The sequence below is a fragment of the Silene latifolia genome, chromosome Y (genome assembly GCF_048544455.1).
Source record: "Silene latifolia isolate original U9 population chromosome Y, ASM4854445v1, whole genome shotgun sequence".
Taxonomy (NCBI): domain Eukaryota; kingdom Viridiplantae; phylum Streptophyta; class Magnoliopsida; order Caryophyllales; family Caryophyllaceae; genus Silene; species Silene latifolia.
This window is the reverse complement of record NC_133538.1, coordinates 127,411,097-127,483,185: the sequence shown is the minus strand read 5'-3', so window position 1 is coordinate 127,483,185 and position 72,089 is coordinate 127,411,097. Positions and strand designations below refer to the sequence as shown.

Here is a 72,089-nt window from a genome sequence, read left to right as displayed (position 1 = left end):
CACAGATAAGCACAACACAACCAAACACAACCAATCTACTCAACCAATCAGAACATCAAATACAGTTAAGCACTATAACCGACACACTATACAACCAACAGTGCTGAGTAGGAAAACCTACCTCTAGCAACCGCAGCAATTCCGCACACGACCATAAGACGACAAGCAACTACCCTAACCACATATAACAAACAGCATGACCATCTATTACTACTACCACAATCATAAACGAAACCAAGGAAGACGATGATGATGATGACAACATACCTATATATAGCAATCCGGCGTCAAGACCGCTACCCAACTCAAGCATCCCATTCCCATGGTGTCTCCACCCTCAAATGCTCCAAAAAGGTGAATGCAAGTGAAGGAAAAGTGATATGACGACATCTAGGTTTAGGAGAAAAGGAAAAGAAATAATTTGGGTTTCACGATATCACGATTTATAGTTCCCCACTGAACTCCCGTTACTCGATCGAGTATCCAACTTACTCGATCGAGTGACTAAGCTATTCGATCGAGTAGCCTCCGCTAGATCGAGTTACCAGAACTAAAAAGGGTTACTACGTCGCAAGATTAACTCGTAAGGTTTTCGAAGGTTTAGATAGGTGTCCAAGGTCAGTCAACGACAGTCATCAGGTCTTTAAAAGGGCGGGTATTACACAGGCTGGGACTCTCCAACCACCTCTCTCACTCTCCTGGGCCTCTCCCAACCCTGGGCACCAGGTCCTCCGCCCTAGCGTGGTCTCCCCTGACCGGCTCAGGCATCTCCTCTAGAAGGTTGTCTATAGACCTGGCAAAATCAACCTGACCCGAAAAGGCGGACCCGAAACCCGAAATTGACCCAAACTGCCGCACCCGAATGACACCCGAAACCCGAATTAACCCGACCCGACCAGAAAATGACCCGATCTTTCATAGACCCGTATTAACCCAACTCGAAATGACCCGACCCAAAACTACCCAACACGAAAATGACGCTACAAAACATAACTTTAATTGGCCCCAAAAGACTTGAAATGCTTTTTTCCTTCTTAATCATTTACCCGAAAATGACCCAACCCGAAATGACCCGATCAGCTTGACCAGAAATAACCCGACCAACAAACCCGAAATAGACTCGTAAACCCAAAATAACCCAACCCGTCCCGAACTAACCCGAATATTTTAGAAACCCGAAATGACCTACCCGAATTTGCCCGACCCGTTTACCCGATTTGCCAGGTCTAGTCGTCTATGATCAGGTAAGTCTGCTCGAGGAGGAGCCAACGGCTCCGTCACTGTTTGATGATTCGGGTCAGGCATTCGCATCCAACTCCTATCTTTCACCCTCCAAGCTAACCCACCATCACCCAACACTCTCAACCACATCTTAGAGATGAAGTAAGCCCTGTTCCAAGTCAGAACAACCGGAACCAAAGGTTTGAGGGCCGAGAAAGCCTCAAAACTAGTCAACCTCTCAGCTAGGCGAGTGGCGATAACACCACAACTAAGGTAACGGGTCGAAGACTTGGCCATCAAGGCAAAACTGGCACACACTATGGCCGGAGCACTATAAGCAATGCGCTCCCTTCGAGTGGGGTTCAGGTAAGAGAGCAACAACATGACCTTGTGTGAGTTAAGCTTACTCACATCTTTCCTACCATAGAGAAAACAGGTCAAGGCCCAAAGGAAGATCTTCAAGGTCACATGCTGAATATCATTGATCAACATGTTACTCAAAGTAGGGGCAGATCTACCAGTGAACAAGGGCATAGAGCCACTGGCTTCACACTCAGTTGGGACATCTCTAAGATATCCCTTCTTGGCTAGTGCAAGCCTCGGGTGATTGACAAACTGATCAAGGGCCAGATGGAAACTAGTGTTCATCAACCGGAAACCTACCATCTTCTCAGCCACATCATAAGTTAAAGAACTCATGAACTCTAAGGTAAAAAAGGCATAAGAGTGCTTCCTCAAATGGTACAACCCCTCCAAACCCAGTATCTCAAAGATATGTCGGACATCTACTTCTATTTTTAGCTCCTCCAACACACTCGTATCTATACACCTAGTGGGTCTCATGGTGCGACTCAACAACTCTACAAAAGCGTCTCTCTGCTTAAAGTCAACAAATATTACCGTAGGGTATCCAGGAACTGGTGGAATAACAGGTCCTTGACTCCCTTCTCAAACCTCTACCTCAGCGACGCATGTCCTTTTGCTTTGTCGTGTAGCTATAGTTCTCGGTATCTGTTTCAACATACTTTAGCCACACATCAGGTTTTACAAATTCAAAGTAGAAATTTTCAAATGCTTAATCCGGAAAAGGCAATGCTTAAGATAATTTCTCGTCAAAGTATGTAAAATTTTGGGACAAAACACGATTTTGCCAATCCCTTTACCCTTCACAACCCACAACATATGGTTTAAGAGTATCAAAACATAGAGAATAAATAAGTTATAGAAGTAACCGGACTGAATTTCTACCAAACAAGCTTCTTAAGTCGGTTATTGTAGTGAAATTGGGGCAAATTTTCAGCTTTATACACCTTTAAGAAGGAGTTTTAAAACGAAATTTTTTGATTAAAATAGCCAAAATCAAGCACCACATATGATACTACTAACGTCCCTTATCCTTATTCAACACTTTAAGATGAATTTGATGAACAAAAATCAAAATTTGGGGCAAACCCTAAAAAAATTCGGGTTGAACATAGTCACTAATTAGGTTTAATTTTGCAATTCTTAACATCAATAACAATGATTCAAGGTGATTTCTATCAAAATACGACAATTACAATACAAGATTTGGGTATAAAAACCGAAATTTCAGAAAATCCAACACAAACACATGCTTCAAATTGCTTTTAAAATCAAAGGAAAGAGTAGAAATTTACCTTAAATAAGTTTGCAAACGGATTTGGTGGATGAACTTAGGAAGATGTAGAAGAAATCAAGCACAAAAATCACCCAAGTTTGTAAAGGAAGAAGGTGTAATTGAGGAATTAGGTTTTGAAAGAGAGAATAAAAGAAAAGAATGGAAGGATTGAGGTTTATAAGCCTCGAAAACTTTAAAGAACCCGTGTCACTGTAGCAGCGATACTCGATCGAGTATCTGAGGTACTCGATCGAGTTGAGTCGGTTGAGTTTTGACGCTGGCAGAATTAGCATTGATTCTGTTTTCTATCAAACCCGGTCGAGTGACCCACCTACTCGGTCGATTAAGACTTACTCGGTCGAGTTGTTCCTCGTACTCGAACGAGTTATTCCTTGTACTCGGTCGAGTAAGTCAAAACAAATAACAACGATTAAAACATTACAACTTAGGTATACTTAGAACTCGTCACTAATTATCTCTATACTAATACCATCGTTATCATTACTTAACATATAACATAATTAACACGATTAAAACATTACAACTTTCCTCTATTACCTGCGATTACATGCTAAAATCCACATTTTTACGCATATCCATAACGGTATTCCACTCATACATATGCATATCAAATTCTACCACACAACATGCTCATACGATTCTTATCAAACATCACAACCCTACGAATCAATTATCACTAACATATCACCACACAACCTTATGTATACTTGCATTACATCCTACTTTTCCATCCACATTCTTACACATACACAACTACACAAACAGTTACCCATTCATATTCTATCACCTATACAAAAAACATTACCTTCATACACACACACACACACACACACACACACACACACACACACACACACACACACACACACACACACACACACAACACACACACACACACACACACACACACACACATATATATATATCACATATATATATATATATATATATATATATATATATATATATATATATATATATATCGCATATTACATACGCACAAGCACACAAGATTCCCGACTCACTATCCCCATATGAAGTGACTGACTTAAGCATATTGGGGCTGGGATTTTGGAATAAAGGCGCCGACCCACCCAAAATCGAGCAATTCAAGGGCTCCCAAAACACATACACTAGGTTCATTTTATTAAACTCACTACGTTCATTAGGTTCATTGGTTACATGTTCCAAAATCGTCGCTCTGATACCACTTTGTAACACCCCCATCTACCAAGGAGCCTTAACAAGAACTCCCCTAGCAAATAAGGGCTTTACCATCTCGGTTGCCGAGGAATAGTAAATATCGATCATAACGTCATTAAAAGAACAATCTAAGTTTATTACAAGATTGCTCATCAAAAAGGAAAGGTGCAACTGATAACAAACAACTATCAACTACGGCGATACTACTCCATGTCAGAACTCGGTGAAAGACTCGTCCCTCCAACGCACCCAGCTAAGCTTCCACACATCAACACCTGCTAAGACTGACTGCTCACTATAATGGATCACGGTAGACATATAACAAGAAAGAAAGACAAAAAACACCACACAAGTTCAGTAACTGAAGAACAACAAAAAACACAAGATACAAAACACACACACATCCATATTCAACTCCAATTAACCATCAATCATCTGACTAACCCGAAGGTAAAGTCCTGCCAGAATATCCATCACAACAGATATTCCACACCGCCAGTGGGGGGCCGTAGTCGTTCCCACCTAAGCCCCGCTCTTCTCCATCAAGCGAATAGCCCATGTCCATTAATGTGCATATCCCCCCTTTTGGCGGAAACCACAAGGGGCGAATCAAGGGCGTGAATCCAATCCCGAGATGACTCCTCTCAGCCATGGAAGCACCCCGTATACAAATACAACACTACTATCACATAATCAGCAATACTATACACCACACAAGACAATCAATTCAACAGTACTGAGTAGGAAAACCTACCTTTAGAAATCAGCATCAACACCGCATACATCCGTATGAAGACAAAGCAACCACAATTAACACCTATCACAAACAGTAGGGAAAAACCCTATTACTAACAACCATAACCACAAACAACCAAAGTATTATGATGATGATGATGACTTACCTAGACTCGGCAATTAGGTTTAGGAATAAAATGAAAAGAAAATGATTTGGGTTTTACGACTTCACAATTTATAACTTACCGCTCGAACCGCCATACTCGATTGAGTATGGGACTTACTCGATCGAGACCATAGACTACTCGATCGAGTAGCCTATGCTAGATCGAGTTCCCCACGTCTAAAGGTCATCAAGTACTAAGTCCGTTTGTATGAAATGTTCTCAAGGGTCTACCGAGTTTCTAAGGTCGGTCAACGACTAGTCAACGGGTCCCTAACGGGGCGGGTATTACAGGCCTCCTTTTACGACACGACCTAGGACAAAAACCAAAGCCAATCGAAAATTGCACTGACGCAAATAAATAGTTGTCAGTCAAAAGAATCGACTCATAGGAATATTATAGAAGTCTTTGCCACGACCAAGCTAGAAAAAAATAAAAGAACTATATATATGGTCACTGCCCGACAGAGTGTTATAAAGTCTGCCTATGTAATTGACCAGTCATCTCCATGACCCCATGGTTGTCAAACTCACCATCGATCGAGTTACAATCTAGTCACTTTGAGACATCACCTCATTAAGAAACTAGGGACATAATACAATGTTAATCCTGTTCACTTGAATAGGGTTCAACTTTGTCTCAACAACCTATTCGGATCAACAAAGTATTCAAAATAAAATCAGTAAATATTGAATAACTAAGTTTTAAAAAACTTAAACGATAAATGCGATTATCATATATGTAAAAATTGATAATATATCCAATTATTACATGTCATATAATCTACAGAAATACAGGTACCCGTTTCAATTGCATTTAGACGACATGACTATCATGTTTAGCCTGCACTAGAGGTATGGTTAAAGGATTAGTGACACATTCATTTGACCAAACCTTATTAATTGTTATTTTCCTTTGTTCTATGTAACCACTAAATACATGGAAGTTTTTGAGTACATGTCTAGACTTATCACGAAACATAGACTCATTAGCCTAAAATAGCTCCCACTGTCTTCACAGTATATAGGGATAGGATCTATGGCTGCAAGACCTACTCTTAGTCCCTCCTAAACTGCCAAATCCAAACTACTTTCTTTTGCATCGTCAAATGTTGCAATGTACTCAGTTTGCATTATAGAATCCGCTGTGACTTACTGCCCGAACCTCTTTTAGCAGATAGCTCCTTAATTCATTATAAAAACATAGACGTCCTGAGACATCAAAACATCCCAATCTGTTTGGAAACTGACATCCGTGTAACCCCTTACACGTATCTCAGTATCCCCTCCAAACATCAAGAACGAATCATTAGTCCTTCTCAAGTACTTAAGGATGATCTTGATAGCTGTCTAGTGACTTTCACTTGGATTTGATTGGTAACAATTTGTCATACTCAAAAAAAATGATATGTCACATCAAGGCGAGCACTCATCATAGCATACATGATTGATCCACCAGCGGAAGCATAAGGGATCAATTCATGCACTCAATATCAGTGGACTCAGAAGGACACTCTGACTTACTCAAAGTAATCTCCTGAACTAAAAGACAGAAAAACTCTGTCAGAGTTTTTCATATTAAACCTGTCCAAAAACTTATCAATATAAGCCTTTTTACTTATTCCTAACATCCTCTTAGATTTATCTCCATAAATCCGAATATCACAGATGTGTTACACATCTTCTAAGTCTTTTATCCATATATCAGACTAAGAATAACACTAACATACTCCCACTAAACTTCATGTATAAACACAGTTCCTTGACACTTCGAGTAAAGCCGTCCAGTTTAATAACAAGATCGAAATAACGATTCCAACTCCTTGATGCCTCCTTAAAACCATAAATGGATCTCTTAAGTAGCACACTTTCTTAGGATTGTTAAGATGTATAAAACCCTCAGGTTGTGTCATATACACTTCCTCTTCCAGAATCCCATTCAGGAAGGTGGTTTTAATATCCAACTGCCAGACCATACAATTCTTATGTCCATCCAAGCCGATAATACACTGTAGAGGTTCAACTTCTTTAAGTAAAATTACCAAGTCCTCTACCTGATAATTGCGCATGGAGTCCATCTCGGATCACATGGCTCCAAGTCATTGCATAGAGTTAGAACAAGAGACAGCTGCACTGTAGGTTACAGATTCATCACTTTCTAAAAGTAACATGTCATAACAACCTATTTGACATAGAGGAAACATTTTCCTGCGCTACGTCATCAATTTGTGGCTCTTGAACTTCACTAAGTTCAAATATTTCTCCCACTCTGTCTTTTAGAAACAACCTTTTCTAGAAAGACGGCATCAGGAGCCACAAACACTTTGTTCTATTGACATAGGTAGAAGTAATAGCCATGTGTTTCCTTTTGAATAACCCACAAAAAGATAAATTAGGGACCTTCACTTTCCAGATATCATGTGGAGACTTTTGGATGCTTTAGTCAGACTTCAATTTAGTGGAAAAATAAAATAGTAGACAAAATGGCAGAACCCCAAAGTAAGTCAAGTAGCTGAGTCTGACTTAACATTTACCAAACAGTATCAAATAGGGTTTAGTTTCTCCTTTCAGCAACACCATATTAAATAAGGTGTGGTAGGAAGATTCAACCGTGATACTATATCACACTTCATTAGGTGAAAATAAAAGTCATTACTTAGATATTCCCCACCACAATCGGATCGTAAGGTTTTGATCTTATATTTAATTGGTTCTATACTTTGTATTGAAACTCTTTGAACTTTTCAAAGACTTCACTCTAATTCCTCATCAAGTAGATATCTCTATACCCACTTAGATCATCGGTAAAAGTAGTTAAAACCACCTATGGCTATGATTGTTTAAGTCCTAACAAATCGCTTACTCGAACTCCTTTTCTAACAAAAGGAAGCACGAGTCATATTGTCTCAAAGACACGATATGCATATACCATAAGATTCATAATCAAATGGTTCGAGAACTTTAGTGGGTTCAAGTCTCGAAATGTTGTTCTCGTTTGTAATGCCAGAGGTAAGATAGATTGGGGTCACCTGTTTTAAGCCTTTTATATGATAAAACTCTTAAGTTTGGTCAAGAATACACATTCCTCCGACCGGTATGGCATACCCATAAACCAAGTCATCCTATAAGAAGGTACAATGCATGTTTTAAATCACAAAAGTGAAACCTTCTCTATGTCTAACACAGAAATCGATGTTGTATTCTTAAGAAATTGGTAGAAAATAACGATTATTTAAGTACAACTTTTTGACCATAAACTATAGTGCATATGTCCCTACAGAAATGGCAGCTATTTTAGCTTCATTTCTCTCGTGTAGGTCGATATTACCCGAAGCTAGTCGTCTGACGTTTTCCATCCCATGTGACTTGTTACAAAGATAATAACCACCGGTATCACATACCCTTGAAGTGGTACTAGCAAAATTATCTTCTATCATATTGATGCTAGAGGAACTACTACCTTCCAGCCTTAAACGCCCAGTTTCCTAGTCCTCTACATATTTGGGGTAGTTTCTCTTCCAGTGTCCAACACTGTCACAATAGAAACATGGTTGGCCGGGGTGGCACCACGCTTAGGTTGGGTTTTGCTATTCATAATAGGTTTGCCTTTCCCTTTGCCTTGTGCTGACTACTAGCCCCTACCAGATATCCTTTTGAACTTCTTCCTATCCCTTACCGTTATCAGCCAGACATCCTATCTCCAACTCCCACTCACTTTCACATCCTTCTTCACTTTCACAACTAGAGAATAAACATCATGAAGACTCCTCTTCATGCTATTTATTTAATAGTTTACACTAACTGGTGTAAACCTATCATGAAGGGAGTGTAGTACACGGTCAATCACCATCTCATGCGAAATTGGACTACCTAGCAGCTAAAGTGTCTCCACTTACTCAACCACCTTGAGCACGCGAGAACCAACTTTTCTGGCCTTTCTCGAGGCAAGCCTCAAATAAACGTACCGCTGAATTCTACTGGAGTATTTATAACTTGCGAAATCATTGTAAGTAAGCTAAATAAATATCTCATGAGTATTGAGATTAATACACCGTCGTTGGTTAAATGGGTTCCATCACAAAATCAAGACATTCTTGATCGAGCATGACCCCCACCCGTAATCTTCATTAGAGAACTTAACAACGGTGATTGCCATAGTCGAATGTTTGAGAAAAAATGGATTAATAAGGAATTGAAAAAATTGCCATCTGCTAAGGTGGTGTTATGGAGAATCGTCTACCAGTTAAGAAAATATTGTCGTCTTCTTTCTTTGATGGCTTGGAATCATCCTTAGAAGAGCTAGACGAGATGCACAATTTGGCGTCTAATTCTTCCTCAAGGACATCGTCCTCTTCAGAATCAGACATGCCCCCAAATAACAGTCATCACTTTGTTTTTGTAGTCTCGTTTAGCAAAGTCACGTTTTTTCTTTGATTTGATGACCTTTGTCACCACACTTAAAGCAACAAACAGTGGAATTCGATCTTTTCTTAGGAAAGCGACGATTGTTAGCATTGTTGCTATACCTTTGTGAGTTTCGGTCATTTATCATCCCAATAATGTTTTTAGTGAACATTGCAAACTCGTCATCTCCATCCTCTTCATCACTTGAAAGAGCATTGAGAGCGAGCCCTTTCCCTTTAGAGCTTTCACCTGAGCGCTTTATGAGAGTAAACTCATGAGCCGTGAGTGAGCCCATTAGTTCATTAAGGGGTAGCTTAGACCTATCTAAGCTATCCTTTGCTTCCTCAATAGCGGCAACCTTCGGTTTCCATATTTTAGTGAGGCTACGAAGGATTTTACGAACCTGTTTATCGGGTTCAAAAACCCTACCTAGGCTTTTGAGGTCATTAATAATGCTAGATATACGAGAAGACAAACTATTTATGGACTCATCTCTTATCATGTTAACTACAAGAAAGACCTATTGGGGCGCTTTTGTCACGGCGCTCACCACAAAAAGTGCTGAGTTCGGTTGAATTACCTAAAAAATGTAGCGCTTTCTAAAAGTGCGGTCTAATAGTGCTTCAATAAATTAGGCGGCTATGCGCCAGACAAAAATGTAATTTTTACTTTGCTGCTTCAAATACTCCTCTCTAAAACTCACATACACACACAGTAACCCTAAACAAATGAAAATAAAGGGGGAAAACCTCCAAAGTCCACCACTACTCGCCATCCTCAAGGAGATACTTCATGGAGGCCATAGACAAGAGATCGAGTACACAGGTGCCAAGAAGAGTTGTTATCCTTGACACAGAGGCCATAGCATTTTAAGGTGTGATTTTGATATTTCCTCTGAAATTTTGATAAATCTTTCAATTGTTTCTTTTCCATTTGCTCCGATAAAATAATTAGGTTTTTCAATTGAAACTTGCGGACAATATGTAATTAGTTTAATTTTCTAATGTTCGTATTCTATAATTGAATCACACTATGACCAATGCGTTTAAGATTGTCTACTAATATCATCTTTGCTTATTTAGGTTATTTAAGTTGGGCGAAACTAGATAATAGTGTTGTTTATTCATTTTTCGCTAAAGTGGCTAGTTGTCTAATGTTGTTGAGACAAAAATCTACAAGTTGATTGTTTTACTGATGGCTGATGTTCGCTTCACTAATTGTTGATCTCACTACTTAGGCGTTTGTGTACTCACATATAATTGGGGATACCTAGGGTTTTATTCAATTCGTTTATATGCAGATAGATGCAATTCAGTTAATTTAACCATATAATTGGAGATACCTAGGGTTTCATTGATTATTTTGTTCAACTACAATCATTTATTCGGCTGTTCATATCTAGTTTTTATGAGTGAATACACTAAGTATTATAAACTCAAGAAGTTTTGCCTTTTTTTGTCTTATTATTTCAGGATGTATTTGTCTATTTGAGACATTTGTGGTTGTCTATTAACATGGCTAGGAATAGCCACATCAGTAGTGCGTCAAATGACGACGATGAATCAGTCACTACTTAGTGTTTTGCTTGCTAATATTATTTCAATCCGGAAAATATTGCGCAATGATTAAAAGTTTTGAATTAGTTTGGTATGAATAAGGATGGTAAATTGGTGTTTAGGTTGATTAGTGTGAAGCAATATGATGTTTAGGTGCTCTTTTGGTATGAATGGACAGTTAGATTCGAGTTGAGTAACCACGCGTACATGAAGATATTGTATATGCTTAAAAATGTTGTACCCGTATAAGTTAGATTCATTAACTATGGCAAATTGTAACTTGAGCATTTCTTATTCATAATTTGCAGGATGATAATATGAGAGAAGCTTCACGGTTGACACCATACACAGAATACTTGCTTCAAATTTCATTACTTCATCAACAAAGCCATTTTTGACAGGTTGTACCGCTCTTCTACTTGACTTCTATATTACAGCTACTCTTTCAGAATTTTTTTTTTATGAGAATACAAAAAATGTTACATGTCTTCTCGGATTGTGATATTTCGTGTTTTTTTAACATGTAAATAACAAGTTTGAAAAATTTTGATGTACAGATATTTATCTTTACTTGTTATTGCAGGTTAAAGTTTACAAGACAAGAACAAAATTAACAAGTCAAGTGATGAAGACCATTGTGTTAAACGCAAGTTATCTTTGAGGGAGGGGTCAGACGAACTGTACAATTTAGTACCCCATCTATCTTTCTTATAGCAGAGTTTCGATTCACATTCTGTTTTAATGTATGAATTTTGTTGGAATATGTTTCTAACAAATTGGAATTTGTAATGATTATATTTGTTTTATATTGAATTGAATTAATACGTTAGAAGATTGACAAAAATGGTGAATGTGTACTTAGTCCACATTTGGTATCTTGATGGTATAAAAGTTGTTTATTTCTAAGTTCTGGTGATGTTAAGAGCATGTTGCTTAAGGATTAATTGAAGTGTATGCTTATATTAAAAGATAATTAAGCATGACTATGAAAGAGTTGTACAAAACATGTAGTTCGTAAGAAAAGGCGCAAGAAAGCGCCGCTGAATCACACTATAAAGCGCGTCCAGTTTGGCGGCGCTATTATTTCATCTTTACCGATGCATTTAATAAGCGCCTAAAAAGGTGCTTGCGGCACAGGCAAAGCCGGCGCTTTTCTTAGCGTCGGTAAAAGTCTTTGCGGCGCTATTTAGCGTCACAGAAGCCATTTAAAAGCGCCGCTAAAACCCTATTTTCTAGTAGTAAACATTTCATATTATTTCATGAGAAGATCGACTCGATATTTTTTAACTTGTGACGTTCCCTCATAAGCAAGGCTTAGGGTGTCCCAAATTTCTTTGGCCGAGGTGCATCCGGGTAATCTCTTATTCACCAATGCTATATTGAAAGATGGACATGGCTTTAGAGTTCTTTTCGACCTTTCTATTGTCAGTCTCGACATACTTGTCCTCGCTTTTTGTGGTACTATTGCCATCAGCATTAGTGACCATGATAGCAAGGGGACCGTTTTGAATGATCACCAAAATTCATAGTCCGCACCTTTGACATACTGCTCCATGCAATGTTTCCACCAGGCATAGTTTTCTCCCTTAAAGATGGGATACTTAGTGTGTTTTGAATCGTCCATAACTATGGGATCAACTCTTTGGTTTTAACTAATATCAAGAGCACGGGGCTCCGATACCAATTGAAGAGTTAGGAACGCTAAACACGAAAGAGGAGGAGGGAGTGAATTAGGTGTACCTTTTTAAAATTTATTCTTAACTTAGTTAATTGATAACTTAAGTGATCACCCTTGAAGTACAAAACTTGAGAAACTTAAAAGAATGTAAGTTCACAAGAAAGTACAGCAGTTCTATGTCACAGTATTGATGACTATGACTCAGAACTAGCAACAAGTATAAACGAGAAAGAGCAAAGTAAGAGAACGTAAAAGTAAATGAACAAACAAATTATGTTTTAAAAATTGGTTCAGCCTCTACTCCGAGGCTTACGTCCAACCGTTATTTTATTGCTTGTTTAGAAATTTACTCAAACAACTAAATCTTTACAATGAAAATAACTCGCCAATCTACCCCGATTGCACTCAAACTTAAAGCTACTCCGCTTCAAGAGTTTATATGTTCTGTCTGACAGGCTTACAGAGTCTTTGAATCTCAAGGGTTCACTTAATGAACATGGAGATCACGATTAAGACTTATACACGAGAATCATCGAACAAACTCATTATGTCACCCTGCAGCGAACTGATACTTAGAGGTTTACAACTTTTAAAAACAAATAAAGACTTTAAAACTGAAAACGTTTTGCAAATACTTAAAGAACAAAGCATTAAATGCATAAATGATTTGCAAGATTTCTCAAAAAATGCTTTGGAAAGTCTTGGGTAATAAATGAAGCAAAGGCTCTCTATTTATAGTAGATTTGAGTATCTAAGAAGTACAACTTAGAGTAATTAATCCAATAGTTAAATAAGTAGCCTTTGAGTGATGGCAAGTGTTAGGTTGGCACACAATGCTTTAGTCTTTTCCAGAAAACTCTTCTCCAAACACTCAACATGTGACATTTTACCAAATTGGCAAAAAACTTTTCTAGCTTTAAACTTTGACAAGTTCAACCTTGCCATTTTGGTAAAAAGCAAATGCACAAATCTAGAGAATTCAACTTGAGAAATTTGTGATTTAATTTTTCAGTTTTGTTTTCGAACTTTTGTATTTCAAATGTTAAACCTTTAAGAATATAAAATTTGTAAAGATTTCAACAGTTAAACATTTCGTATAAAATTCCTCCATACGGTAGTTTCAGAAACCATAGTGCAGCGCACTGTTGCATGGTTTTGCAGCCACTTTGACAAAATGAGAATGTTACACTTACTCTTATATCATTCGACTAAGGCTAGGAAATGTCTTTCTCTAGACTTCGTCTTGATCATGTTGAACCTTCTTGGAAGTCCATTGATTGCTTCAAACACTAAGCATCTGTAACTAAGAGCAAACAATCAAATAACAATGAAACTTGGCATCATCAATCAAGTGTGTTCTAACAAATTCTCACTTTGATGATGGCAAGTTTAAACATGTGTGATATTCCCCCTTAGCACATGATTAGTCGGTCTTTGGTCATTCAACATAAGACAAAATTCAAAAAACATGTTCAAGGTATGAAAGGGTCAACATGCTTGGCTAAGTAGAACATCTAATCATGGTAGCTAAGACAAATTGACGGTGAACGTTAGCCTAAGAGTTAAAAGAGCACACATAAGCACGTTATGAACTATTTCCCCTTCTTGACATCATCAAGGGAGGATAAAACATGTTCCAGCTAGCAACACAATTAAACCACATGCAAATATTGTTCGAGAAAATTAAAAAAAATCCAAAAATTGCAAAAGAATTCAACAAACACAAAGCCAAAGGATTTTAGGGAGCCAAAGGATTAGAAGGGCAAGGTTCAAGCATCCCCGGATTCCTTTTTGCCATCAAGACGTTCAACAAGATCTTCATTCATGGTCTTGAGATCAGAAATTGAATCCTTGAGCTTTGCATTATCCTTTACCAATTGAGTCACAAGTCCAACGAGTTGATTCAACTTGGTAACAACCACCGCTTGATCAAAAGTTGACCCAACAGTAGTATCAGCTACTCCTTGATTCTTCCTCATCAATTTCCCTTTTCGAATCTCCATATTCATCCTAGAAAGTAGGCCCGAAGTCATATCATCACTCAATTTTTTAATGGCAGGGCTTCCTTTCATCACCAATCCTTCATTTACAAAAATAATAGAGAGCCACATGCCATAAGGTTCCACGACATTCTTATCAAAGTTCCCGTTTTGAAATTCGGTGGACATTTCTTGAATTCGGTAAAACATAAGGCAAGGAAGATTTACTGGAATGTGTTTGACTATGTTATGAATAAGGAGCATATCAAGGAGAGAACATATCCCTCTACTATTATTGCATGGGACAAGGTTTCGTAATATTAGGTTAAAAACAAACCGGATTAGGGCGGTTAATTCAAGGGCGTACATGAGATAGAAGGACTTTCATGACTTGGGTGGAGGTAACATCATCAATCTCACCCCAGTCTCTTTTTGGGTAAGTGGTTAGGCCAGTTTAGGATACTTTAAGATGAGGAGCAAGTTGGTCAATAGTTAAGACAAACGGTTTTTGGTTAATGAAGGCTGAGAGGGTTCCTGATGCAACATCTACTTTGACTGTGGCATAGAACTGAATGATATCAGATAAATACATAGGGTTGTATTTGTCCAAGAGATTCATCCAACCCTGAGCATACATGGCTTCTTTGAAGTATTTGAAAGCGGGAGAGGAATCATACCAAGATTTATTGTACCTCCTTCCACTGTGGAAGTAACAAGCAAGCATACCGTGACATAGTTTGAGAGTGTCATCCGGAAGATCAGGTGACATGATGTGATTAAGAACATCGTTCTTGAACGAATCTTCCTATACTGTCACAATCAGGTCCATGCATGTGTTGAGAGGCACTTTCTCCTCAATTACCTCATTCTCATTAGTCGCATCGTCCTCCAAGTCGGGTTTGGTCCTAGGGTACTGGTCGGACTCACTTGGAGGTTTAGTTTTCGGTACTTGTCGTTTGGAGCACCTAAACTAAAACACAATTTATAACTCCACAAACAACTCTACAATTAGTAAAGAGGCAAGTAAAGGTCGGATCCCAAGGGACGGGAATAGAGATGAGATTTTCAATTGCAACTAGTGGTGTCTAGGGGTGTCACAATTTGGGGTTTGAAGTAGAAGATCACTAAACTAAATAGCAATAAAAGTAAACAAGCAAGATGATTAAAAAAGGGGTGTAAACAATTGATAAAAGGCACTATGGTGTCATGGGGTCATAAGGGGATTCATGGGAATTGATCATACAAACATATACTCAAATTATAAGCAAGCAATTATTGTTTTGATGGATCGAGTTGGTTTATATCTTACAATCCTAGCAAAGTTTGGATCCCGGAGCCGAATCGATTAGATTTTTTTTTTTTAATAACGAGGGGGTTGAGTCTCCCCCGGGCCCATTCATTCCCGCACCACCACATGGACCATGTAAGCCACCCCCTTCGGGGGCTACAGTGGCCAAGTGATCATCGCCCCAGCTGGTAGTCAAACCCGGGACCTCTCAACTCCAGCATTTCTGCAAGCTTAAAGGTTTAACCCGGCTACCACTGGACTAACACCACTTGTTTAGATTGTACAACACATTAAATAATTGATTGCATGTCGATTAGATTGTACAACACCTACAAGTCGACTTAATCTTCCCTACTCAACTATATGCATGGTCTAATGAGACTCGAGTTGGTTTATATCTTACAAGTCTCATTGAAAAGATAGGTGATGGGTAAAAAATGCAAGGATTCATAGGCTCGCATTTCATCAAACATAACATGTGCATAAGTTGAGATCACAACAAGCAAGCGAATATACTATGAAAACATATTAATTTAAGCATGAATCATCCCCCATGTTGGTTTCCCCTACTTACCCACTAACCCTAGCTAAGGAAACTACTCACTCATTATCATGTTGAACATGCTAGCAAGGTTGTCAATCACACCAACAAAGTAAAACATGATGAATAAATGAAGATAATTAACAATAATTAAAAAGGGATTAAGAGAATTATACCTACTAAAGATTCCAATAATAAAGCAAAGAATAATAGAAGTACTTGATGATTGATTGGAAGGTTGTCAATCTCCCAATAATAACCCAAATAATCTTCAATTACCCAAAATGAAAGATGAACCAAAGAGAGATTAAGGAAATGAATTTGTATTAAAACTTGATTAAATGTTGATTACAAGATTAAAGAGAGATTTGATTGATATAAACTACACTAGAGATTGCTAAAAAGAACATGATAATCTAATTAGCCTAATGGGGTATTTATAGTGGGGATTAGTTACATAAATTAGGGTTTACTAAGGGCTTAAATGACGATTAAGTCCTTGAGGAATCGCCGGTCTCAAGGGAGACTCCGGTCTCCTTTTCGCCGGTATTAGAAAAATATACGCATCCTTCATAAAACAAGTAGAAGATGAAATAGCTGACACACAATCCGAGCGTCCGGGGCACGGGACGGGCGGATTGTGGGCGTTTTGAACGAGCGGATTCGAGGGGTGGACGGGCGGATTGTGGTGTTTCTGGACGGGCGTCCAGTTGGGGAAGACGCTCGGATTGCACCTCTTGGACGGGTGGATTGTGGGCAATCCACTCGGATTGTCTTACAGCTTCTTCCTTTCTTCTTTCCTTCCTTTCCCTTCATAAAATCCTTGAGGATTTCCTCGGGGATGCAAGGATCTTTTCTCATCATTGCCCATCTACTATAGTATGTACAATGGCCTTCTAATCTTGTCTTCTCTTTGATGCTTGGTCATTGAATTCAATCAATTTAGCTTTATTTTGCCATGAAAATGCAAGGTTTGCACTCCTTTCCTACCAAGGGATCAAAACCTCAAAGAATATGCAAAACAAAGGACTAAAGACAATAAATGACCCAAATATGCTCTAAAAAGCATGGGAACAAGGCTAATTCGGGGACTAAATATGCTCTAATTATGATCACATTAAATATCCCCAAACCGAACCTTTGCTCGTCCCGAGTAAAGTGGTGACAAAGACTAGGACCGTTATTTAAACTAACCTAATAGCATAGCCGATATGAGACAATTAGCGGGTCTCACTCCGCCCCTTCAACTCACAACAAGACAACCATTAGGTAGGATGCCTTTTTGCAAGGCAAGGTGGGTCTTGCCAAAATGGCGACACATCCAAAAATTAAAGCACATAAAATCAAGTAATGGATGCATCTACAAAAGAATAGTCACTTTCCTCATCTAAATGGCGGAAATTATCTACAAGGAAAGCAATTCAAGGGTACACACTCCTTCATAGATGTAATTTCTTCAAACTACTAAGCCTAGAAGGCTACCAATAAATCACCTCCAAATTGTGTCAAGCTAGGGTACCTTTGTCCTCAATCGTTAAATGCTTTTGTCAAGAATAGACTCCATATGGTGTTAGAAACACTGGAGGATCGCGGAATTCCCCCTCTTGCCTAGACAAGAAGAAGGGTCGTCCCCTCTCTACCATGCACAAAAATGGATACGATGGATAAAGGGATCAATAGATATTTGAGTTTCATTTTGGGAGTTTGCTTTTGTTTTTGTTTTTGTTTTTCCCCCCAATTTCTTGTGGCATTTGACATTTGAGAACACTTTCTTTTGCCATTTCTTTGATGTTTGGCATTTCAACACTTGACAACTATTCAACTTTTTGCATTTCTTTTTGAACATTTTCGAAGTCACCCCATATGTAGTGAGGGTGCCTTATATTTGAAGCATTAGGAGTCTATTTTTGCTCCTCTTTTTATTTGATGCATTTTGCAAACTTTCTTTCACTTTTCATTTCATTGAACTCAAATCAATTTCTTTTTGTGCCCATTCCCTTTGATGACAAAAATGTGGTAGAACATGGATGATGGATGCATGGTTTCAAGGGTCACCTTAGAATAAACGGTAGCCAAGGAGTTATCACACCACAAGGTATTCTTGACTAGGCCTTAATCCATGGGTCAAAGGATACTAGCATGACACATCCTAGGGTGTTTTACAAGTATTATAACAAGCAAAGTCTTAAGAAGAAAAATCATCTACTAGGGCCTATATACACTTGTCAAGCTTCCCAAGTAGACGGTTACGCAAAATCTTCTAACATGAAACTACATGCCATGATGCAATTAACATATAAACATCCTAATGCAAATGATTCTACCAACTAATTTGCCATATAATCTAAATGCAAGTCCTAAATTCACATTGTTATACCGCATCAATCAAAATAAAGCCACATAGTCATTAACATAAAGAGGAAAAAGGAGATTGGAAAGATCATACCATGCGGTCTTCAATATCCTCATGTCTCGGATGTGGCATAGTCGATCAATGTGAACAAAGATAGAACAAACACAATATATACAATAATATATACAAGTCTACACTACAAAGGAAATGAACTTATTTTTGGATTTTCAAATTTTTCAAATTTTTTTTGATTTTTCGAAACTTTTTGATTTTTTTTGGGTTTTTGAATAAAAGTTAAGTTAGAATTTCCCATCCCCACACTAATATGGACATTGTCCTCAATGGCCAAAATGATAGGAAATTATGCAAGTATGATGCATGAATTCTATACTAAATGCAAGCTATACTAATCTACACTACATGATGCATTGGTTTTTGTTTATGACAGAGAGCGTAATTTAGATTACCTCCCGTTGCGTATGCATGTACTTCCCCAAACCGAGATAGACTTTATTTCTAATGTCTTAAATTTTGGGGTAGTTCGTGCACACAAGATGCAATGCATGAAACTAAATTTTCATTTTGGATTTTCAAATGGGAACAATAAAAGAACACCTTAATGAGGCCGAGGTGTTAGTCCTCATGTTGCTAGGACTCTCCAACCATGATCAAGATAAAAATAAATAAAACAAAGAAAGAAGTAGACAAACCTCAAGAAGGTAGGAGCCTCCAAAGCTTGCTAGTCCTCCACCATATCATCATTGTGATCATTTTCCTCCATAGAAGCGGACTCATCACCACTTCCCTCTTCACTTCCTTGCTCACTTCCTTCATCATCTTCATTAGCCTCTTCTTCTTCATCAACACCATCATCATCATCAACCTCATCATCGACATTCCCATCTTCATCCGGTCTTTCACCCCTAGATGTGCTTGGAAAGAAGACTTCCCTATCCGCCCAACTAGGCAAAGGACATGAAGGATCAAGTAGTCCTTGCCTAGCTAAATGAAGGAGGGGTGGATATTGGGCCAAGTATGCATCTACTCTATCATTGTAAGCTTGTTTATGCATCTCTTGCATAAGTAGAGTCATGTAGTCATTGCCCACTTCAACACCTTCGGGTTTGAACTCTTGATATTTGACTGGATAGGGTGGTGTGACAATGGAGGAGGAGGGTTCTTTAATTTCGCCCCTTTGTTGACGGATGATGTACTCGACGCCTTTTGAGAGTGGAAGTAGGTAGTTTGTTCGATGAGCACTCAAGCGGCATATCTTGGAAGGCAAAGTGAAAGATCTAGCATCATTGGTGAGCCACCCATAGTTGGTGTCAAGAGAGTTATGCTTGACCCACTTGTACTTGTTAATCATGGCATCCATGTCAATGAGATAACCCCCTTTGATCGCCACATAGGTATTATCCTTGTTGAAATTTGGAACAAAGTACTTGGCCAAGAGAGTAACTAGTCCTCCATTTACGATAAAAGCGGTGCCTTCCTTACCACAATCAACATTGAGCCATCTTTCCACCAAAAGTCTTAGAGCATTGTAAGGCTTAGTGAATTCCCTTCCAACATTTAAGGCCGACTCAAGTAGAACAAAATCGAGCTTTGTAAAGTGATTAATGTCTTTTCTTGCAATTATAGTATTCCCGATGACCTTGTGCACACTCTAATGCCCGGATGGTGGACTAATAGAGCGCGACAAGCATGAAAGCTCACAAATTTCTTCCCGGAAATCGGCTCCCAAAGAGGAGCGGGGTCATATTTTTCGGGCATCTTATGATAGTATGGTGTATCACTAAGACCTAATGCTTTAATCAAAACATCAAAGGTGATGCGCCTATTCACATTGGCAAGGCGAAACTCGATATATGTTCTAGTCTCTACCTTAGTCACTTCCAATGAACTCAAGAATTCCAAGGTAAGGGAGGGGTATGTCAATTCTCTTGTAGTAAACAATTTTCCCAACCCCATGGCTTCAAAGAAGGCTTTTGTTTGTTCAAGGACACCCAATTTGTTCAAGGCATCTTCACATATGAATTTGGTGGGTAGAATGGCTTTCTTAGCATAATTGGCAAATGTATCCCTATGGGAGTTAGAAATGAAAATTACCTCTGGATAGTTGGGTAGTTGAGCAATTTCCGGAGTTGTTGTTGTTGTTGAACTTCCAAGTTTGCATTAGCAACCACCATAGCCATTGAAGCTTTCTTTGCTTGAAGGCATTGTTGCCTTTTTGAGAGTGCCTTTGCCTTGAGTGCCTTTGTTGACCCTTTTGTTCTTGCCATTGATGATTATACCAAGAAAAGATTGAAAATCTTCAATTTCCAATTATACTCAAACAGATTTTAAGATGAAAGGATTTGCCTTTGTATTTCAAAAATCGATTCAAAGGTTGAAAATTTTGGTGCTTTGATTGATTATTATTGGAAAAGGAGTGATTAATTGTTGTTGTAAGGAAGTTTGGATTTGATTTTGTTGAATTTGGTTGAGGAAATCTTGTTTTTGGTGATGGAGAGGATGAGGGTTGTGGGGTTTTGGGGTTTATGGGTAGTGTTTTGAATGAATGAATGAATGAATGAATGTGGGAAGGGGTATTTAAAACACCCGAAATTTCGAATCTGCAGGGGGAAGACGAGCGGATTCCCTTTGGGACGCTCAGATTCTGCTCATTTTGGGTTCAGGAAATCTCGCCTAAAGACGAGCATCTTTCAGTGAAGACGGGCGGATTTCTGCAATTCAGGACGAGCGGATTCCTTCAGACGAGCGGATTCTGTTACAGCGAATTTTCTCAATCTGCACTAGCAAAAAGACGAGCGTCTTCTTGCAAAGACGAGCGGATTCTTTCAGATGAGCTTCTTCTCTGTTGGGACGCTCGGATTCTCTAACAGACCAAAATTTTCAATTTTGCAGCTCATTTGGACGGACGGATTCTCTCATAGACGCTCGGATTCCCATAAGACGAGCGGATTCCCCATAAGGAGGCTCAGATTCCTCCTAGACTACCCGGATTCAGTTTCATCCATGCACTTGCATATCCCGTGTCATTTTCATTCTTCAAATCTCGTGTTTTTCATTGTAGGGGCACTACTAAGGCATGAATATCCTAGGCAATTGTTATCCCCACACTAAGCTAAAGCACTACACATCAATAAAATCATCAGTCCCTCCCTCACTTCTCTCAAAAATGATAAATATCTTGATCAAAGCATAAAAATCCAAAAATGACAAAAAATGCAATGTAAGAATTAAAATACAAGTTAGGGAGTTAGAAATATTTACAAATGGTGGTTTGGAGAGTACTCCACCAAACTCTCATCCTTAGTGAGATGTCATGGGGGCATGTCCAAGGTGTTGTTGATGTTACTCAACACCTTGAAGAAGTAGTCAAAAGCTTGTTCATTATTATGATAAAGATCCTCAATAGATCTTTGCACTTGTTGTCCTTCATGTTGGTCTTGATCGATAGCATTACCAATGTAGGGATTGAAAATCCTTTCAAACTCATCGTCCCAAAGACCACAAACGTCATCTACTTGGTCACTAAAGATCTCTTGAGTTGATAGAGACAACTCTCCCACTTTCTTGTCTTGGCTAATGAGGCCATCTTCTTCATTGCTTGACTTTGGTGAGCTTTTCAAGCTCTCTTTGTTACAATTTCCTTGCTCTTTGAATGGAGCATCATCGACTTTCTTCTTCCATTGGTGTTCTGACTTCTTCCTATCATCCTTTTGGCTATAATGATCAACCATAAAACATGGTTCATGCAAACGGGGAGCTCTCATGGTCTTGTCAAGATTGAAAGTTATGCTTTCATCTTCCACTTCTAGAGTGAGCTCTCCATGCTTCACATCTATCACCGCACCCGCGGTGTGTAAGAAAGGTCTACCTAGAATGATTGGAATATTGGAGTTTTCTTCCATGTCAACTATGACAAAGTCCACCGGGATGAAAAATTTCCCAACTCTTACGGGAACATCTTCCCATATCTCCAATGGTGTCTTCGTCGATCTATCGGCCATTTGGAGTGTGATATTGGTGCATTTAAGATCTCCTATCCCTAACCTTTTACTCACCGAGTACGGCATAACACTCACACTAGCCCCTAGATCACATAAGGCTTTGTTGATCGTGGTGTCGCCAATGGTACACGGTATTGAGAAGCTTCCCGGATCTTTAAGTTTTGGAGGTGAACTCTCTTGAAGTATTGCACTACTCACCTTAGTGAAGGCGATAGTCTCAAGCTTTCGGATCGACTTCTTCTTCATAAGGATGTCTTTCATGTACTTTGCATAGGCCGGCACGTGATTGATTAATTCCGTGAAAGGAATCGAGAATTCCAAATTCTTCACAATCTCCATAAATTTTCCAAGTTGGTCATCAAATTTGGGCTTGGCTTGACGACTCGAAAAAGGAAGTCTAATCACAATGGGCTCCTTCTCCTTGGCCTTGTCTTCATTTTTCTTTGAAATTTCTTCTTTTGATGGTTCTCCATCCTTGGAGTTTTGCACAACTTCTTCTTTGTCACTAGCTTCCACAACTTTATCCTCAACTTGCTTCTCCGGTGCTTCATACCTCGTACCACTTCTCAAGTGAATGACACTAACCGTTTCATGTCTTGGGGGATTACTTTGAGGTGGTAATTGCCCCTTTTGTCTTTGTGAGCTTGAAGATGCTAGTTGAGTCAATTGGGTTTCCAACATTTTGGTGTGGGCTAGGATGTTGTTGACGATGATTTTCTTTGCTTGACTATCCTTTTGCATTTGAGTGAAAAAATCTTGTTGATTCTTTTGCATTTGGAGGACCGCTTTTTGAACATCAAAACCTTGGTCATTTTGTTGATTGTATGGAGTTTGATTTTGGTAACCTTGGTCTTGGTTGTAAAATGGTCTTTGATTTTGGTTTCTCATGGGAGGTGGGGTGTATGTTGGTTGAGGGTTTTGAACATTTTGGCTTTTGTATGAGAGATTTGGGTGGAATTTGGTGTTTTCATTGTAATAGTTGGAATAAGGGATACCACTCTTGTATGCTTGAAAAGCATTTACTTGTTCATTTGTTCCCCTACATTCACTTTGGTCATGTCCCAAAGTTCCACAATTCTCACATATCCCACTTGGGATTGATAAAGATGCCGTCATGGCATTAACATGTTGCTTTGGTGATTTTGAGGCTTCTTCAAGTCTAGCCATAACTTTTTCGAACTTCAAATTGATGGTATCAATGTGAGCACTAAGTTGAGCACCCAATTGAGTAATAGAGTCCACTTCATGCTTTCCTCCTCTAGTAGCCTTGCTAGGTCTACTATATTGTGAATTATGGACCGCTATTTCCTCATTCTTGTTCCAAGTTTGATTGTCGTCAACTTCGGTGAACATTCCATTTGATCCCATGTTGAGAATGTTTCTTGAGTCTTCATAAAGACCGTTCCAAAATTGTTGTACCAAGAACCACTCACTAAGTCCATGATGAGGGCATGAGCGACAAGTTCCCTTGAATCGCTCCCAAACTTCATACAAAGATTCTTCATCTCTTTGCTTAAAGCCCGTAATTTGAGCTCTTAGCATGTTAGTCTTTTCCGGTGGATAGAACTTTTTGTAGAAAGCTAGAACCAATTTCTTCCAAAAATCAATTCCGAGAGTAGCCTTATCAAGGCCTTTCAACCATTGTTTTGCGGTGCCAATTAGAGAAAAAGGAAATAAGACCCATCGAATTTGGTCTTGAGTTACACCGGTTTGAGAAATCGCATCACAATAGTCGCAAAAAGTCTTCATGTGAGAGTGAGGGTCTTCACTAGGCATCCCCCCAAATTGGCTTCTTTCGACTAATTGGATAAATGCGGATTTGGAAATGAAATTTCCGGTTAAATGGTGTGGTGTGGGAGTACCATTGGGTAGGTTCTCCTCGGTCGGTACGGAATGTGATGAAAATTTAGGCATTGTGGGTTGATTTTGTGTTGGATTTTGTGTTGGGTTCTCCTCACCTTCTCTTGCAAAAGGGTTGATGAACTCAATAGTGTTTGGTTGAATATCTACAACCTCACCAATACCTCTCAAAGTTCTTCTAGCAAGTCTTATATTGTTTGTCAAAGTCCTTTCAATTTCGTGATCAAAGGGTAACGAGTTACCTTGTGTTCTTCTAGACATGCAAAATATCAAACAACTTGAAAATAATTAGAACAAACCTTGAGGAGTTTTACTTCCCCAAGGCAAAGAAAGACACAACTAATAACAATATAAGAAAATCTAAATCAAGTTAACACCGTCCCCGGCAACGGCGCCATTTTTGGTCGGACTCACATGGAGGTTTAGTTTTCGGTACTTGTCGTTAGGAGCACCTAGACCAAAACACAATTTATAACTCCACAAACAACTCTACAATTAGTAAAGAGGCAAGTAAAGGTCGGATCCCAAGGGACGGGAATTGAGATGAGATTTTCAATTGCAACTAGTGGTGTCTAGGGGTGTCACAATTTGGGGTTTGAAGTAGAAGATCACTAAACTAAATAGCAATAAAAGTAAACAAGCAAGATGATTAAAAAAGGGGTGTAAGCAATTGATAAAAGGCACTAGGGTGTCATGGGGTCATAGGAGATTCATGGGAATTGATCATACAAACATATTCTCAAATTATAAGCAAGCAATTATTATTGTGATGGATCGAGTTGGGTTATATCTTATAATCCTAGCAAAGTTTGGGTCTCGGAGCCGAATCGATTAGATTGTACAACACCTACAAGTCGACTTAATCTTCCCTACTCAACTATATGCATGGTCTAATGAGACTCGAGTTGGTTTATGTCTTACAAGTCTCATTGAAAAGATAGGTGATGGGTAAAAAATGCAAGGATTCATAGGCTCGCATTTCATCAAACATAACATGTGCATAAGTTGAGATCACAACAAGCAAGCGAATAAACTATGAAAACATATTAATTTAAGCACGAATCATCCCCCATGTTGGTTTCCTCTAATTACCCATTAACCCTAACTAAGGAAACTACTCACTCATTATCATGTTGAACATGCTAGCAAGGTTGTCAATCACACCAACAAAGTAAAACATGATGAATAAATGAAGATAATTAACAATAGTTAAAAAGGGATTAAGAGAATTATACCTACTAAAGATTCCAATAATAAAGCAAAGAATAATAGAAGTAGTTGATGATTGATTGGAAGGTAGTCAATCTCCCAATAATAACCCAAATAATCTTCAATTACCCAAAATGAAAGATGAACCAAAGAGAGATTAAGGAAATGAAATTTGTATTAAAACTTGATTAAATGTTGATTACAAGATTAAAGAGAGATTTGATTGATATAAACTACACTAGAGATTGCTAAAAAGAACATGATAATCTAATTAGCCTAATGGGGTATTTATAGTGGGATTAGTTACATAAATTAGGGTTTACTAAGGGCTTAAATGACGATTAAGTCCTTGAGGAATCGTCGGTCTCAAGGGAGACTCCGGTCTTCTTTTCGCCGGTCTTAGAAAAATATGCGCATCCTTCATAAAACAAGTAGAACATGAAATAGCTGACACACAATCCGAGCGTCCAGGGCACGGGACGGGCGGATTGTGGGCGTTTTGGACTAGCGGATTCGAGGGGTGGACGGGCGGATTGTGATGTTTCTGGACGGGCGTCCAGCTGGGGAAGACGCTCGGATTGCACCTCTTGGACGGGCGGATTGTGGGCAATCCTCTCGGATTGTCTTACAGCTTCTTCCTTTCTTCTTTTCTTCCTTTCCCTTCATAAAATCCTTGAGGATTTCCTCGGGGATGCAAGGATCTTTTCTCATCATTGCCCATCTACTATAGTATGTACAAAGGCCTTCTAATCTTGTCTTCTCTTTTATGCTTGATCATTGAATTCAATCAATTTAGCTTCATTTTGCCATGAAAATGCAAGGTTTGCTCTCCTTTCCTACCAAGGGATCAAAGCCTCAAAGAATATGCAAAACAAAGGACTAAAGACAATAAATGACCCAAATATGCACTAAAAACCATGGGAGCAAGGCTAATTCGGGGACTAAATATGCTCTAATTATGGTCACATCAGGTACCGTGGCCTTTTGTGCCTTAGCCTTGGAACCGGATCCCCTTCGCCTTTGTGTAGCTGTTTTGGGCTATTGCAAGGATCGATGACAAATCTCTAAACAACTATCAATATATATATATATATATATATATATATATATATATATATATATATATATATATATATATATATATATATATATAGAGGTAGGATCCGGTGAGTCCACCTAAATATTTGAGTCCATGAGTCCATAAAACAATATCACGCACTATACAAAACAATATCACGAAATTTTTTTTTTCAAATTTTTTTTTTTCGAAATTTTTTTTTTCGAAAATTTTTTTTTTCGAAATTTTTTTTTTTTTTTTTTTTTGCGTCTAAATTGTGATATTGTTTAGTATAACGTGTGATATTGTTTAGCATAACTTGTGATATTGTATTACAAAACAATATCACGAAATTTTTTTTTTCAAAATTTTTTGTTTCGAAAATTTTTTTTAACAATTTTTTTTTTCGTGAAAGTTGTGATATTGTTTAGTATAACGTGTGATATTGTTTAGCATAACGTGTGATATTGTATTACAAAACAATATCACCATTTTTTTTTTTCAATTTTTTTTTTCAAAAAGTTTTTTTTTTTCCAGCTGTGATATTGTTTAGTATAACGTGTTATACTGTAAGCTGTGATATTATTTAATATAACGTGTGATATTATATCATGGACTCACGGACTCAAAAAGATAGGGTGGACGCATGTGATCCTAATTATATATATATATCCTTTAAAATTTCAGACATCATAACTTCATTCATTGCCAAACCAACAATATTCGCTACTAACTGGATTATATCATCTATCACATTGTTCATATGAGGCACGTAACTTAAACCCAATGCAGAACTCCTAATTGTTGTCTATGTTCCTTTGTAATTATCACCACCTTCATAATCATCACCAAGCCCTTGGTCACCCTTTATTGCCTAATGTCAACATTTCTCGTATTCGTAATTATCAATAACCATTCCCAACAAAAAAATACTTTCTATTCTTTCACCCATCAAACATAATTAACCACATCATTAATATCAACCAATGTGCATTATCATCACCAAGCCCTTGGTCACTCCACGTTTTCATCTCCTAATCTACCCTAATCTACCCTACTCTCCTCTCGCTCACTACTCCGTCTCATAATATTCAAATTAACCAATTAATGTATCTTTTTCGTCGACCCTAAGCCAAAGAAAAGGAGTGAGTGAACTGAAACCGCGAAACAATATTTCAATATCAATATCGATTACAAACCAAATATCATAACTCAATACTCATACCATGGTCACTCATGGACCATAAAATAAAATTGGCACAAAGGCCCCATATCTCACTACTAGTAACCAGATCTCAATTTCAATATCGTTATTGTCAAAGGTTCATTAACAACTCATGCTCAATATTTAGAGTATTAAAAGAAAACTCAAAGCTACTCACCCATATGACAAGGTCAAACGAAAGGACAATTTAAAATACAATAGCAGCAACAATATCCAATTACAAATAATCGTGGCTCAAAATCAAACCATATCCATTAGGGAAAATGACATAGCGCCACCGGGTGTTACTCAAATCAGTAACACCGGGGGTATTTTGGTAAAATTTATCTATTATTTCAACTTTTCCATTTTAAAAAATAGATTCATTAGAAAGGGTAAAAATGGAAATTTAACTTGCTTTTAAGATGAAGTTCGCTAAAAACACAAACACGATAATCTTATACAATTCATCTTCGGTAGGACATAATTATCAATCGATGCATTTGCAAGAGTCGCATTAATAACCGAGTAATCAAAGATTCAACGCACAAAGTATATCATGTGAAAAGAGTTGCACTCAAACTTAGGGTATACATATGGGACTTGCTCCTTTAATTAATGTAGAAAAAAGAACTTTTAGTTGTTCATTTGCAAAGAATTCAAAATCTCTGATGAATCATGATTGGATTGTTGTGCCATATTCTCTGCGCATTTGAAAATATTTTTGGTTGATTTTGTTATAAGAATTACTAATAGCTACTATGACAATGCAAACTTCCGCAAAATATTTTGATCAAAGTCATACAAGTAAATTTGTATGATTGATTACTAATAAGTGTTGCTTTGAATCGGAATTAGCGAAGAAGAAAACGGCACTCTAGGTTGAATCCAATAACTTTTATTTGAAACTTCCGTTTTTAACCTTTGCATAATTAATTAATAAATAAAAATGAATTATTTATTTAATCTTTAAATATATTATTTTATTAGGGTGTTACTGAGAGTCGGTAACACCCGGTGTCGCCATAGCACTCCCCATTAGCCTAAGAAAACGTAATCTTGTGGCTCACGATGGAATAACACCCCCATGAATCAATACATACGATCCCTCGATATAAATTCTGAAATTTTGATAAGTAACCAATGGTTCTCTTAATTTAACTTGTCTGGCCCATAAACTAAATACAAACTCTAGTACCCAATGAAGCAGCTATGAGCGATACCCTTATCAAGCGAAGATGACGAGTTTGAGGTGTGAATCACGAATCAAGTACATAATTGCATCTTGTGATCTTAACGCACTGAGTATACAATGCAACACTATCTTGGTTGTTGTAACTTTCCTCCACAAAAAATGGCAGAACTCAACTAAAATTCTCTTGATTTTTCATTTATTTATAATAAATTATTATAATTAATTATGCTATTTTAATTTCCTAAACTACCCTTTTCTACTAATTAATTTGAAATTCAGAATTTAGAGAAGGGAAATGAAAATACCTATTTAATTTACTATAATACCCTTTGTGGCGCCCAATTTGAGTATCACCCGGTTGTGCCATCTTATTTTCCTTTTTTTTTTTTTATCACCGAACCAAATTTTACTTAACTAATTGTACAACTCACCAATTCACAATTAATAATAAAACTTATAACGACTCATTCATCCTAGACAAGACTAACCTCAACTGAGCCAAAACCTCCAAAGTTTACTCCCTTTCAACCATTCGTCTGATACCCAATCACGATTTACATAGATATGTCCTTTATGATGTAATCAAGCTCTCATTTCCCTTTTTTTATCACTAGACATGGACTGCGAAATTCATGCAACTCACGAAATTTCCTCTGTAAATTTTAGTCCATTGACCAAAGCTTTTAGTGGATCGACTTTTCATGCAAACTCAATCGATTGACCAACAACTCTAGTCGATCGTCTTTGGTACATATACATCTTAGTCGACCAGTTATCACTTGTTTGGACATTACGTAGCCAATACATCGTTAATTCCTCTATGGAAATATATTATATGATTTGATTACCATATAATATATTTCATAATATCCTAGTACATATTATATTCTTATCTTGTACTCCGTATATTATTTGTTTCCTTGTATGTAGGATCACGTTTAACTAGGGTAGTAGTTGTATTTTGTATATATTCTTTGGCTTGTACGCAGTTATTATTATGAATGAAAGTAAAGGCTTAAAGCCTTCCCACATAATTCTCCGTTTCACATTTTATCATGGTATCATCGGAGCAGGTTTGATCCTTGCATCCAAACACACACTATTCAATATTTTTTTTTTACAAGTCAACTTCCATGACGAAAATCGGAGATGCAGGGAAAGGAGGGGGCGGATCTGATGATGGTTATGACAAGATGACTATACCACCATCATCACCATTGTTCCTTCACCCTTCCGATAGTCCGAGTCTCAAATTGACTCAGACAATGTTTGATGGTGAAAATTACGATCTATGGGCCGATGCGGTTCGTAACGGACTTGACGCAAAGAACAAATTAGGCTTTGTCGATGGCACCGTCACGAAACCCGCAAATGAAAATTCATATGAAGCGGTTGCTTGGCGTCAATGTAATGCTATGGTGAAAGCTTGGTTGCATAGCGTTATTCACGAAAAATTGCACTCGAGCATCACCTTCAACGGCGCCACAGTTGACGAAATCTGGAAAGAATTGCAGGAGCGAGTAACGCGGCTGGAAACGTGCCTCGTGTTCACCAACTCAAAGCAGAATTGACCGACTGTAAACAGGGGACTCGATCAGTTGTGGAGTATTATACCCATCTCAAGTCCATTTGGGATGAATTAGCCAAGTATAGCCGCGTACCTAATTGTACATGTGGTGCAAAAGCAGCTTTTGTCAAGGAAAAGGAGGAAGAAAAAGTGCATCAGTTCATAATGGGTCTTAATACCGCGTTGTACGATCAACTCCGCTCGAATTTATTAATGGATGATAATCGTACCTCTTTGAGTCGTGCTTATGCTCCGGTTTTAAGAGAAGAACGTCACAAAACGGTGACCCGGATTCGTGAAGAACACACCGAAACCGCCATGGCTGATCGGACGGGTGGAGGGCGTGGCCGTGGAGGATTCGTCAATACTGAACAGAAGGAGTATGAACCACCTAGATGCACCCATTGCAATAAGTAGTATCATACGGAAGAAATTTTTTGGGAAAAGCTTGGCATAAATGGCAGAGGACGCAGCAGAGGAAGACGTACGTGGTGGTCGTGGAGGCGGCCGCGGTAACAGAAGTTCTGGGAACACAACTCAGGTGGCTAATGCAGCCGCGACGACTGATATGGCTGAATCCTCGAAAAAGGATTTCACAATGGAGGAAATAGAACAACTTCGATCTCTGCTCATTGCTAAGTCGTCCGAAGGTAACGAGAAATTGGCAGGTACGACTTATTCTAATTCGTGTGATTGGATGCTTGATAGTGGTGCTTCACACCACATGACGGGACGCCGGAATTTGCTTGAAAATTTATGGCAGGGATAATAGTCCACTGTTGGTTTACCAAATGGATCGACCATAATGGCGCATGAACATGGGAGAGTTGTTTTAAATAAAACCTTTGAATTAAAAGATGTTTTATATGTTCCCTCGTTGACTTGCCATCTTATTTCGATACAACAGCTTGTTAGAGAAAACAATTGCATTGTGACTTTTAAATCTAATTGTTGTATAATACAGGACCAGTCTACGAAGACGGAGATTGGACGGGGTGAGCAACGAGACGGAGTTTATTATATGACACGGGTGGAAGAAGTGGCGGCAAAGACAACTGTTGATGAAGGACGGGTATGGCATCGAAGACTAGGCCATCCTTCTAATAATGTTTTACCTTTTATAAGTACTTTGATTCGGAAAACTTTACCTAATAATTCCGAATATGTTTGTGATCCTTGTTGTCGCGCCAAACAAACAATATACAAGATAAGAATATAATATGTGTCTTAGGATATTATGAAATATATTATATGGTAATCAAATCATGTAATATATTTCCATATCCTCACACAAATCATTAGCTCAATTGTTATACACTGCTCATAATACATCGTCATACTCAAGCAACAAATTGCAAAATTCCAACCAATTTCAAGCATACACATATTTTCCTCATTCAACTTGTCGTACTTTGTCATTCCAACCATGGATATATCATAACATGCAAATCTCATATTGTTGAGTTTATGGATTCAAGTACCTAAGAGGGGGAGGGGGTGAATTAGGTACTATTTAAAAATTTAACTTCAACTTTATTGATTTAAAGTGAGTTATAAGAATAAAAGAGATGAGAGAATACTTCGAATAATATTGCAAGATTAAACGAGTATTGAAATGAATGTTTGCTGAAGTATGAAAGTAACAATTGTTATTTGATAGCTATTTGTCTCGGTTTATGGAGTACAGATTGAGACCAAATGTGACAAAGATGATGAATCTTACTTGAAGGTTAAGCAAAGCAAAACAAACAAAAATAAAAGAGCAAATGAATAAAATAAAAGATCAAACACGAGATTTTGAATTGGTTCGGCAAATACTCAAGTGCCTACGTCCAATCTACTTTTTTATTGATTTCTTTTAGTGATCTACTCCGACTACTAAAAGACCCGTACAATAAAACACAACAACCTACTCCGGTTGTGATACAAGTCCAAGAACTACTCCGTTCTTATGACAAGCCAACTCGCAACCTACTCCGGTTGCCAAAGAGTTGAAGACTACTCCGTCCTAAACTCTACTAACACACTTAGAATGTTATAAGGATCAAGTTTCCACTAACTTATTCTTAACAAAGAATAGAGATGGACAACTTTTACAAGATCAACAATTCATAAGCAAGAGAGTTTAGTATGTTAAAGTAACAGTAGCTATGATTGTAACAACTTGAAGACTCTTAGAAGATTTGCAAAGGACACACGGTTTTAAAGCTTTGAAAAAACAATTTTGCAAACTTGAAATTAATTTCAGAAAGAAGTCTTAGGATTTTATGAGGGAGATGGCTCGCCTTTTATAGAGAGAATGGGTGAGGAGGTTGCTAGGGTTTTGAAGGGTCAAAGACCACACATGTGAAGAGCCTTAGCAACCACTCAAAACTTGCACCAAAGAAGGTTCTTTTGCAAAGGCAAGAATAGATAGAGAAAGAATGTTTGAAAGATATCCTTAAAAGCTCATGCAAATTCAGAAAACAAAGAGAGAAAAGACAAGTCACATGATGACAAGTTTACACTAAAATGGCAAAAAGCATTTCTTGTTTTCTAAAGGACCAAAGGGTCAAATTTGAATAAAGAGGAAACATTTTGAAATTAATAATTATTCAAACCACTCTTTATTGAAGGCCAACTCCTAATAAAAATCTGAAGTTTATCTTTGAAAAATAAGAGACACGTGAAAGATTTTTTGAAAGATAAAAAGGTTTCAAGTGTTACGAATTGTGGCAACAATCCAAGCAAAAAATTTACTAATGAAAGTAACGATCGTCTTGATTGTTTCTATTACTCTAAGATACTCTACTTTCTCACTTGTACATTAGATGACACTAAGACTCAATACAATGGGATGATTAACAACTTCAACACTTCTTAATCCATGCTTGATTTAAGCATTAATCCTGAAAAGGTAAACTAAGATAACACAAATCAAATGGGCATGTTATCATCAATTTAAGGAACCCAACACATAACTAGTTCACCATCTTGTAACCATTCAATATAGTACCGCATACTAATACAATTTCAGCAAACATAATCACATAGTATCGCACTCTATCTACCCACTCTCTACACTTTCCGTGGTGATCGGTTCAAACTTTAAGGGTCATTGCTCGAATTAAAGACGTCTCCCTAACGGAGCTAAGAAGGCTCTAATAGTTTCTACCCGGGGTTCATTTTATTAGACACTTCCTTAGCTCATTAGATTCATTGGTTTTGCCCTAGGATCGTTCACTCTAATACCACTTTGTAACACCCCCAATTATCCAGCACTAGTAGAAAAACCCCCTATAGTGGCGGTCATAAATGACCTTTTTATGGCGGTTTTTACATATTTTGGGTGCGTCGTATATCACGGGGTTGTTTAGACTTTGCGACGGTTGTACAACCGCCATTATAGCTTATCTATGGTGGCGGTTTTTAAACAGAACCGCCATTATAGGCTTGTATAATATGACGGTTGTTAGAAAAGAACCGCCATTATAACTTACCTATAGTGGCGGTTATTATTTGAAAACCGCCACTATAGATATATCAATAATATCATTACACCACTACTTGTTCTCCATAACGACAGTTGTTTTAATAGAACCGCCACTAAAGGTAATTATAACGTCGGTTGTTAGTACAAAACCGCCATTAAAGGTAATTATAACGTCGGTTGTTTGGTGAACAACCGCCATTATAGGCGAAATTATTTTCGAATGTAGGGTCAAATATTTAATCTTTTGACGTCGTTTCTAAAGGAAACGTCGTAATCATTTTATATATATTTTCTTTTTTGAAATAAAAATTTTCTGCGGAAATTTCAGTAGCACCTCCAAATAAATTTAATAATTCCAAATATTATATGATCAAAATGTAACTACATTTATAGTATTCCTAACAATACAATTCCAACGAACTTACATCACTATACCAAAGATACATCAAAGTATTTCTAACTTCGAAATACACGCCTTAGTTGATAAACTAATCCACAAGTTCTCTAAACATTTGGTAGCCCACCCTTCTTTGATCTCTTATATATCGCCATTTGACATGGTTGATTCCACCATAGCTACAGGCAATAAACAGGACAATTAGTAAGAATATTAATATACAACTAGATAAATAAACTATACCAAAAACAGAAAAAAGAAATACCTTCTCAATATCTTCTTCTACTCCTTAAAAAGTAAGAAGTTATGTTATACATTCATTTCATGATATAATAACTACACACGTAATCCTTTGCTTGTCGAGGACACTAAAATTTCTAGAAAAAATATGATATTAATTATGTAACATATAAAATGTAATTTAAATTTAAATTTTAGTCGTTACAATATAAAAGGAGGTCATACACTTACGTGGGTGTATAGATTGGTATCCGAGCCTCAAGGTGTACAATGACAAAACCTTCCATGCCAATGAGAAGTGATCTTTCCTTTATGTCTATAGACCTGTCAAACGAAACCAAATCAACTCTTACATGTCATCAAGATATTATACTAATATATTTAAAATCAATCCGAAAAAAAATTATTGACTTACAGCAGCCTTAACAAGTGCTTTTGCTAGCAGGTCAACAGCCGATAGACCAGAAGTGCTCAAAAGTTCCTCAGCAGACTTTTCTTAAAAGCTGGAATTACACAGAATTTCACAATAGAAGGCAGTGAATAAAGAGATAAAACAATCATTGCTGAGATTTGAGATTTAACATTCAAAAGTAATACGTATCAGATATTTGTAGTATAAATGTAGCTGCTTCCACACCAGCTGCCTGAGCAACATCAGCAGGTTAACAGCCCAGGTGCATCTAGTGATTCCTCAGGCAGCATAAGTGCACAAGTGTTGAGATAAGGCCAAGATATTAACATATCTCTCCATTTCAAGTGTTGAGATAAGGCAAAGCAAGTATGACATAAACAAGTCGTTTTCATACAACACTAAAAAATGGACATATTCTACTCCAAATTGCTACATCAAAATGAATTCACCTTGCGTAACAACCAATTTGTTCAAATTCTTCAATTTTCTCAAATCATCATAACTACTTTACATGGGTGGAAATTAGCTGTCATTCAAGGAGTAAACTAAACTTGTACATAAAGTTGCTGAATTTGTAAGTAAATTAACTAGTTAACAAACTCTAAAACTGCTGAATTTGTACGTAAATTGAACTATAGTTCAACAAATTATACTTGAACTGAATGAACATAGAGTAAACTGAAGTACTGAACTACCGATGTTCAAATCATTTTTGCAATCACCAATTACCAAACACAAAAGCACCAAGCGAAACATAAATATATATATATATATATATATATATATATATATATATATATATATATATATATATATATATATATATATATATATATATATATATCTAGGACATAGCCAAATAAACTTCAACAAGCACATACAAGTAACGCACAGCAGAACTAAAACTCAATTCCAACAGCTATATCCTTCAGAAATAATATACTCCCTCCGTTTTTTAATGTCTACAGCCAACTCATTTATATCTTGAGTACAAAAAATAAGTACACCCTATGTAACACATTCCCGTACACCCTAGATTATGTAGCTCTACCTGAGAAATTCCGCCTTCTCACGAAAATACTAGTCAGCCCAATCAATCAACCACAAATGAAAATAGAAGACAAAAAATGAATCGGAACACGAAATACAGTAAAACAAATACAGGTAACTGGTACACTAACTATATCTAAGAATTTTCCGCTTGATAGATTCACTCAATCGTCGAAAACTATCAGTCAGCAAAATCAAACAAATACACATTATTACTATAAATCTCAGCCAAACAAGATGCCACATTCTCTATCGATTTCACTAATATTCTACTTTCATTTTTGCCTCCCTCTGCCCCAATCATTTGTTTACATTTTATATTCTCTAAGAAACGTATTTTAATCAAAGGTAAACAAATGATTGTGACGGAGGGAATAAACGAAAACGGAAGACGTAAAATAAAGATAGGATGACTCACGTCTTACTTCCCTTTGCTAATATTTAATCATCACTTTGCTCTCCCCTATTTGAACCAAAAATACTCTTACTGAAGTCAAATCAACAAGAAAGTTTCAAATGCTAACACAAAGAATTAACAAAAAAGGGACAAACCAGCAGAAGACAAAGAGAGGGGATTATAAGTAGCACCTTTTCCAAAATGAATTAAAACAGCAAAAAAGAACATGTTAATAAGAGGATCATGTTCAAAACCCGGAATAATGAATACTAGTATCCTCACAACAACATTAGACCAATAACAACACAAAAGGCTGATAATCATATCCCCCTTTCAGATAAACAAAACCAAACAACAAACAACTCAACCTCTAATTAATCAAAGGATTCAAAGCTTTTGTTTCCAATCATTTTTACTCCAAAAAAACGTGTAGTCTTGTATACCCACCAAAATTTTTATTTTTAGTTTAATGGAAAATTAGAGAAACAAATCACAGAGTAGTCAAGAGAATAATAAAAAAAGAGAAATCGAATTACCTGACCGGAAAGGAGACGAACGGAAAGGAGACGAAGGGGGACGAAATCGATCAGTAAAGTGGTTTAATTAGAAGGAGAAGAAGGACGATGGTGCGCGGAGCGGCGTATGCGATGTCCCTGGCGGAGGAGTGGTCACCGGAGTGGAGGAGGTGAAGGCGATATTGGTGGAGGGAGTTAGGGTTTCACTAGGGAAAAGGGGGAAAATGAAATTTAATTGAGGGGATTGAGGTTTGGCTGGAGATCAACAAGACTAAGGAATGTGTGTGTGAAAATTCTAAACAGGTTTACGCTTTATTTTTATTTTTATTTTTTTGCTATTAAGTCGGTTGTGATTAAAACCGACACAAAAATATATAACGGCGGTTTTTTAACAAAAAAATTGTAACTTAGTATTAACTTTTAGCGGCATTCTTAACGTCGGTTGTTAATATAACCGCCATAATTGACTTATGGTGGCGTTTTCTATTTGAAACCGCCATAAAAAGTTTCAATTATCACGTCGGTTCATACTTAAACCGCCATAATAGACCTCCTAAATACATAAAAATTGTGTTCCCGCCAATTTCTTGGGCTTTTCGCGTCGTTTCTATTAGAACCGCCACGATAGCCGCGTCGTGATAGGGTTTTTTTCTACTAGTGCAGGAGTCTTTAGCAAGACATTCCCAGATAATTAGGATGGTTACCATCTCGGTTGACCGAGGTAGTGAATAGCAAAAGACAAAACAATAAAAGGTACTTTAAACCTTTATTACATCGATACAATAGGCTGTCTTACAATTTACAAATTAATAACTCAAAGACTAATTATTACAGCGGAAGTCATAAGCTAATATAATGAATAACATCATAAGCTAAGTGAGACTCGTTAGTGATATGCGCCATCCTCATCCCATAGGCAATCCCCGCACCAACATAATCACCTATCAACTCACTGCTCACCATTTATTGGCAATATCAAATGAATCACATCAGACAAGTTAAAGAAACAAAACAAAGAGAAACCACACAAGTCAGTCACTAGCCATAACATCTCATGACAGTATACAATACCATATACACACACCACCACCACAACTCCATGTCAATCACATAAATCCTGATGTCTAGCGGCGCCTGCTACAAATCACAGGTAGCAACCCTAGAACATCCAATCACGGCACCTGCTACGAAACACAAGTAGCAACCGTTAACTCATTATAATACGACGCCCGCTGGGAATCACGGGTAGCAACTGTCTGTCATGGCGCCCTATACGAAACACGTGTAGCAACCAGTAAACCCAAACCATTAATGTGCACATCCTCTCTGTGGGTGGGAGAACCATAGGAAGCGATCCCGGGCGGAGCCAGACTCCCAACTGAACTCCTCATCCTCCAAAGTCCATCAATAGTACCAATAACATCCAATACGTATCACAACATTATCACAATCTACACTATCTATCATTATATCATAACAACTAGTAACTGAGTAGGGAAACCCTACCTCAGACGATCGCAAATTCAGCAAGCAAATAGTAATAACCGTCCTTCACCGAATCCAAACCTTCATTTAATCAATATATATAACTAAAGGAGGCTTTTTTTTCTAATTATACTATTAGCATTAGAATTAGGAGATATTTAATATTTACAATTTTTCTATTATAACTAGGAATATAATTTTCCTATTAGAAATGAGAATTAATTAATTATTTTACAATTTTCCTACTAGAAATAGGAAATAAATTAACAATTTATTAAGGCTTTTTTTTTCTTATTATACTATTAGAATTAGGAGATAATAATTATTTAAAATTTTTCTATTATAATTAGGAATATGATTTTCCTATTAGAAATGAGAATTAATTAATTATTTTACAATTTTATTATTAGAAACAGGAAATAAATTAATTATCTATAATTTATTAATACTAAAAAAATTATTCATTAGTATTTGTTCACTTTTTATTAAATTAGAAGGAAAATAAAACCTTTGATATTGTTCCGGGTGTAATTCCAGAGCAAGTATAGTTACCACCCGTGGCTTGTTGAATGATGTCTTGAGTTGGATTCCCCTTTGGCCTTAATCGTTCCTCTCGGCCTCTCCTGCAACGATGAACGAACTGAGGGCTTGGCTTTGTGCCAAGCGTACTCACTCCGACGCTCAAGTCAGTAAACTTAAGGGATAAGTTGTTACTTGGCTGAATGTATATTGTAGAGAGATAAGGAAGATATTACCAGATGAATAGTGTATTTAGGTTTAGTTGTGAATTGGTTGGATCCTTTCCTTAATGAAGGTTGAGGAGTATTTATAGGCTTTCACCTTTTGTCACGTAGTGGCCAAGTGGCCAAGTGGCTAGCAGGTGGAAAGACTGATCTACCCCTCGGCCGAGGGACCTATGGCAGGCCGGCGGGCCCTGTTGCCTCACGGCCGAGGGGTCTTGGATATGAGTACGCGGATATGTGCCCGGTGGCAGCGGGTTGCCATCCGAGACCAGTGATAGGCCGATGGGCTGCATCGGCTAGGCTGTCTAAGTCGTTGACTTGCTGTGGATATCTTTGACCTTGCTCAATATGTTGACTTGGTCAGCGGTGCAGAATATGCCCCATCAGATATATTTATAATATCCAATTTTATGACAACTTCCGATTAAAAAAATGAGGTATTATGAGGCTAAAAGACTCTGGGCCGAACTGGGTTGTGACAAATGTGCATGCATAATACGTACTACATGAAATTTACTCATGTAAAGAGTAAAATGAACGCTGAAATATGTCCCTACGTCTTTTGTTATTGCAAATGTCATATTTAATTATACATAATACGAAGTTTATTTTTCAAATGTCATATGTATTTCTTCGACTAATTTTAAAGTTATTTTCCTCACAATACACTTCAACTTCTATTGATAATTTATTATATATTATATTATTTACATTCATTTGTCATTATATAAAAGTATATTAATCACAATTTAAATAAGATATTCACACATTATTGATAAGTACAAAGTTTGATATCTATTTTCCAAGGAGTATTAACAGATAAAGAAAGTTGCTGCTAATATGCGAATCGAAATATCATATTATGGTAAATGAGTAAATGTTTTGAAAAACTTTATTGTGCGATTGTTTTACAATTTAAAGTAAAAATGGTACAACGAGTAATAAAATAGATTTGAATGAGGCTTGAAGGTAAATTAGATACACTTATTATAGAAAATGTATAAGGTTAAGATTCAATTCAAGCAACGATCAACATTAAAAAAAAGTCATGATAAACACATAAAAGGGTAAGAGTAGTCTTGCCCTAATATAGTGAAGACCGTCTCTCTCAAGCTTTTCTTCTGACAAATTTACATGCATAAAAAACGATACTATTCAATTATATGGAGCAAACTAATTATTGTTGATGCTATAATTTTTTTTTTTGTGTGTGTGTAAATTGAGCACAACATCACTATAATTTAAGGAGAGATACGAATTGGGGAAGGGTGAGACATATTCGTCATGCATAATACGATGTTTTAACCACCTTTAGGCAAAAATATAAAAATAAATGAAAAAATTTAAACCTAAAAGGGGGTCACGTATTTGCCAACTCTTCTATAGTTCTCTACCGCGTTAATATTCGCATGAAGTTTATGACATTTATTTCATATTAATAAAAAAATGATTATACTGCTTCGTACAATTTGTGATTTATAACTTTTAGCTAACTTATTTGAACTTACTTAAATTTATATATTTTAAGTGAAGAATATTAATTATAAATATGATAAAGATAAAGTTTGATCTTTAATTTCCTCAGAGATAAAAAAAAAAACTCAATTTTTATTTTCTTATAATATACTAATTAAAGGTCATAATGTAAAACAGGAAATTACACCACAATCTAATATTTCAATATGTCGATGATCAACACTGAAAATAGCACATTTGTTATTTAAATAGTGTAAAAACTCTCAAAATGCTTAAAAAAACCGTTCAATCTGTCGTTATCAAAGATAACCTAAGTTTCTGCATTTTTGTTTGTCATGTTCAACTTGATCTTTACGGGATGTAAAAATGATGAAGTTCAGAAAGTAGCGGTTAGTTTTCTGTTAGTTAGATAGACTTTTCAAGAGAGAGATGAAAGTTTTGCATTTTAGACCGTTTTATGTGTGAACCGAAGGGATTAAGTAGTGGACTAAAGGTTGTTTCGAGTGGGAATAAGGTTGATTGCGACGAGTTGGTTGACTAAAGTTTTTCCTTACTAGATCTAGAAAGGGGATAATAATTATGAGATAATAAAATTTGAAGAAAAAAGGACAATAAAAATGAGATAGAGGTAGTAAGATTTATTTATGCAAAATGAAATAAATAGAAAAATTCGTGTATATATATATAATATTCAAACTTAATCAGTTTACAAACATAGTACCCAAACACTTTGTTTGAGTATCTGGAATGGAGGAAGGGGAGGGGACGAGAAAAAGACTAGGAAGGGAAAGGGAGAGAGATAAGAGGGAAGATTGTTTCTTAAACTTTTCTTTGTTGAAGGAGAAATAAATTGTCTTCGATAAGGGAGATAAGGATCCATATCATCTGGAGTAAAGATTGGTGTTTCATGGAGCTGAATATGATTTATGACTTCTTAGATGTAAAACGTGGCGAAAAGGTAATGATAGTGGTAGTGGATTGAAGGTTGTTTCAAGTAGTAAGAACTAATCACAGTCGCTCATGTTTTATTTTGCGGGTAAATTAGTGGGGGTAGAGGGAGGGTGCATTTGTGGAGGGTGGTGAGTTTAACGAGGATAGTGATAATAAATACGGTTATTTATCAGCAAATATCGCTTGCATTAAAACATATAGGTAACATTAATAATAACAAGAAATCTCAAAAGATCATACTGATAAACTTAATCTTGACCCCATGAATCCAAATTAAAGGAAAAACTTAATTCTAACAACATTGTCGAGAGCAAGGGTTGGTTTCCATTAGATTGTGGGATTTCCAGAAGTAGGGATTTAGTTTTTCACTTGGTTGGATAAATTTGAGAGAAGTTTCGACGACAAGGATCGATATTTCAAGGGATGAGATTGTTTTAGATCATGTGTGTGAATAAGGAAGAAAAATAGGGGTCTCATGTGAAGGATTTTGTTTCAACTGAGAAGATGGGGGCAAGACTATTGTTATAGTGGGGTGTCATAAGCATGACCATGTAGTATTGCGTTGGAATTTGGTTCACATTCAAAGGTACGTCTATAGTTTGACCGGGAGATATAACATTTAACTACCTGTAAATGTTTTTATGTAACTACCATTTAACCCAAAAATGATTAAATTACGGTTGTTATTCTAAAAAAGGAGATTTGTTGCATTATTGAGTTGATTATGCAAAGTAGATATTATTATTTTCCTTGACCAATTGAAAAACAAACAGGTATTAATGAACAAAATCTAAAAACTCTCAGTCCCAGGTATCATATATATAAACTTTATTTTGGTTTTATTTTCCTAAGAAAATACATTGTCGAGAGCATTGTTGTCAGAATCCCGGTTCGATCCTATGATTCTACGATTTTACGATTCAAAAATGCTTTACCGATCCCGGATCCTACGATTTTATCGTTTTTGTAAAATCTTACGATCCTATTTATTTGAAATTATCTAGAGGTAGGATCATAATACGATTCTACGATCTTACGATCCTTCGATCCGACTCCATAGCAAACATATTAAAATATATTTTTATATAATGACATGGTAAAACCCAAATTTCGTGTAATTTGTAGAAATATGTTCACGAAATGATATTAAACTCATTAACTATCAATATTTTGTGTATAAAATAATCGTTTCGAACTTCAATTATATATTTTTACCAAATAAAAAACTATATTTAATGAATTTATAGAATCTTACGATTCTACAATCCGATTCTACCGATTCGATCCTACCCTCCCCATCGATTCAAAGTAGAATCCCGATCCTAACAACATTGGTCGAGAGCAAGGGTTAGTTTCCATTGGATGGTGGATTTTTCTAGAAGTAGGGGTTTAGTTTTTCACTTGGTTAGATAAATTTGAGATAAGTTTCGGAGACAAGGATCGATCTTTCAAGGGATGAGATTGTTTTAGATCATGTGTGTGAATATGGAATAAAAATAGAGGCCTGCGTGAAAGATTTTGTTTCAAATGCGAAGATAGGGACCAAGAGAGAGAGAGAGAGAGTACATAAGCAGCCCTAGCCATGTAGTATTGTGTCGGAATTTGGTTCATATTTAAACGTACTACTATAGTTTAACCAGGAGATATAACATTCTAACTACCTCTAAATGATTTTAGATAATTACAATTTGATCTAGCAATGATTAAATTATGGTTGTTATTCGAAAGAAGGAGATTGGTTGCATCATTGAGTTGATTATGCAGAGTAGATATTATTGTTTTCCTTGACCAATTGAAAAACAAACAGGTATTAATGAACAAATTCTAAAAACAATTAGTCCAATATATAAACTTCATATTGGTTTATTTTTCTAAAAAAAAGTATTTTATTAATCACACTCTTTTATTAATCACACTCTTTTATTATTATGTCAATATTATGTTAACGAAATTATTCGTTGGTCAAAAGATACATAAAATCTTAGACATGAACGATGTACTATATGTCTATATTGCATTTTATTGTGAAATTTATCACACATTATTTTAATATCCGTGCAACGCACGGGCAAGAAAACTAGTATATATATATATATACCATATACAGTTAAAATAATTCTATTTTACAACTAATATTATTAACAATATATTTAACGAGAATATAACTCGGTTACATAAGAGACTCGAGTATGACATGCCCAACAGTCCCAAATTAAATAATCAATTCCTATACAACCCACTAATTATGGTAACAAGTTGTTCACTTCTATTTGTCAACTTAGCACAACACAATTCACTAACTATTATACTATTAACCATAGTCACACCATTCAATAATTAACTACCCTAATTAAATAACCAAAAATGTAATTAATTAACCAACACAAAAAAAAAAGATGTAAAACCCAACCTTCCTGAGGTACAAAACATTATAGAAAGTCAAAATGTACTATATCACCTAGCAACCCAAAAATCACGTTAGACACAGCCAACCTACAGAACTGGCCAAGCACTACACCACCCGACTCCATCTCTGTTCTCACGCAACAAAACACGCCATTCGTGAAACTCAAGCAACATAGTACTACGGCGACGTAACTGCCTGAACCAACTGTCATTACATGACCCGCCGATACACTGACTCGATGCATTAATTAATTGGAATATTTATAATAGTTGAGCCTCTACCATCACCTTAAGGTTTTAGTTGAGTTGGTTTATCTATCATGGTATCAGAGTCAGTGTGACCGAAGGTCACGGGTTCAAATCCTGACAACCTCAAAACTCCTCAAAAACTCGAAGTGGAAACCCAAAGACCCGTGCACGGGGAGCCGTCTGACAACCAACCACTCTTCAAGCCCAACGGGCATTTGAGTGAGGAAGCGTAATAGGAATATTTATAATAGTTGGGCCTCAACCATCACCTTAAGCCCAATGGGCATTTGAGTGAGGAAGCGTAATAGGAATATTTATAATAGTTGGGTCTCAACCATCACCTTAAGGTTTTAGTTGAGGTGGTTCATCTATCATTAATATCGTATCATAAACCGACCCATACATGGCACATGAACTCATCGAATACTCGGGCGAAACCGCTCCAAAAGAGAGCAGACTTGCTGCTGCTGTCCAGCTCCGTTCAAGACCCCAACTGCTTTTAAAATAACTCTTAAAGACGCTCCAAATCACCACCCTATGATCACCCCTTGACCCATCATTAAAGCTTTGTCAACTAACGTCAAAATCGACTCAAAACGAGCCCAAAACAGTGGCGTAAACACCGGACATTAAACTCGCTATTTTGAGAAACGAAAACCAGCTTTAAATACCTAGTGATAACGTTAATGAGTCCCAAAGCTTTCAGCACCAACGAACTTATATTAGGTGCACACTACAATGCTGAACCAGTACCGACACCGACCCGAAACAGAGTATCGGGTCTGCTACTGTCCAGCGCCCAACCCAACTTTAAACACCCTAAAACTGCCCTCTATGACACTTCTTATGACCCTAATTCATCCTAACTACTGACCATGAAACTCCTCCCAAACCCGACATCAAAGGCGTTAATAACCGTAGTCAATGCTATATTAAAAGAGGAATTGATTACCTTAAGGGCTTGCTTGGAATGAGATTAATTATTAAGGGAGTAATAGAGGCTAAAATAAGAAGAAATGGAAGGAAATTGGTGGTTTGTGGTGGTTTGTGGTGGTTGTGGAGCGTGGAAAGAGGTGTTGAGGGGGGAATTATTACCTCCATATAGAGGTAATGCATTACTTGAGGGGGGAGGTGGCTAATTATTGCCCCCTTAATGGATAGATTATTAGACTATTTTCCTCCATTTCTATCTCCAACCTCCTTCACTTCTTCCATTTTCTACTTCATTTAAGCTCCATTACTCCTTTAATAATTACTCTCATTCCAAGCGAGCCCTAATTGGTTAAGACTAGGGAACGTTGATGATGGAAATAAACCGACGACAATAACGATGAGGGTGATACAGCAGCCGCAAGATTCCGCTTCCCGTCTTTCTTTTCTTTTCCTTTGTTTGTTTTTATAGGGTTAGGGGTTTTTTTTCCCGGTGAAGGGTTTACTTAGATGGCTTTATATGGGTTTACTGTACTAAGGGGTAGTACATAATAGATTTATTATTATTATTATTATTATTATTATTATTATTACTATTACTATTATTACTATTACTGTTATTATTATTACTATTATTATTATTATTATTATTATTATTATTATTATTATTATTATTATTATTAAGTACATAATATAAATCAATATCTATCTATCTATCTATCTATCTATCTATCTATATTAATAAAGGAAGCTTTTTTCAAGCGATTATAGAGACTCCAAGTTTTACAAACTACTTAGAGAGTCCAACTATTAGAGAGTACCTATTTTACTTTTAATTAATAATACTCCGTATGACATCCTAATTTTAGTTAAATTTAGTGATTTGCGTCAAATAACTTACACGGAGTACTATTATGTTTTCTGAGCATACACCTCAGTTCAAATATAATTATAATAAAATTACTTTAGATTCTTAGAACTACAATGCTACCCTAAGCTATATGAGATTATGAGTTATAATTACTGTATATGATTATACGAATTTGGTTAAGAGATTATCATCATAAGTGATACTGTCGTTTCGTACCAAAAATAAATACCTAAGTTACTACTAATGAAGTCGTGTAAGTAGGGTCGATCTCCACAGGGAGGCTAAGTTGCTATCTATCTATTTAATTCGGTCATTCGGTGTCACGAAAATGGGGGTTTTGAATTGATTGTGAACTAACTAAACTACTGAAACTAAAGGCAAGAGAAGGGAATAAAGGAGATTAAAAATAAGAGAAAGGAAGTATGCTAGGAGTCGGTCTCACCGTGGCACTATCGGATCTTATACTATCGGGAATACTAAGGCGATTAGACTATTGATAAGAAGAGCTATGGTCGTCACCTTTCGGTCCTTAAACCGCCCTAGAGCGTAAATGTGCTTAACTTTCGCCCTCACCGCAATACCCTATTGTAATTAAGCAAGCCTTCCCTTCCAATCTTTCGATCTAGGTCGGGGTTAACTAAATTTATGGTCTCCTGCATGCATTCATTCGACCGGATAACAATTAAATTGCCTAATACAATTCCTATCGCAAGACTAATCTATATAAGTCAATTAAAACGTCGCTACCACGGCTTCCCTAATCCTAACATACTACGGGGAATTAGCTACTCATAATTAAGGGAGAACGAGAAATAAAGGAAGAACAAATAATAAACATTAAATTAAATTAAAGAGAGAAAAGGGAAGAAAAGATTACTGAATAAATGATCCGGAAAAATAAGGAAGAAAGTAACAGTGTACTCGAACCAGAGGGAAAAGAGAGAAAGGGAGAGAAGTAGAGTGTGTGAGAGAGTTTACAATGACATACTGACTTCCTATTTATAAGAAAATAGGATTAGCTAAACCTAATTGACGGAAATTAACTAAAAAGTCCAAGCCCGTCAAAGATTGTTGCTCGATCGAGCACTTAAGGCTCTCGATCGAGTATTATTCCTTAGCATTCCTCTCGATCGAGAACAATTCCTCTCGATCGAAGACTTCTTTCCCTTTAATCACTCGATCGAGAAGAAGTAGCTCTCGATCGAGCAAATGGGCTCTCGATCGAATAGAAATAGTTCTCGATCGAGCACTTCTCAGCGCGTAATTCCTGCTTCGCGCACTGAACTTCAAACGGCTGCCATTTCTTCGTTACTTGGTCAAACAGGGTGATTCCAGTGGCATTGGAAAGCTAAAAGGACAAACTTTCATCTCCAATTGGAATCACCTGAATATCTGTTGTAGAACCCGAGATATGGCTCTCCAAAGTAGGCACTAGCAGTTTGAAGTTCTTCCTTTGCTCGCCTAGCTATCTTTCTTCTTTGCGCATCTCAAAATAGCTTCATTTCCGCTCTAAATTCACTCTTCCTCCAAATGCATGCTAAAAGGACGGTAAAAGGCTCGATTTCACTCCTTTATGGTCCATTCCTGCAATTAAGACAAAATACACCAAAGTAGCATATACGGGGCATTTCGTAGCATAAAACCACGATAAAAGCATAGAAATACGTGCATGAAATAGGCTAAAAAGACTATATAAAATGCACATATCAATAAGGAATCTAAAATATTACTATAACATGTTCACATCTCATACGTCACATAGGTGAAGTAAGAGCCCTATAATTGACAAATTGTATAGAAGCCAAACCACTAAATTCCACAGCTTTAGTGTTTATATAAGCTCAAAACTCAGCGAATTAATCTTTAATCCTAGATTAAGTTGAAGACAATTCCAATACAATTAGAACATTATACGTTTTATATAAATATCGTCTTTTGATCTTAGATGTCAATAATAATTCCCTCATGAAATAATCTATTTTTAGTTGATTATGTTTGTGCTTTGTTCGTTTTGATCAATAATGATTATAGTTATTTTCACTGATATATATTATTTGTATATGATGCAGGTTGATGATAAATTGTTCTAGGTTATACGTTCGTAATGGCCAAAGTTGCAAGAGAATTTGGAGACTTTATTATCGTAACACAAATGAGGTAATTAAGATAAAAGACTTATACTTTGAATTTGCCTCTACTTTCTAATATTATGCGCTACCGCTTCATATCGTGCTTCCAAATATTAGTTCGACATTCATCTTAATACTCCGTAATAATTAGTTCACATAATAGTTTATAAAGTTTTTGTTGACTTAAATTCATTTTTTATTGCTTTTTACTGACTCATATTATAAAGGTCGGGTGAGTAATAACTCAATTTTACTTACAAAATTACTAATGACAAAATTACATGCAATTGAATTTGTGATACTGTAAATAGATGTGCATATTCGTTACCTTCAAAAGTTAGATTATCTATTACCATGCATATTCATGTTTATACACAAGTTTAGTACAATGATACAAATCTACGCACACAATTACACAAGTTCAGTTTTATCACATGAAATTGGCATAAAGCTTGGTGTTATTAGCGAGCTATAATTACATACATGGAAAATTTTGAGCTTTTTTTTCTTTCCTTAAAATCTACTCCTAATTAAAGACTAATATTTACATGCGTAATCACGTAGAATTCTTTTTTTTATTTTTTATTAAAAACCTTCAACGGTTCGTTCGGCAAATAACGGCACTTTGCATACTATTTTCTTCTGATACCTAAGCTGAGCCGGTAAGAAGATATTCTCTTTGGATAATATAACTGTGTAAGTAATTGACTTTTATATGTTTCGATCGAGGTATCCGGATACTCTTATAATTGCATGACCACAGAGCACCAAATACGTGTTAGTAATCCTTTTGAAAATATAGGTTTGTAGTAGCTTCGGATTGATAAATACGGAATACTTGGGTTTATTATTTAAAAGTTGATTAAGTTGATTTAAATCTAATTTATACGGAGTATTTAATAAGAAAAGCTGGTACAAGAGTTCAACACTCATACAAAATTTGACATCTCAAAGGGATTAGAGAAGTAAGAAAAATTAGACATAGAAATATTCTTTTTAAATGCTTAATCTGGAGGCTTTACTTTAAAAAGTGGGATTAAATCTATTTTATATTTTGCTTTTCATTTCAGGGATGCGAGACTAACAATGTCAAAGTAACTTACAAATGGTGCCATGCGGTTGAGTTATAACGGTTGAGTAGTGTATGAGGCATATGATTTTTAGATTTTGGTTAGGATTTATGTAAATTTACAAATAGTGCCATGCGGTTGAGTTATAACGGTTGAGTAGTGTACATGTATGGGGCATATAGTTTTTAGATTTTGGTTAGGATTTATGTAAATTTAAGGATAAAATCATATTGGCATTAGTTTATTAGAAGTGTGTTAGGATGAAAAACACAATGTTTATTGTATTAGAAGTGTGTTGAGAACCATTATTCAAAAATTTGAGTTAAGAGTAATAATTATAATTTGTAAAGCTATAGAATTGTAATCTACTATGTAATTTTGGAGGTTTTACTCATTTGTTTTAGAAGGAATTTTGTGTTAAGTTGGTTTCTTAAGCAGAAACAAAAGAAGTAATAGAGCTATCTAACTTGATTTGATGAATTTAGCTAAGCCTGATTAAATATAGTCGTACATGTATCTATAAATTTATCGTGTTAGTTTTTATATGTAAGGAACTGGACGTAGCTTGATGATTATTTTCCTCTTTATTGTTTGCTTGGATTATCTTTGTTATCTAAATCAACTAATAAGAATTATACAAATGAGAATTTGTGGTTAAAGAATATCTGCAACTGAGCAAAGTGTATTTACTTGCTATCACAAGTTAGATTTGAATTAGTGGCAAATTAGTAGTTAGGTCATGTTCTTTTGAAAATAAGGTCAATCCCTTTAAATTTAATATGTTCAGTTGATAAAAGTTAAGCTCCTACAAATTCAGTTCGTAAAAGTAAAATTATCACATTATAATAACAGGATATTACAAAAGGGCTCGGGCATCGCCCGGGCATTAAAATCTACTATATATATAAAAGAGACTTTTTTCAGGCAATTCTAGAGATTCCAAGGTTTTTGAAACACTTTAATTAAAATAATAATATATGTGAAGATTACTTAAAGATATAATTAACAATCATTAATGAATTTTGTATATTTTGGAATATTTTATCACAACCGTAAAGACTCCTAATATATTTGTTTTAATAGAATTCTATTGTCTTTCATACTCTCTATTTATATATAAGTTAAATTGATTAGAATTTAAACTATAAATAGTGTATATAAACCATACCATGAACGCCTAGTAACATTTCAATGTCCCTTACCCCATAAATTAAATCTTTCTTGTGCTGGATCATGTTAACTTTTTTTTACGCTTAATATATCAATATATTAGGAGATCTAATTTTGTATTATATTTTTCTATGATTTTTCAGGGAACAATGAAGGGCAACCATTTAACCATCAGGAAGACGGGAATTCAATCATTGCAACCGTAACAATAAGATGGTAACTATACGGCTTCGTAGTTGGTTTCATACGTATAATAAATTAAACTAATGAAATGAAAACATTATTCTTTCTGATCAATTTCTCAAGACTCTATCTAATGTTTTTATGAAAAATATTCAGGCATGGTAGAGAGTTTGTGTATTATTCCATAAGCTATCGTTTTTTATTTATGTCAAAAGTAGTTACTTTTATGTTATGAGAGTCTCCAACTTTTTCTGAAATCGTGAGTATTACAGGAAACAATTCTATAGAAACCAGAAACCTCAAAAAAAATTAACACAACAGATTCATCGTCCTTTGGCGAGGGCCTCAGCGAGCTCTTCCTGTGACGAGGCAAAGAGCTCTATGTAACGGCTTCCGAGGGTTTTCCTGTCCTTTTCAATGGCAGCCTCGGAATCCTCAACACTAGCAAACTCGACGAATGCCTCACCAGTCGGCCTTCCGTTCAAATTGAATGTAATATGGATAGAATCTTCTGCTAACAAAAATCCATTGAAGAACTCCGTCACATCCTCCTTTGTGGCTGAAAAGGGCAGCCCCCTCAATTTTAAGATTCCAGTATGTTTCACAGGCTCATTCACATCGTCTTCATTTGACCTGCAAAAATAGATTATCAGACAACATGACATTAAAAAGTACTGTGTAACTAATTACATGTTAAAGCAGGGGAAAGGCATTCAATCAGAAAATTATACTCATAACTAACCACTTTCAGATTAATATTGTGAAAATATTGGTATCTTTAAAACTTGACATCATTCACGCAAGCAATTCAAATGAGGCGAAAAAAAAAAGGAATGGAGAATACTAACACCACTAAGACGATTCTAAAGGATGATTAATGTCAGCCGACCCAAATCATTTTGGGATTAAGGCTCGGATGTTGTTGTTGTATGAATTAATCTGTTGATGAATAATTTATACTTTTTTTTTGGTAGAAGGAATAATTTATATTACTATAACGCTATTTATACTCAAAGGAACAAATGATTGTTATTCTCTGTCTTTTCCTCATACCATTTAATAAGATGAACATTATTTGACAAAGGGGACTCTAAGTCGAAACATAACTCAGTCATAATTATTAGATTGAAAGAATTTATACACTCACAATCTCACAAAAAATGTGTATAAATAAATTAAGGAATATAAGATAGGCTTTGTAATAAATTTTAGTAAAATATAAATACCAGTCAATATACATATGAAATCTTCATACGTTAATGTATTCACAAATTCAAGGATCCCAAATCTTTGATTTTATATTGGTCGGTTTTTTTTTTTTTTTATATATAATATGCTCTTTACGTTTTATTTTATTTTTATCCTCAATGTTTGATTTGTAACTATAACTATGAAAGCGGCGGTGTGTGCAAGACTATGGAAGCAGCGGTGTGTGCCAGATGATTGTATAAGTTCTTCAGTAATTGCCTTTTTTTACACGGATGAAGTTTGACATATAGGAATCCTTATCATTTTATAATTCACATATTCTCATTTATAACGGGTATATCCATTACAAACTTGCGATGAGTCAAGTACTACTCATGTGTTTAGTTAAGACAAAACATCGTCACAATTGACACTTGCTGATTATAATTAGGGCACAACCTATATAAATTGAAGCCACATACTGACAAACACGATCATACATATCTAAGATGACAATAAAGATTTCATAATATGCCAATGAAGACCGTATAATACGGAGTAGTATATAACACAATCGTACAAAAGACTAATTGAAATTAGAGAGACTAACTTAAATTAATTCACAACGTCGACTACACTTTTTTTCAAAGTCATTAATTACTTTACGATAGCAAATTTTACCGTTCTCATATTCAAGAACTTACATATTCTACCACTTCAGTTAAAAATAAAAAATTATTTAGAAACCGTGCAACGCACGGGCACAAAATCTAGTATATAATAACATTACCAAATTCATATACACTAGCTAGTGTATTTCCATCTTAGTATATATTCTAATACCGAATAAGGATTTTACTATGTTTATAAATAATTTATCAATTATATTAAGAGTACGGGGTATTACCTGCTATACGAATGTTGTCAATTTATGATCGTCTAAAATTCACCAATTTAGTTCACTTAAAAGTGATAGATGATTAATTGACAAGATCTCTCACATTAATTAAAATTGAGATTAGCCTTACCAATTAGTAGCACATATGAATTCCTTCTTCATTAGGGCTACGCTCGCCTCAGCGGGGTGTTCCCTTTTTACATTGGGTAAGTAGGGTAATGATTGTTATTACGCGCCAAATTTGGTTGGACTCAACGGGATGCAGAGACGAGTCTCGGTTCCGGGGCTAGAGATAAATTTAAGAAATTTATCGACCAAGAGTTCTAGGAGTAGAATCAGTCAAACGTTGACTCACCGAATTTAGTTACGATTGGGATGTATCTGCTTACCGTGCCCAAAAATTCATTAGAAACGGATCTTGGAATCGTTTATGTAATATAGTGGGAGATCATTATATAAATGCAAATTTTAACTTGTTAAAATCGTTTTACGGGTATATTTTTACGATAAATGTTAATACTTTCTTCTTTATTCCGTTTGTAGTTAATAATACATCGCAAAAATGACAACACCAGCACAATCTGCTCCTTTACCTAAAGAATCATGGCTTAGATTATTCATGAAAAAAGTTTCCTTAAAGGACGATGGTAATTATTTTACCGATTGGGAAGCACAACTTCGTAATGCCACCGCCGCAAATGGTACGTTGCGGTATCTTGTTAACCCTCCTCCTCCACAACCCGGAGTTAGATATAACGCCGATGTAAGGAATTCTTAAGAATAATATCAACGAGAGTCTTGCGCGATTAAAAATGTTTTGATCTTTGCAATTAATGAATCTTTAAAATGACGTTGCATTCACGTAAATGATCACGAAATATTCACGAGGCTAAATACGATGTTTTCACAAGCCCTTTTTATACTCTAGCACGACGATGTTGTCCGTTTCTTTGAACTAGTTTAATGAAAGGAGAATCTGTGAGTTCCCACATGCTTAAAATAATTGAGTATGTGGAAACACTAGAGAATCTAGGTAGTCCGATTTCTTCCGAAATCGTGATTGACCGCGTACTACTCTTTGCGTGATGGATTTGCCCAATTTAGGGTAAATTATAACATAAACAACATGAAAAAGAGTACTCATGAAGTTCATGGACTTCTCGTCCAGGCTGAGAAGGACATGCAATCGAGTGAGAGTTCGAGGAAAGATGTCCTTGCTAGGGAAAGGCTGTTGTGTATAGCCAACCCAAACCAAGAAAGGGGCAACTCCCGACCAGCTGTGTTTCTATTGTAACGGTAAAGGGCATTGGAAAAGAAACTGTCCCAAATATCTGGATGATAAGAAAGCAGGACGTGTGACGTCTTTAGGTATAATTTAGTCTAATATCTATATGATAGACATCAACTTTGCTAGTACCACTACTTGGGTATTTGATACAGGTTATGGTTCTCATATTTGTATTCACTTACAGGGGATGAGAAACGTCCGTCAACTAGCCAAAGGTGAAGTCCATCTACGAGACGAGAATGGAGCCAGGGTAGCTGATAAAGGGTTTTGTTGTCACACCCATATCAAACAATATTTATACTAAACTACTATGTAGCTAATGGTCGAGGTCGCACATGAGGATGGTGGGGTTAGAGTGACTATAAGTCTTTGCCTCGTTCTAGTTTAGTCGGATGCAAAACATGTAGGAAATTACTACGCTAACAAACTAGGCTAAGAACATTAAGCAAACACACACACACACACATAAGCACGAAAAAAAAAGAGGAATAGGGTCTTCGGGTTCATCTTGGTAGGGAGAGGGAGATGTAAAGGTTAACGAGAGATGGGTAACGATAATGGTCAAGGAATTATGCCTAATTTCTTAGTCCCCTTAAGTTCATTAACAAGTCAACAATTATTTAAAACAAACTTATTACAAACATGGCATAAAGACCATCCAATAGCATAAGCACCAAGATAGGCCAAACATGTCAAAGAAAAGTTTAAACTTTCATTCAAACAATTCAACAAATAAACACTTCATAATCATGAGAGTAAAGACCAAATGGCCACCCAAATCAAAGTGTTAGCAACTCATTATCATCCCTCATATATACCCAAACATTCCCATAAACCTTAGACAAAATCTACTCAAACATGGTTAACACAAATAACACAATAACAAAAATAATAAACATGATTAAAATTATAAAGAAGATAACATGAATTAGTAAGACATTGAACTAATAAAGATAAAGAACTACACTAATTAAGCTAACAAATAACATGAACATGAACATAAATTTACTAAATAAACAAAGATGAGAACTTTAATAAAATTGGACATTAAAATTATCTAAACAACAAGAAATAAATAAAAACAATAAGGAAAGAGAAGAATGAGAAATTGATACCATATCAAAGGAAAGACTAGAAATTGCTTAGATCTAAAGGATGGATTACAAAAGATTAAATCTTGTCTCAAATTAATCACTAAATTTTACTACTAAATAATACCCTAAAATAATAGATGAGAAAATATAAGAGGTTTTTTTTTTATTCTAAATCTACTACTACCTCAATTAATGTATTATACAACCGGTTATATAGACAACTTATTCAGTGTTGTGGAGCTTTGTTACAAAGTTGTCGAGCTCTATTAACAAAACTATCGAGTTATGATACAAAGTTGTTGAGCTTAACAAAATAATTATTAAGCTCAATAACTTCGTAAAATAGCCCAATAACTTGTAAAATAACTCAACAACTATGTGTGAGAGCTCGATAACTTTAACACGGTTGTACATAACTATTATACAACTAGTTGTAGAATAGTATTTATGCTACTACCTACTGTTTCTCTAAAAAGGAAGGCTGTCTCTCCTCTCGTGTGTCTTTCATTTTATAACCCCTCCATTGGAAATATTAACAGAGTCATCTACCCCTCATTTAAACTCCACAAAAGGAATGAATATAAGGGTAATTATGGTCTTTTACGTCTTCTTTTCTAGTCTTCATAAATCAACCCCTTGAAGTTGCTCCATTTTGACTTCTTTGACCCGTCATCCTTCATTAACTCAACATGTCTGCATTTTATTTCCTATAGGAAATTAAAATAACAAAGAGCAATACCAAATTCTACAATATTAACAATTATTTGCAAGTATTATAATAAAACTAATAATTAATCAATAACTGTCTATATTATTAAAGGAAACTTTTTTCGAGCGATTATAGAGTCTGCAACCTTTATAAAATTCTAAGAGCTATTAAAAAAATAAAAAATGAGTTTTATACGGCTTCAATGACTTTAACATGTATAACGTTGTATACTATATATAAAAGCTCTTATGTCTGATGTACAAAAGAATCCAAATTTATAACCGTCATATTCCTCTTTATTTTTTGTTTTATTTTCTTTTATATAGGATGAACTTTTTTGTGATATTGAGTGTGCGTATTATTATTTGTGTTTTTTATAATGTGATTGCTTGCTTATTGCTTTGTGGTCATATTGTCTCATATTCTTATTGTATACTTAGTTTATCTAGAGTATTGATGAGGCTGTCGCAATCCTATCAAAAATAAACCTAACTGGCTCTAACTAATGTAGCAGAGGTAAGTCGGGTATCGTATTCCACAGGGAGGCTGCTTGTAGTCTATTTGTCTAACTAGGTCTGTCGGTGTCACTGGGTTGTTTGTTTGTTTGTTTGAAGTACTAAACTAGAACAAAAAGTAAAAGCAATAGATAAACTAAAATTGCTGTAAAAGTAAGATGTGATCGAATAAGGGAGAGAAATGCTAGGATTGTCGGTTCACCATGGTTTTCTAGGGATCTAATCTAGGGTCAAAGGTTGGCATAAACTCGGTCTGCAGGGTAGTGAAAAGGTCCTTCCGGTCCGCTATTTGCCCTAAAACATTACTAACTTAGCTTCCGCCCTTATTAGAATGCCCTAATGTTCACTGCAGGTCTTACCCCTCCCAATCTTTCGATCCAGGTCAAGGTGTACCAAATCAACTAGCTAAATGCGTCGACTCAAGCAGCTAATTGCTGTTAAACGCGGTGATTAACAACACAAACCTAATTCAACCAAGCCTAATCACATAATCTTAACCTACCTAATTACCATGGCTCCCCTATATCCTAGCACAAAGGATTTAGCTACTCATAACTATAGGTAAGACAATAACAATAGTCAAAATAATAAAAGAATAAATAACAGACTAGAGAATTAAATGCTTGCAAAAAGAAATAAAACTATGAATTAAATGTTGGAGTAAGTGTCCTCAACAATAGTGCGATCACATGATTAAGCATCATAATTAAATCTAATAATAAGAATACGTAAGGGATGATTCAATTATATAGTCAACTGATCAACATAAATCGGTAATGATTGGCTAACTAGAGTTTGACATTACTGTCGTTTGACGGTGGTGATCAGTTGATCCCTTAAGGCCACACCTATAGAATGGAACCCAAATAACTTCTGATCAACTGTATTCGATATGGGTTGATCAAGTCCCGATATTTATATATGTATATATATATATATATATATATATATATATATATATATATATATATATATATATATATATATATATAGAGCAAAGATCCTGAGTTTGCCACTTTTCGTGAGTTACCCCCATATATATATACACAATTGATCAAACAAAAATAATTGCTTACACAAACAATTAATCGCACTGTGTCTCTACTTTTCTCTCCTTTCTCTCTCTTCACAAACACAAAACATCAACAAAATTGAATCAAAATCTTCGAGATCATCAACAATTTCATCAATTCTTCCCAAAAATTTTTTGTGATTCCAATCAATTACACCAAATTCATTCACATTTTCAATTATTTTAATTAAAACGATCATATTTTTCTTCAATTAATGATGAAATTTCGGATAACCCTAAAGTATCAAATCAAAACGAAGGTATGAATATCTTACGATTTCGTTGCTAATAATCGAATAGCTTCAGTGATTTTCGTAGCTATTGGAATCAAAAAACAAATACTAATCCGATTTTTGTATGTTGTTTTGCGAGTTATTTCAATTTGCTACTCCGTTAGTATGTTTGTTTATCATATCGTTGACATTTGATTGATGATTTATTATCATAATCTTGGAAAATTGTTGGTAATCTAGATTAGCACACCAACTGTTTGTTAAAATGTCTAACTAAATGCACAAACTCAGTTATCGTAATGAAAAATTGAGATTATTTAATAGTTATTCAATTGCAAAAACTCAATTATTGTAATGAAGAAACTCAGTTATTGTAATGTACACAGTCAGTAAACTCAGTTATTGTAATGTAAAAACTCTGGTATTTGTAGTTATTGTAATGTAGAAACTGAGTTATTATAATGAATAAATTGTGTTATTGTATTGTGATGAAACTCAAATATATTTAAATTTCTTGTTTACCCATTAGTTGTTGTAACATTATGATACGTGTCGTTAAGCGTATACAAATTAATAATTTATAATCCTATCTTAACCTCAAAAATAACAATGTAGTAAAGGATAAGTAGGGTCGATCCCACGGAGAGATTGGAAAATTAATTAACTATTAAGTACTTTTATTCCCTAACTTACATATATACCACTTATTTACATATTTACGGCTATTAACATTATTTACGATTAGGGGGGAGTTTGTTTGTAATTTTGAACTAAACTTAAAGGACTAAATACTAAAGCTAAACGCGAAGTTAAATACCCCCATTAAGCTCATATTCTACTGGTAATTCTAGTTTGTGAACCGATTATTGTTTACGTCAAATCTCCGGTTTATTTATAGATTAATGCTGAATTAAAGATAACAATAACTCCCTATCCTCTCTTAGATTAGAACCGACCTGAACTAAGCCTAGATCGATTCTTAACTAACCGACCGATGTAAGTTTGTCGCACCCTACTAAAGACCGGGTTAGAAGCATTATCGAACCAAGAAGACGTCATTAATCCAATTAATCCCTTCGATGTCGTCAATACCCAAAGATTAGTTGACCAAATATTACTCTAACTTAAACTAACCCCAACTGCAGAGATTAATTCAAACTAGTCGCTACTCGGATTATGCGACTCGAACTAAGCCTCGAATCACGAAATTAGCGGGAGTATACAATCTCGGCCACAATAAGATAACAAATTATAACTGAAAATTGCAACTTACGATTAAAACGAGTAAAAATTCGGATACAAATAATCGAAAGATTAACAATAAACAACCAACGGTTTCCAATACTAGAATTAATCAACGAAAATGAACCATAAATTGAATACAAGAGAGGTAGAGAGAACTTAATTATCGCCGGAATTTATAGTCGGAACTTCGGATGTCGCGCCTCGAAAACCGCCTCAAATTCGCCCTTACTCGACCGTGTGCTAAGACTCCGCCCAAGTACAGTCTCCTACTGCTCTCATGACCCAAATTAGGTCTCAAATCGTCACTTTATTTCGCTCAATATCTCTAAATAATATCTGGGTATTCGGCTCTTTCTTCATTCTGACAAAGGAATCGGGTATTTATACTCGATCAAGGTCATTATTTGCGGAAGATTTGGGATTGATATTGTGAGTAAAATATGGGAAAAGATCAAATTTGAGAACCCGAGACAAGATTGAGTTTCAATTGTAGTTGGCTGCTTGGTTTCTCGTAGTTTCTATTTCTGCTCTTCTATCTTTTATTTCTTTGTTTGATGTCATACATATTTTCTTTGCTGGACTTTGTTCAAATACGGGTTCCGCTTAGCTGGGCTTTGTTGCTTTAACTTACTTTTGTCCATTGTGTATATGGTCTACGCATTTCTCTACTTGTTTAATCCAATTTGCGAAACATGGCCGCTTGAGTTGTAATCTGGTATACCAAAAACACACTCTAATTAGCCATATTACAATTAAAATACTATTATCAATAATTGAACCCCGAAACTAGCACACATATAGCAATTAACTTAAATAAAGTGAAAGTGGACCATAAAAGTATATAAATAAGGGGCGTAAATATATATAAATATCGCCTTATCAAATTCCCCCACACTTAGCTTATTGTCGCCCTCGACAATAATAAAACATGAGCTATAAACAAGATTTTAGACGTAACTAAGACCGTTTATCGACGACAAACTAAAACATTTTTGAAAATCATTTTTAGTTAGTTAGATAAGTTAGTAAAGTCAATGGAAAACATTTTTTGTATTTAGATAAGAAAGCAACGTATACAAAATTTTTCCCTCCAATTCAAACTATACAACCAATTAATTAGCCAACATAAGTATTTTAAACCGCTTCTAAATTATAATGATAAATAAATGCATTAGCAATACACTCGGTCCAACTATCTTCGTGCGCATGTGCAAGTGTATTGACTCGTAGAGGAAGGGTTCAGCAATTTAAGGTCCTAGGGAAAGGGGATTTACTTTCAGTACATAGTACGAGGATCGTTCTCCCGAACATTCAAGTGTATCCGTCATACCTCAATTAACTTACCACCAACATTCCACAACCACATCACATTGTTATTCACGTTTTTTTTTCCTCATTTTTTTTTTCATTTTCAGTTTTTTTTTTTTTTTTTTCACATTTTTTTCTCCTGTTTTTTTCAATCTTTTTTTTTTTTTTTTTTTTTTTTTTTTTTTTTTTTTTTTTTGAATCTCCACCATTAACATTCCGTACCCGTGGATATATCCAGTGTCCCTTGTAGCGAGCTTTCGACCAATGGATCCCGCCCATCCGGACAAGTCATTAGGCATTCTCCCAATACATTGATTGGGTTCCCCTAAGGGTCTAATCACTCGGGCACCGGATAGAATTGAGGTCAAGAACTTAAAGCGGGAGTCACCTATGAAAGTAAATTGGTTAATAAGACCGGCTTACGCTCCCACACTCTAGAGTCAACAAAAAGTGTAATAAAGATAGCCAAAGTAAGTGCTTTATAATTCTAATTTAAAGGAGACTTAAAATATGTATGTCACTTAATTAATCAATCCAAGTTCAAAATGGAGGAAAAATTCATGTATACACGACTTCAAAACATTTTTAGTACTACTAATATTATTAGTGAAATTATTTTTAAGTTAGTATTTTTTTATTTTTTTTTTGAAAAGTTGTTAGATTAGAGCTTGTCGTCGACTCCCTAGTCTAGCTAGTCCAATAAGCACAAAGGTTGTTTACTTATCAAGTACCAATTTTTGACATAATTTTGACAAAGACTTCCCCTAAAAATGGACATATCCAAAATTAACCACACGAAAGTGCAACAAAAATATATATGGCAACCCGCCATACTCCATTTTCAGTACACAAAACCACAAACTCCAGCAATGTTTTTTAAGTAAACCCAGTTTTTAAGCCTTGCCTCTCCCCCACACTTAAACTCGACATCGTCCTCGATGAGATTAAACATATAATAAAAATAAGAAGGATAAAGGTACTTAGCGGATTCATAGGAAGCAATCACAGCGGCAAAGGGGGGCTTAATCAGTAACGTTACATCAAGCTCAACCAATTACGACCAGCCTCCAGTAGATTAGATTGTTGTTGATAGTTTTTTCAGCCTCGAGCTAAGCTCTGTCGATTTCCTACTGAAACTCACAGCAGCGCCCTTTTTATTCCATCTTTAACTCATAAGCAACCCCGACAGCTATATAGATCAGCACCTGCAAAATAGAACCCTCAACCAAGATCCGTGAAATATGGAGGAACGAAATACCCAAAATACCAGCTACTATTTATTCTTTATCTAAACTATTTTTTTTTGTGCAACCGACACTATTAACATCCCCCTACAAAGGTTGTGAAACTCAGGGAGGCACTTAAGCCGACTCGACTAACTAACTTATAAAGCATATTAAATTAAACAAACATGAAAGCAATAAAAATTAAGCTTGGGTTGCCTCCCAAGAAGCGCCTTGGTTAATGTCGTGGCTCGATATAGTCGAATAATGCTCAAAACTCAGCCAGCTCAATAGCCAACTCAAATGTTACTAGCAGCCTGATAACTTAAACCAGCTCCTCTCAAAAGTCAGCTCAGACTTGTTACCACCAGTACTTCAATTCGGCAATTTACAAACTGCTCTAACATCTATGTCTTTCAAAAATGCAACTCCAAACCAACTGAGCCAATAAAAAGATCTCACTCCATCAGCAGCTACCGCAACGGTCAATTAATACTCCTTATTTTTCCATCAATTGTCAGCAAGGACAGCTCCAAAAATTCAATTCACAAATATATATGTAGCTCCTTATATTTCCTCAAATGTCAGCTTATCGATGTCTCAACTTCAAACACTCACTCCCCCACACTTATTATAAACCATACATCACTTTTGGGGATAAAAATAACAGAGGGAGAGATTCAGGTGATAGGCTTCAGAGAGATGAAAGGGTCAAGCAAACGTAAAACAAAAAAACAAGTAGTTAGCTAGACTACTAGTTCCCTAAAAAAAATCGTCACTCGATGAGATTCTTTGTTCTTATACTCACTGCAAAAATTTGCACACTCTCAATCAGACTATCAATCTCCAGAATTTCTCCTGCAAGTATTTCAAATTTCCTTTCGACTCTTTTGTCATATGTCAAACAATTCAATCAAGGTAAAATTAGTAGTCCTTACTCCTCCACACAATCCATCTTTGTCCACAAATAGTCATCAACATTTATGATAACTCAAACCGGTCAAACATTATCTCATATCTTTTCAATTCGGCAATATTCACCAGCATTCCTTGTAAATTAAAGCTCCTAGCAAAGAACGATTATCTAACTAGGAAGTAAGGGAGATAACTTAAACTAGTACACTGAGGTTACACTTAAACATGTGCCATTATTCATAAAAGACCTCTTAACTTATGCCATTAAACTAAAAGACTTCAAGCATTCAAATATATTACATTACACAGGACCTATAATGTGTACTAACTAACAAAGTGACATTGATGAATTTCACACTTATGATTTGCTCTAAAACGTTATACTACAAAATATCAGCTTAGCAAGACTACCAGTTTAGCAAGACTCAAAAACAGGAAGAAAATATACGGCAAACAACATGCAAAAATTGTTAGGAAACATGTTGTCAGCTCATAATTTCTACCTAAATAAAGTCCAAATCATAACTGGCTTAGTTAGTGTCGAAAAATACAAAATACATACATAGAAAATTAATTCTATCATAAATCTCCCCGGCAACGGCGCCAAAATTTGATACGTGTCGTTAAGCGTATACAAATTAATAATTTATAATCCTATCTTAACCTCAAAAATAACAATGTAGTAAAGGATAAGTAGGGTCTATCCCACGGAGAGATTGGAAAATTAATTAACTATTAAGTACATTTATTCCCTAACTTACATATATACCACTTATTTACATATTTACGGCTATTAACATTATTTACGATTAGGGAGGAGTTTGTTTGTAATTTTGAACTAAACTTAAAGGACTAAATACTAAAGCTAAACGCGAAGTTAAATACCCCCATTAAGCTCATATTCTACTGGTAATTCTAGTTTGTGAACCGATTATTGTTTACGTCAAATCTCCAGTTTATTTATAGATTAACTGCGGAATTAAAGATAACAATAACTCCCTATCCTCTCTTAGATTACAACCGACCTGAACTAAGCCTAGATCGATTCTTAATTAACCGACCGATGTAAGTTTGTCGCACCCTACTAAAGACCGGGTTAGAAGCATTATCGAACCAAGAAGACGTCATTAATCCAATTAATCCCTTCAGTGTCGTCAATACCCAAAGATTAGTTGACCAAATATTACTCCTAACTTAAACTAACCCCAACTGCAGAGATTAATCCAAACTAGCTGCTACTCGGATTATGCGACTCGAACTAAGCCTGAATCACACAATTAGCAGGAGTATACAATCTCGGCCACAATAAGATAACAAATTATAACTGAAAATTGCAACTTACGATTAAAACGAGTAAAAATTCGGATACAAATAACTGAAAGATTAACAATAAACAACCAACGGTTTCCAATACTAGAATTAATCAACGAAAATGAACCATAAATTGAATACAAGAGAGGTAGAGAGAACTTAATTACTGTCCGGAATTTATAGTCGGAACTTCGGATGTCGCGCCTCAGAAACCGCCTCAAATTCGCCCTTACTCGACCGTGTGCTAAGACTCCGCCCAAGTACAGTCTCCTACTGCTCTCATGACCCAAATTAGGTCTCAAATCGTCACTTTATTTCGCTCAATATCTCTAAATAATATCTGGGTATTCGGCTCTTTCTTCATTCTGACAAAGGAATCAGGTATTTATACTCGATCAAGGTCATTATTTGCGGAAGATTTAGGATTGATATTGTGAGTAAAATATGGGAAAAGATCAAATTTGAGAACCCGAGACAAGATTGAGTTTCAATTGTAGTTGGCTGCTTGGTTTCTCGTAGTTTCTATTTCTGCTCTTCTATCTTTTATTTCTTTGTTTGATGTCATACATATTTTCTTTGCTGGACTTTGTTCAAATACGGGTTCCGCTTAGCTGGGCTTTGTTGCTTTAACTTACTTTTGTCCATTGTGTATATGGTCTACGCATTTCTCTACTTGTTTAATCCAATTTGCGAAACATGGCCGCTTGAGTTGTAATCTGGAAATACCAAAAACACACTCTAATTAGCCATATTACAATTAAAATACTATTATCAATAATTGAACCCCGAAACTAGAACACATATAGCAATTAACTTAAATAAAGTGAAAGTGGACCATAAAAGTATATAAATAAGGGGCGTAAATATATATAAATATCGCCTTATCACATTAAATCTCGATTATTGTATTACTTGAACCCTGTTATTGTATTAATAAAACTCAGGTATTGTATCTTGTAGTTACTTCTTGGGTGTTTTGGTAAGTAATATTCTGCTTTTTGGTGATTTGCAGGTCGAATCACGAAAGACGCGGATAATTAACGTTCAACGGAAAATTTGACGTATATACTTGGTCATTTTAATGAAGAAATGTAGTTATTTTATAGTTAACTCAGTTGTTTAATGAGAATAATGTTTTTTGGTATTTACAATTATTGTAATGTTGAAACTCAGTTATTGTAATGTATAAACTCTACTATTTGTAGTTATTGTAATGTAGAAACTCAGTTATTTTAATGTAGAAAAACTGCTATTTGTAGTTATTGTAATGTAGAAACTCAGTTATTGTAATGAATAAAACGTATTATTGTATTGAGATGTGTAATACCCGTAATTTGATAATTATTTATATTAATAATTTACGCATTTTAAATAACTAATTATAATAAGCTCATAATTTTTAAGCAGGTATATGATGGAATAATATATATTATAATGGAATAATATATAATATCATGGAATAATAAGTGAGTCGGAAAGTAATTAGGTAATAATACTAATATTACTAATATTACTAATATTACTAATTATACTATACTAATATTACTAATTATATTATTAATTGTATTTTCTAATAATTAAAGTAATTAGGTAATAAGTTTCCTAATTAGTATTCTATACATCTAAACCTAGACTATATATATATATATATAAAGAAATCTGAAAATAGTTCATAAAAAGAAGGAAGAGATCTAAAAGAAAGAAGGAGAAATCGTCTTGCATAATCGTGTTAAGGTAAGAATTAAAAACCGTCTTAAATTAATTGTATATACGTTAAACGACTTGTAACATTGTGATTAATGACCACCATCCGTACTGCCTTACACGGAACCCTATGGACCACGACTTTGACCATAGGTAGAATGGACCACCGTGACCTCAATGGACCATGCCGTGACCACCGACAACCGACCTAGGGTGGAAATTAAGGGTGGTTTACGCGGGTGGTGATGGTTATAGGCTGTCGAATTGAAACCCGAATTAGACCCTTAATTAGATGAGTCTTGACCTGGGCTTGGTGGGGTTGTGACGGGGTGATGTAGTCGACCATGGGAGATGTGTCGTGGTGGCTTTGCGTTGTGGTTTTTAGCGGCGGTGGTCGGATTTCGCAAAACAGGGAAAACGGGGAAGGATATGAACACGGTTTTAGGACGGAACCGTGGCCATGTTGGTGGATATGCCGAGAAAGGGGACCACCCACCGGAGTCACCGTGAGACAGTGGCGTCAACGGTGGTGGCCGGAGGTGGTAGTGGTGGCCGTGGAGGTGTTGGCGGGCGTTATTTACGAGGATTTGTCGATGTCGGGTTTTCGGTGTATTGATTGTTGTTGTTTCTAGGACGTGTAGGGCGCCGTGGTGGTGTTATTCTTGCTGGTTGTTGGTGCGTGGCAAGGGGGTTGAGTGTAGTGGTGGCTCACGGGGTGGTGGTGCTGCCCGTGCTCATGGTGGGTATCAGGTGGTTGCGTCGTGTGATTGTATGGGGTGTTAGAGGGATGCGGGTTGAATTGTCGTGTATGGAAATTTGGTTTACACGTGAGTAGGGTGATCATCTGATTATTGTATTATAATATTTGGGTGAGGGATCCGAGTTTAAATTGTTAGTCGGGTGTTGACACGAGTTTTGAGAAGTCGGGATTTAAATATAATAACTCCGTATTTATCGTATAATTGTTTTATAATTAGTTTAATTATTCAACACGGGTTGAACATTGGTTTAGTTTGTATAGCTTGATATGGGTTTTGACCGATAATTTAGACGGATTTTACATAATAATTTACACGATAACATAATTAATATAATTAAATTATAATTGATTAAAATAATGAATATAATTTATAATTGAATTATTATTATTATATTTGTTAGGTGACGGGTTGTTGAAGAGTTATTTGATTGATTTGCTTTGCTTGGATTGCGTAATTGGGGTGCTTGCTTTCGAGGTAGGATAATCTACTCAACTATATCTGGTTTGCGTGTTTAATACGTGAATGTATTGAAAGGATGATTGGTGTATGATTGCTTATTTAACTAAGCTAACTGAGTGATTAACTTTGTTAATTGTTGGAGTTTTGTATATTTTATACGATTATATTGTGGAATGGTTTATGAGAATTGGATTGCCCCAGGCTTAGTCTCCGTGGATAATGTGAGTGGTGATTGGGCCGCCCCAGGCTTAGTCTCTTGTGGATAACGTGTGTGAATAATTGGAAGGCCCCAGGCTTAGTCTCTGGTGGATAACGTGGATGGTTGATGTCGTTATATGACACGTGAGCAGTTGAGATTGAAATATTGACAATTGTGAGAGATTGGTTGTTTAAATGTATTTTATCCTACTCAACCTCGTGGTTGACCGTGTATTCGTGAACGCTGTGATGAACCATAATGGGGCAGCGATTTGTGGTACTAAAGATTAGCCGACTTGGGAGCTATGGGATGCGTGAGGACTTGGCCAATCTACCTAGAAGTCTAGACCACATAGAAGATTTTATCACTTATTTATTTTCCAAATTGCGAGTTGTATTTATTTTATATTAAGTTTAGTTGGTTAATTTGTAATAAATATGTAATCATTAAAGTTTTATTTAAAGTACTTTGGTGAGTTGGACTTTGTTATCTATTACCTCGGGAAACCGAGATGGTAACAGTCCTATTTATTTGGGAATGTCTAGTTAAAGGCTCCTGAATAAATGGGGGTGTTACAAAGTGGTATCAGAGCAAAACGATCCTCGGGCCTAACCAATGAACATAATAATGAACATAGGATGTGTCTAATAAAATGAAACCGGATAGAAACTGTTAGGAGCCCACTTAAGGCTTGGGATGAGTTAGGGGCCCCCTCACACCAAACTTCGGCCCTTTCGATTTTGAACCGGTTCCCTTGAGAGATATTACAGAGTGGGGTAATTTAAAATGGATATTGTTTATTTTGTCGTAGGAGTTTTGGTTGCTTTGTTTGAATATTGTTTTCATTGATGACTGAGTTTACGGGACGTAACCTTGATTTTAAGGGATGTGGAGTGGATGAAATGAGGAGTTGATGTTGAACTGTTTTGATCATGAGCATGAAAGTAATTATAAATTGATTTTATGGTTGAACTTTGTGTGATAGTAGAATCATGTCTAGTGATATGCGGTTGTGTGAATCCCAAAGCCATGTTATTTAAAATATATTATGAAATGATTTAGCTTGTGATATGAATGCTTTAGAGTATATACTAGTCGTGTGTGAAAGTTTATCGACCAAGTTGTGTTGATATAGGAGTAGAAGGGTGTTAATAAGGGCTTGTGACCTAGTAGAAAGGAACCTAGTACTGAACTTTATTCCGTCAGATTTTACCTCTATTTGATTTAGTTGCCATTTGACCTCCGTTCGTCATACATGGTTGGAATTTTTATGAGTGATAACCCAATGAGTTAGCTTACCAATTCCGTTGGTCTCGTGTTTAAAATTTTTACGGTTTGGGAGAAATAAATAATTTAGTGGACAGTGGTCAGAATATTCCTGTACAGTTAAGTTTTTGACAAACGATTTTGTAAAATTTCTCATTTAATTTGTACTTAACATTTTTACCTAATTCCAACTCCATTGTTTAAAAGACTCAAATATCTTTTCAAATTGATACGCCACGTTTCAAGGTGAATTTTTGACAATTAATAGTGATTTTTACAAGTTCACCTAAAACTTTGACTTTTTGCTGATGAGTTTTTGTTTCGACCCACTGAATTGCAAAAATCTTTATAAATTAATTATTCGAGATTTGTACTTAATTCTTTTTCTTATGCTTTAAAATTTCTTTATATTCTCTGGAAAATATAAAAACTCAACGTGGAATGTAATGGTTAATTAATGGTGAATTTTGAAAGTTACAGCTTGACTTTGATTCCTAAAACGAGAGTCTTTCCAAAAGATTAATATAAATGTCTTATAAGTCCTTAACCTGTGATAGTTGAGGGGTAGGAGTGATCATAGGAAGATCTAATAAAGGGTTATAAAAGGATAGAATTGACCACACCTTGTCTTTGTAAGTGTAGAATATTTAAAATGTTAAGCTATCTTTACTCGGGTAGGAACTTATGTTGTCTTGTTTTACTTTTATAGAACCATGCCTCCAAAGAGATCTACACCTACACCCTCTACCATGTCCCAAGAGGAGATTGACCGTTTGATAGCTATGAATGAGGCTTTGATGCGGCATTGAAGGCTAAGGGGTCGATTCGGGATCCAAAGAAAAATGAGTGCTAGTATTGCAAGGCACAACCCGACGAAGTATGATTTGATTAGGTGAACCATCCTTACTAGGAGATTGGCATAGGGAGTTTGATAACCTTTTTGAGTTGCTAGGATGTAAGTAGATCAAGCTGCTTACTATTTGAGGGGAAAAGCGGGTTTGTGGTGGAATCGTAGTAAGGAGGTCTTAAGGGAAGTTTGGAGGGAGAGTGATGAACCTTTTATCACTTGGAAGGGTTTTAAGGAAACTATGAGAGCTGTATTTGTACCAGAACATATTAGGAGTAAGATGAGAGCCGAATTTGATTCTTTCAAGATGATCGAGGAGATGACAAGTGAGAGACTTATTATAACCGGTTTATGGAATTGTCGAATATGTAGCTGATTTGAATTTTAGTGATGAGATGTTGGCACTCAGGTTTGAAAAAGGATTAACGACCACTATTAAGAAGAGGCTTGCAGCTGGTCAACCAAGTACCATGGATGATGTTTATCAACGAGCTGGGCATGCGGAGAGGATTGCAGATATGTTAAAGGAAGAGAGGAGGGAGAAGGAGGAGAAGAAGGGAAAGAGCGAGAAAAGAAAGGTTGAGTCTTCTAGTGAGAATGTTGGGAGTAAGAAACAAAATTCTAACCAATATCACTCTTACTTTGTTAGTAGTGCGCCAATGGGAGGAGTGAGCCGTGGGAGTGATGGTCGGTCGGTGGCTAGTAGAGATTTTGTTGGTAGTTGCTTCAGGTGTGGTAAATTGGGCCATAAGATCATAGATTGTAGAGTAAATTTGGGCAAGCAAGGAGGTGGCAATGGAAATGGGGGTTATGAGAGTCAAAACCAAAGGAACTATCAAACTCGGTCAGAGTACGAGGGAGCAATAGAAATGCGGGGGCAATGGGGTACCCAGGAGGAGCTACAACAATAAGCAAGGCAATGGAGGTGATCGAGTAATGGTGGAAAGACATTTGGAACAAATGCTAGTACAAGACAAGGGAATGGGGAGAAGGGTAACTAGTATTTATTTGAGAGGATTAGACTCTTGTCATTTATATAAGTATTAAGTTGTTAGTAGTTTTAATAAAGTAGTAGTAGTTCAAAACTTGGGACGAAGTTTATTTTTAGGGGGGTAGAATGTGACACCTCTTGTTTTGAGTTAATTTTGTGATACATTTCGTGTTTTAAGTTTATTTGCGATACATTTTGATAAATATGATATAGTTTGATAATGGTTAAGTAATTTAATTGTGTTGCAATGATAATGAGTTAAAATGGCAGTTAGGTGTGTTGATGGTTCTTGAGACTTTTGTATCATTTTTTTTTTAGTGAACTTCGGGTCGAAGTTCGTTTTAAGGAGGGAAGACTGTAATACCCGTAATTTGATAATTATTTATATTAATAATTTACGCATTTTAAATAACTAATTATAATAAGCTCATAATTTTTAAGCAGGTATATGATGGAATAATATATATTATAATGGAATAATATATAATATCATGGAATAATAAGTGAGTCGGAAAGTAATTAGGTAATAATACTAATATTACTAATATTACTAATATTACTAATTATACTATACTAATATTACTAATTATATTATTAATTGTATTTTCTAATAATTAAAGTAATTAGGTAATAAGTTTCCTAATTAGTATTCTATACATCTAAACCTAGACTATATATATATATAAAGAAATCTGAAAATAGTTCATAAAAAGAAGGAAGAGATCTAAAAGAAAGAAGGAGAAATCGTCTTGCATAACCGTGTTAAGGTAAGAATTAAAAACCGTCTTAAATTAATTGTATATACGTTAAACGACTTGTAACATTGACGATTAATGACCATTGTATCAGTTGCCTTACACGGAACCCTATGGACCACGACTTTGACCATAGGTAGAATGGACCACCGTGACCTCAATGGACCATGCCGTGACCACCGACAACCGACCTAGGGTGGAAATTAAGGGTGGTTTACGCGGGTGGTGATGGTTATAGGCTTAATTGAAACCCGAATTAGACCCTTAATTAGATGAGTCTTGACCTGGGCTTGGTGGGGTTGTGACGGGGTGATGTAGTCGACCATGGGAGATGTGTCGTGGTGGCTTTGCGTGGTGGTTTTTAGCGGCGGTGGTCGGATTTCGCAAAAAACAGGGAAACAGGGGAAGGATATGAACACGGTTTTAGGACGGGAACCGTGGCCATGTTGGTGGATATGCCGAGGAAAGGGGACCACCCCCGGAGTCACCGTGAGACAGTGTCGTCAACGGTGGTGGCCGGCCGGTGGTAGTGGTGGCCGTGGAGGTGTTGGCGGCGTTATTTACGGGGATTTGTCGATGTCGGGTTTTCGGTGTATTGATTGTTGTTGTTTCTAGGACGTGTAGGGCAGCCGTGAGTGGTGTTACTGCTGGTTGTTGGTGCGTGGCAAGGGGGTTGAGTGTAGTGGTGGCTCACGGGGTGGTGGCTGCCGTGTTCATGGTGGGTATCAGGTGGTTGCGTCGTGTGATTGTATGGGGTGTTAGAGGGATGCGGGTTGAATTGTCGTGTATGGAAATTTGGTTTACACGTGAGTTGGGTGATCATACACATTATTGTATTATAATATTTGGGTGAGGGACCCGAGTTTAAATTGTTAGTCGGGTGTTGACACGAGTTTTGAGAAGTCGGGATTTAAATATAATAACTCCGTATTTATCGTATAATTGTTTTATAATTAGTTTAATTATTCAACACGGGTTGAACATTGGTTTAGTTTGTATAGCTTGATATGGGTTTTGACCGATAATTAAGACGGATTTTACATAATAATTTACACGATAACATAATTAAT

At 36.0% G+C, this 72,089-nt stretch overlaps 2 protein-coding genes, 1 long non-coding RNA gene and 1 other non-coding gene across 4 annotated transcripts; 2 read left to right on the top strand and 2 right to left on the bottom strand.

Moving 5' to 3' along the window:
• The first annotated feature begins 24,235 nt into the window (after nucleotides 1-24,235).
• On the top strand, nucleotides 24,236-24,342 carry LOC141634587 (small nucleolar RNA R71). Its single transcript, XR_012539314.1, has one exon. It is a non-coding gene; the product is annotated as a small nucleolar RNA R71 (small nucleolar RNA).
• Nucleotides 24,343-30,458: 6,116 nt separating this feature from the next.
• LOC141628887 (uncharacterized) lies at nucleotides 30,459-31,309 on the top strand. Its single transcript, XM_074441972.1, has 2 exons — nucleotides 30,459-30,845; nucleotides 30,911-31,309. Exons 1-2 carry the CDS (start codon nucleotides 30,459-30,461, stop codon nucleotides 31,307-31,309), a joined length of 786 nt encoding a protein of 261 aa, XP_074298073.1.
• A 3,396-nt stretch (nucleotides 31,310-34,705) lies between these two features.
• LOC141629471 (uncharacterized) lies at nucleotides 34,706-37,645 on the bottom strand. The gene is made up of 4 exons (XR_012537290.1): nucleotides 37,397-37,645; nucleotides 35,417-35,504; nucleotides 35,233-35,325; nucleotides 34,706-34,940 (listed from the first exon to the last, which is right to left on the bottom strand). It is a non-coding gene; the product is annotated as an uncharacterized LOC141629471 (long non-coding RNA).
• A 13,716-nt stretch (nucleotides 37,646-51,361) lies between these two features.
• On the bottom strand, nucleotides 51,362-52,153 carry LOC141628886 (uncharacterized). The gene is made up of 2 exons (XM_074441971.1): nucleotides 52,092-52,153; nucleotides 51,362-51,671 (listed from the first exon to the last, which is right to left on the bottom strand). Exons 1-2 carry the CDS (start codon nucleotides 52,151-52,153, stop codon nucleotides 51,362-51,364), a joined length of 372 nt encoding a protein of 123 aa, XP_074298072.1.
• Between the last annotated feature and the right edge of the window lie 19,936 nt (nucleotides 52,154-72,089).

What these genes read in the sequence shown, in the direction of transcription:
- LOC141628887 (XM_074441972.1), top strand. Translation starts at nt 30,459, where the DNA reads ATGACGAAAATCGGAGATGCAGGGAAAGGAGGGGGCGGATCTGATGAT. An exon ending in GGAAAGAATTGCAGGAGCGA is followed by an intron (nt 30,846 to 30,910) that starts GTAACGCGGCTG and finishes GACTGTAAACAG; the next exon opens with GGGACTCGATCAGTTGTGGA.
- LOC141628886 (XM_074441971.1), bottom strand. Translation starts at nt 52,153, where the DNA reads ATGACTGAGTTATGTTTCGACTTAGAGTCCCCTTTGTCAAATAATGTT. An exon ending in AATGTTCATCTTATTAAATG is followed by an intron (nt 51,672 to 52,091) that starts GTATGAGGAAAA and finishes CTATTTTTGCAG; the next exon opens with GTCAAATGAAGACGATGTGA.